Genomic DNA, 51,519 nt, shown 5'->3' with positions numbered 1-51,519 from the left:
TAGAAGATATATATTTTTAAGATAAAAAACATGAAATTATTCTATATGATAATTTGTTATTCGATAATGATAATAATATTAAATTATTTTATATTACGAGTGCTTAACATATTTTCTCTACAATTATATATGGTCAAAATTACAAGTTAGTTAATTAATTATCTAATGATTACTTTTATAAAACAAACAAATAATTTGATTAAAGAATGAACTTGGTGAGCACAAGGGGAACTCTATCTCGAAAGTCCCATGCACGTAATCACATGGTTACTTAATTTTTTTTAAAAAAATCCTGTACGTATTTTTAACTATAATTTTACCTAAAAAATACTATAAGGTAATTTGTTTTGATAAATATTTTAGCACAATTTTAGATCGTGCATGAAATAATGATGGTTGATAATACAATTAAGTTATTATAAGGTAATTACATTTGAGTGTTACACTATAAGCGTATTAATTTGGAGTGTGAATATTTAATATTGTTTTAAATTAATTATATTATCAAGGTAATTGCATACTCCTATATTATTTGTATTTAATAAATATAACTATAAATATTTTAAATCGTGGATTTAAATAGTAATGGTTGTTTCGGTCCAAAAATAATAATGGTTAATATACCATAATATTAATTTTGAGTGTTAATTATTTAATATCATTTTAGATCAATTATATTCTCAAGGAGATATTTAATTAGATATCTTATTTCTATAAATTTCCTAGTAACTATAAATATTTAAGTCGTGCATTTAATAACAACGTTTGATAATAACTCATTAATTTAATTTGTAGTCAATTTTGCTTGTTATACTATACTAGTATCAATAAACTTTTTTATTGGCTATGACTATATTGTAAATTTTGAGTGGAAAGTATCTAATACTATCGTTTTAAATAATCATATTGCAAATATTAATTGTAATTGTTATATGTATAATTATTTTTTATGATTAATTATACCCAAAAAAATATGAGGCGCTGCAACAGCAAAATGTCTGGTCCTATTAGTGTTGATGCCAAGGGCAGCCACGTCCCATGTATAGCTCGTTTTTCATCTGTAAGATGCTCACTCGGTTATACTTTGAATCTTGTTTTATAATTCCATAGTACGTAGCATTAAGTTCTGACCATGAACTGGGAAATTTTTGCCTCATTCCTTGATTAAAAAGTTTACTTTCCGTAATATTTCAATTATGTAATTTTTATTCATATATTAGCATATGTTAAGTCAATACACAGATCAAAATTACACAATTAAAATACTGAGGAAGAAATTTGAGAAGAAAAAATAAGTGGTGAAATTCTGAAATTATAAAAAGTGGAGGAACAAAATGGTAAAATTTAATTCCCTTTTTTTGGCTAGCTACGTGCCTACTTAGATAAGTAATCAAGTTTCGAAGGTGCTAGCTGGATTGGGCTGGTCTGCAACTTCGGCCCTTAACATAGATGGGCTAGGCCTCAACGTCTTTTCAAGAACATAAACTTCATTATTTCCGAAAAAAGCCCAAGCATTCTGATTGATTGTTCCCTATAGCCTACAGACATCACCATTGAGCCGCTAAATATTATTCGGTGCTAGTTAACAGAGAAGAGTACCAACAACCTTGCAACAAGTGACAGAGACTAATATTTCTTAACCACATGATTTAAAGTTCAAATTCTAATTTTGTTTATGAAATAAATCATATTGTTAGAAGAAAAAAAACAACACTAATAAACAAAGAAAAAAGATTTTGTTAAATATTGGCTTACGTATTACTTAAAGAAAACAGAATGTTCTTATTATAAATTGTTAAATTAAATTACATTTTCCCAACTTTATTAACTATTTATCCAATTAATTGTTGTTATCAATATTTTTTACTTTTAAATTATTCAAATTTTGCGTAATTATTTTCACTTTAAGCAATATTTACAAATTGCATAGTTTATTAAGAAATTTATTTACCACCATCTACTTATAAACCATAGTATATTGCAAAAAAATTGATGATTTTTGTAATAATAATTTAAAAATTTATATTTGGAATAATTTCAAATACTTTAAAAGTTATATATAAGATTATTTTTAATTGATTAACGGTGTGAAAATCTTTATACCCATGGTTCATAAAAATTAAAGTCACTTTTTAATATATGTATAAAATACCATAAATGATAGAAAAAGAAAAAAAAAAGTTGTAAAAATGTTTAACACCAACCTATTTTTTAAAAAATTAAAATAACAATTATAAAAGTTATAGAAATATTTAACATCAACTAACATACTCTATATATTAATGTAATAAAGAGACAATATTATTTATCAACTACATCATACAATATTGTTAGTTGTCCATGCAAAACACAATTTGGACCAAGTAGCCAATCCCTCGTTGCGTCTATAATCAACATCTACATCATTGACAAGAGCTTTAGAAATCAATTGCTTTAATTAAATAACTAGAAAAAAAATAAAGAAAGAGGGTACAAATAAAAAATTGCTCACAATTGACGAAAGCCAGAAATGTGATTACTTACTCTTTTTTAAGAGATTGGTAGCTGCAAATGATTGAGTTATGTGCACGCCAGTCACTGATAAGGATCAAGTGTGCGCATTTATGATAAACGATAGTATTAACAAAATGAATCGATGAAGAATGTGCGTGGGTGTGGGCCTTCCAGGATATGATTGATGCCATAACATTAGCTAGCTTCATCAAAGTCCGTACACTCACTTAGTATTGTTACCCAAACGGTGAACATGCACAGATGCACTACCTTAATTTGGTTACAATCGTCTACAAATGGATCAAATCTATGTTCATATTACAATTTATTTTCCATTTTTTTACGTTAGCGGTCGCATTTAGCGTGTGAGGAGAATTCATTTAGGCATTCTATTGTCTATGTAACTTAAACCACATCTTTTTTTACGTAGTTCGATTATTTAGTTGTTGCTTAAAAGTGTTTGTAGATACAATCTACAAGCATTTAATATAGATATTATCTTGTGATTAAATATTAGCAAGATTTTGATGTATGTTAGTATTAAATAAATGTTGCTGACTGTCTTGTAACTTAACAAACCCAAAAGGCAAGTGTAAGTTATAATGCTTGTAGATTGTTTGAGCAAAAGTGTTAAAAAATAGATGGACCGGGGACCCATAAGAAACGTGATTGACGGCTAGATATGGGCCATAAATTAAGCAATGCAGAACCCATCCGTCAAAAGCCGGAAGAAGAAAAAATAAAACAAAAACAAAACAAAAGTAAAAGAATCATCACATCACCCATGATATTATCACAGCTACTCCTAATTGCACCTTTGTGACCCTCCACGTGTTGACAACCCATCTCTCCTTGCACGTTACTTTAAATTATTCTGCAGGCTTTGCTTGGTATCTTGGTAGCAAAGACAAGTCCATAATAGTGAATGAATACGCACAAAACTTTGATCAATATATATATATATATATATATCTATATCTTTCTTTCTTTAAAGAGAAGGGGGCTATTTCACCACCAAGAAAACCAAATCAAAGAGCCTTCTGGATGGTTAAGAAATTGGTTCAATCTTTTCTTTTAACAAAAAATAACAATTCTAATAAATAAATAAAAACCTTCTTGAACCCGTATGAGCATGCAAGCAAGGTGCAACTCCAACGCACAAAAAAAAAAAGGACAATTAATAAATTGATTGAAAACGAAAACTAACATATATGATTGAATTAATTAATTGATTGCATAGTAGATAATACTTTAACAACAGGCTTAAATGGCAATAATTGACTTTTAATGGAGACAGGAGTCCGGTGCTTTGTTTTGTTGCTTCATAGGGACAAATGACAAATCTAACACCCCCTATTCGGTTTGATTAAGAAGAGTAACCAAACAAAAGAAACGAATTAATGGTATGCAACAACCGCCACCGACCTCAATTTGTGCCTTGGTTTACTATTACTACTATTTCAAGTAACCACTTCCCAATCCTAATTCCTAGCTAGCTGAGTCCAATAAACCATTGATCTATTTTTTCATCTAAAAGACAAGGACTATAAGAGCTTCAATTAGGCTAAACGGAGTACAACAAAAACAATACTCTGAACTGTCACCAACTCAACGAGTTTCTCTCTTGGATCCCTGAAAAGACAGCTATTCTTATTCTCCGTTGAATATGAGCCACCCATGATGCACCTAAAATGATCTATTATGGTTCCCAATCGATTATTGCAAGTAAAAATAAATAGCCACACTCGTACATTGATTAATCACCCAAAGAATTAAAACCCAATTGAAGGTGAAATGAGTCAATAAACTTAGTAGCCAAGTAAAACAATTAATTTGGGTGTTCATTGTTTGATCTAGCCACACGTGACATAGGCTACATAGAGGTTTGTTTTATTTGATGTGTTGTTTGCTTGCGTAAGTTGCAAAAAACCAAATAAGTGAAGTTGCACCCTACTCTTACCCCCACATGCACACATTGCGCACACAGTCTCAGGAACCCTAATCAAAGAACCAACTCATCTGCCCTGTTAGTATTCTCTGTGACAAACTTTATAGCTGTACTCCACTACGACACCACCAGTCAACCACTAAGATTAATATAAACAAATGTTACGGATTTTTACGTAGGATGAATATCACAATGACCCTTTTGTTCAGCTTCATCGTTGTAATTACATTTAGGTCATTATTCATCAAACGCAACAAACAAAAATAAGAGAGAAAAAAACTGCCGTAGTAGTTGTCCATCACCCTCTCCTTAATATAACTCAGCAATGTAACGCGTAGAATTAAAAATCAGTAGATGGATTTCTCTTTTGTGCTCAACCAAAAAGATGGATTTAAGATTTTATATTGTTATATTATAAAGAAAATAACTTCATCAATCTCTTTACTTTTTTAAAGCACCGTAAAAAAAATTAACTCGTGAGAGTTATTTGTTTACTATTTTTAAATATATTTGCCATTTTCATTTAATATTCTCCATAAAATATTAAAATAGTTATATATATATATATATATATATAAAAGATGTTGTAGCCTGATTTTTAAATTTTTTATCTGAAGTTAACCTATTTATGTGAGATATGCCTTTTTTTAATCTTCTAAACAAAATACGGCCAAACCTCAATACATGTGTAAAAGATTACTTTGTATTAGTGTCTTTAAAGTAATACTATAATTACTCTAAATTAACAACATAGATTAACTTTACTCAACAAAAAAAATATAACATAGACTAAGTAGGGCGAGATTATTCTTACTTAATCAAATATCTGAAGTTTGTAGTCTAATAAAAAAAACTCACACCTAAAAATGTACAAGCTGATGACTTAATCCTTTATATAGTTTTGAGATTTATTTGATAAAATAATCATTTATCGGAGAAGGCTTCTTTATATTCTTAAACAAGCTGCTTCAAAAAACCGATTTTCTTTATTGACGATAAAAAAAAAACTGCTTAAAAAAATATTCTTAAACAAGCAAGCAAAACAACTAACGACTGGTTAACTGCATAATTAATTAAGCTGATGTGTTCTAAATGCTAACGCGCCGTCCATATAGTTAACTACTATCTGTTTCTTTTTTTACAGAAGGCCAGTTCTATATTCTTCAAACTATAAAATAATGTGTATTCTAATGGTTTCCTAATAAATAAATAAATTACAATAGCGACAATAAAGTTCTGATTTAGGAGTTAGGACCTTATGTAAATTGTCTAAACACTGCCTAATACTAAACTGAGTCTAATAGTTCACGCTTCCTGATAATTTATTTATTTATTAGTTGTATTTTTATTTATTGTAATTCATTATAATCGTACACAATCCATACTTATTTAATGTAACAAAGTCCTTATTATTTAAAATAAGGGAACTTGACTGTACTTTTTTTTAAAGATAGGTTTCCCCACCGTAAATTATTTGTTTACATGTTTTATAAATTATTAAATTACTTTTAAAATTTTCATTTCCATGTTAAATTTTCCATACATTTAAATTGTTTATATTCTTAATCATTTATAATAGATCTTTATATGTTAAATTTAAAAAAAAATCTGGATCTTACTTCTCTAAAAGAAATGTTTTTTATTATTTTAAATAATTATGCGCATCTCATTCTTATAAAATTTTATTTGATTATAACTTTATTATTTTACATTAATAAATTATGCACACTTTTATCTATTCTTTTCTTTAATTCTTTTACTTTTCAATTTAAAAAATATCAATACAACTTAACGGTTTATTTAGTACTAAACGTGAGTGCAGGATAATTTGATCAACTTTTAAGGAGCGTAGTGATCTAGAACTACTCTGTCGTAAAACATAAATTCATGAATATTCAGCTTTCTGTGTTTCGTAATGAAAATCAAGATTCCGTTTCCTGTACAAAGCCGGATTAACAGATTCTATTAAGCAACAATAGTGCTTATATAATAATGATATGGAAAAAGCGATAGAGACACCACACATTAAAAAATAAAAAAATGATAAAAACATTCAAACTCAGTAATAATTAATTATTACTAAGTATGGATCTTTTTAACTGTTACGAGTAATAACTTTAAAAAATATTTAAAATCACGCTAAATAACACACTGATAATGCTTTTTAATCTTTTTATTTCATTTTAAAAGAAAACACAAGTTAAAAACATGAATTAATACTTTGATTAATAATAAAACCATTTTTGACCGTATGACAAAATATTTTAAAATAAATAGAGATAAATATATAATCAAGAAATAAATATATTATATCAAAATTTGAAAAGAACAAAGGCAATATTTAATAATGAAAAGTTTGACCAAGTCAAAATCAGAAGAGAAATGCTGGAAATCAGATCACGAGTTTCAAAATGACAGAGCTCTTTAGATAGCTTTTTTGATAAAATATAATATAATAAATAAAAAAAGGCGGGAATGCAGATGGATGGAGACGAGAGAGGGCCCCTAACACTGGATTCAGAGAGGGGCCCATCAAAGGTACCCTCCTATCCCATTTCCACAATCCATCTTCAGCAAGCAATACCTATCAATTCAGTTCAGAATCTCTTTTTCATCTTTTCATTCCTGTTACAAAATAATCAAAATATCTGCCTTCATCCATTTCCCTCTCTTTTACACCTTCCACACATGTCCCACACTATCATTAGCTACTCCTTCCAATGTTTTTAAATATATTCTCTTTTTTTATTGAAACATATCTTTGGTCTAAAACTAATGAATTCAAAAAAATATTATAGATTAAATTATTATTATTTTACACATTGTGTTATGCCAATTTATTAATTTTTAAAAAAGTAACAACAAAGTATTTATGTAAAATTAATCTGAGTCAAATATATTCAATTATTCATGTGCACTAAGAAGTAAGCAGCAGTAAGCAAGCACTAGCGAAGTCATGTGTCAATGACGCATAATTGACATTGCCCTTTGCCCACCTTGGCAAAGCACAAATTCCACAAAAAAATCAACAAAAGCTTAAAATGCAATCTTTCAACAGTAAGAGAATAGAGATATGGAGGATTTTGAGGAATTACACAAGACTTGCATTTACTACATTTAGTATAACTTACTTATTACATACTGTTCTATTACGAGCAAGAGCTTTTTTACAAAGAGTTATGAGCAATCTTCATCGAATAAGCCCTTCACCCTCCTTCTTTTACCAGCTAGACTCTGAACCCTCTTCCAACACAATAAGCCCTTCTTTACCCTTCTTCCATCAACATTAATTTAACATTAGCATGGAAGAAAACGAACCCCACTTATTACAAATTATAAATATATTCTTCATAAAAGTAAAAAAAAAAATAAAAAGCTTCCCCTAAACTACTATCTTTCACTGTTTCTTCAACTAACAGATCCCAAAAGCTGCATCTCTCACAAAAACCGGATGATTTATTGCCACTAAACTACCCAAACACATTCTTGAATCTCATCTTTATATTATAAAAAAAACCAACTTCCCTATCACAATCCTACTAATTTCACTAGCTTTCTTTCTCCACCAAGGTTTAATTGAATCTTGTTTGAACGAACTATTATCGAAGGAGTCAGTACGTCCATTCCTGCGGCAGGCGAAGAGCTTCATAATTTGCTGCCTCTTCTCGCCGCATGCTTAACTTCTGCTGCAGTAGAAGAGCATTCCTCCTCGCCAGCAGAGCATCTACAAGAAACAAAAAAACAACAAAACACAAATTAGTCATAAAATCCGATAAATGACTCTGCTAAACTTCACTCTGAACCAAATTGTTACTCTTCTGTTAAAACCCCACTAACCATAGTCCACGCCAAAAGCACTTGAGAAGCGTGGTTGGCCAGCGGCATTTAGTTCATCAATGTTGAGGTTCAGAGCATGAATAACCTTAGCTGGGACCAAAACAGGTGCGGCACAGCCTGTAACAACAGAACAAAACACAAAAATACGGTCAAGTAACCACCAAAGAAGCAGAAACAAATGCTTAAACCAAGGAGAGAAAAAGAAAAACAGATTCAATGATTTTATATTACATGTTTTCTTGCGAGAATCCGGAGGGGCCCCATATTGACGAGGCAAGAAAACCCCTGTTCCAGCGCAACCCCTTTTGGTAGCACCGGATCCAGCTTGTAACCCGGGTCGTGACCCGGATCCGAAATGAGGCACGTGTTGGGTATTCTGGTTCTTCACTTGAAGAGGGTGCCATGCAGGACGAGGCAAAGCGCGCGTGCATTTCACAGCTTCATAGTCGTACCCAAACTCACGCAAATCACGAACCCTGTTCTGAACCTGTGGCTGGTGGTGCTGCTGAGATACCCAACCAGCCTTCTCTTGCCTGCCCCAAACCGAACCACACTGCTGCTTCAGCATCTGCTCTGGTCTCACTTGCTGGTATCGAACCTATACAAAAAAGAAAAACAACCCATTTTAACATGCAAGTTCTCTCACGCATTTTCTCAAACACGTTGAACGCGATTATAACTTATTTAAGTAACTCACCTGAGAAACACCCTGGTTTGGAAAAAATACATTCTCCGCCGCAACAGGTGGAGGAAAACCACCCAGCACTCCACGGTTCTGGAAATCAAACTTCGAAGAAACTAAATCGTTCATCTTCAACCTCGCAACTTCCCCTGCAGCTGCGTACAGAACATCCCAAGCGTCGTTTGTGGATTTAAACGGCGTCGTCGTCGGCGACGGAACGCGAGAAGACCCGTTGGGGCTTCCGTCGCCGGAGCCGCCACTCCGACCCGACCAGCTTCCGATCCCACTCAGTATAGACTGAGGTGACCCGGCCAAACCACGAGCCATCATCTTCTGACTCTGCAAACAAAAAAAAAAAAAACCGATACAAAGTTAGCTTCCCCGAAAAGAAAAGTGAAAGAAAGGAAGAAAACGGTGGGTATTGGTTATCATTACCTCAGCTTGGCCACTGTTGCCGATGGGAACAGTGAAGTGTTGTTCCTTCCTTGTTTCATTGAGCGAGGTGTGACTCAGCCGGCGAGTCAAGCCGGCGAAGAAGTCCTCATCGTCGCTACTCTCAGTCCCGGTCGAACCGGAATCAACCGGTTCTGTCCCGACCGAGTCAAACTCGTAGGGAAACTCAGATGGGAACCCAAACGCGGCGTCGAACTCGGCGCCATCCATGGCTCAGTGAGTGAACAAAAGATTCTAACTTTGAAGTTGAGAGAAAAACAGAAAAGGAAAGGTCCGGTATGAAGCCGTTACGAGTTACGAGGGTAATGAAGTGGGGAACGAGGAAGTTGAAGTTGCTGGTTGAGGAAGATTTAATAATGAAGCCCAGCTGTTTGTGCAGGGAATGGGACCCAGGCAAGGGAGAGAAAAAAGGAAGAGAGAAGTAAAAGGCGAATTGGAGGATAATAGAATGTAAGAAGACAAGTTGCTTTTATTAAGGTTTCAGGGTCCCTTTGAGACAGTTCAAAATCAAAATATTGGTATGAAGAAGAAGATGAAAGAGAAAGTGAGAAAATGGGGGAATTTGTTTGTCCTTGCATGCAACCCACCTGCCATTTGTCCACTCTATCACTACTAATCTTTCAAATTAATTAAGCGGCTCAGCCACATTTACATATGATTGCAAATGTTTTAAGATATCGGACTCCATTTTTTACTGCTTCTAGCCTTCTACTTCCTTTCGCAAGCTTTGCTATGTTTTCAAATCAATTTTTCAAAATTTTGGACTGTTCACTATTGATGGACTTCCTGTTCACTCACCTAATTCTACTCGACTCCATTTTTTTTTTTTGTCCCTACTTGCTTTTGGTAATTTTTGGACTTTGCCCAAGATTCACTTCAAAATTTAAATCCATAAGCTTCTGAGTTCTGACTTGTTTTTTTTTTTTATTTTATTGGTGGTGACTAGATCTGCCGTTGATGCTGACCTTGAGATGAAGGTTTTTTATGTAAATTTGGAAGACGGTGGGGTCGTTTGTGTAATGTTCATGGACAGTTTTTTTTTTTCAAATTAAGTGAAGAGGGATTTTTTTGTTTGCTTGGAAAATGCATCGGATGTGTGCTCGTACTAGATACTTGATAGTTACTATGAGCGAATAGACAAAATAAGTCCCGAGGATAATTTATTTTTCAAATTTGACTTAATTACTTAATAGTTAATACAGTATAGTAAAATATTATTTTTAAGTTTTAATGAATGTATTTAAAAATTTAACTTAATTTAAATACTACTTCAATAAGATTATTCCTTATCAACCTTTACTAGCTTATAGACATGGACGACACACGACAATTCAACCAACTATATTAATATAAAAGTTTTTTTCTTGTGATTTTACAAATTATACCATTTTCAAATTAGTCGTTGAGTTTAATCAATTACTATTGTTTTAGTCTCCAAATAGTATAATTTGATATCATTTTGGTTCCATAAAATATTTTTAAATTTTCATTTAAGTATCAAATTACTAGTAAAATATTAGCATGGACATTATCTTATCTCATACTCACATTCCATATCCCTTATATTTTTCATCTTTTTGTTGCATATTTTTTAGTTCATCTTGACTTTGACCTACACCATTTGCATGCCAAATCCACCATTTAAATTTTAAAAACAAGTTGAGACAAATCTAAATAATAAGATATACTCCTGTATTTCACAAAGGCATAAAAATAAATATCAAAATAGATTATTCACACGTTAATAGAATTAAAGTTAATAGATTAATTTGGGTAGAAGACTTTGTTTGATTTAATGTGTGCATGTGATGCATGGCTAAGGTGAGTGTTTAGTGATGGTTATTAGATTGGTGGTGTTAAAGGACGGTTGTATTGAACATTGGCATCTTAAAAATATAGTTTGAAGTCTAGTTCTATGTTCTTACAAAGACATATCTTATGGCTTGCATTTAACTTTACGTGTTTTCAAATTTAAAATGATGGACTTGATGTATAAATGGTGGAGGCCAAAAATGATGCAAGATGAAGATCAAAAGGATGAGGAATAAGGAATCAAAGGGAGAAAAAAATGATGAAGTTTATATGTGGATTTAATTGGAAATTTGAGGGTACTTTTAACGAGAGTGAGTGTTGAGTTTAGAAATCAAAATGACAAGAAGTGGTTTTAAGGAAGTATATTAAAAATGATATTTTTAACACATAACAAGTTTTGGAAAAATTTAAAAAATGACAGCTTTCAATTTAGTTTAAACGATGGAATTGCCATTTGTTATTTACATGTATATCGTTCTTGTCACGTTGACAAATGAACATCACGTAGGTATGAACATTAATTTCCACATGTCCTATTTAAAAATAAGACTAACTTGAGCTATGGATTACACTTTTAAAAACTATTTTTAAATTTTAATGCTTTCAAGGACACAAATGACCGTGCTCCACTCTTCAAGATATCAATTTGAGATATCACTCTTTTTTGTACTTTTATAAATCCATATGGATATAACAAAAGATTGGAGCTTTATTGGTTTTTTTTTAATGAAATCTAGAGATGTGCTAAGGTTATTTGAAGGGAGCAATTCTAACTAGCCAAAACATCACACTCCACTATTTAAAAGGAATCACATTATAAGTCTGAAAAACTTTATAACAAGCATGAAATCATACTCAACCTAAGGCATCGTCCAACCTCTCACAACGACGATTTCAATAACTATCATAATCACCACAAGCTCAGCATCAAGAGCAAAAGAATTCCCCAAGTTAAAAGAGAAGCCACTTAAAAAAATTATCTCAATAATTTCTAAAAATGTCTCTACAATGAGCTGGTTCATGAGCATCCTTAGCTCCTAACATCTAATAGATAAATCAAGAGAATTTTATTTAAACAAATTAATAATTCGAGATTATTATCTATAACTATGTGTAAAGAAGATGTGAGGTTTGTCAAAAAAATTAGCTGCTAATTTTTCTTCTTACTGCAACCCTAACTACAACTATAATATAATATCTTATATTTTTTTTCATTAACATTAACATAAACTATTCCTAATTTCTTTCGAAGTTATGTAAATGAAGGAAAGATAAAATAATATTAAAAAAGCTACAAATGTAAAATTTCATTAAAGCTAAGCACACCCACACTGTCACATCACATATGACAAAAAAAAAAAAAAAACGAATTTAGCTTTCAAACAAACCCAAGTAGATTGACACCGAAACTCTTCCTTCTCTTCAAAGGCACGATTCATTAACTGAATGGGCCAAAAGAGACTACTCTATATTACGGTCCTTAGCGAAAGCAGCTATTATATTTTGATGGTGTTTGATAAGATCACAAGAATTAAGAAGAATAAAAATATATATTTCTGTTTTATATTTCATATATTTTAGAATTAAAACAAATACAAAAATAAAATAAAATCAGGATAAACAAAACAGAACAATCTATATTGTTCTGATTTGTTCACACGAGTATTGTATCTATGTATTTACTTTTTTCCAATACATTTTACAATATTAAACAGGCGAATACTATTTTTGTTAAGAAAAATAGACTAATAGCAACGGTTGGTACGTTGTTAAGTAGGGATAGGGATTTCTTAAATATCTTTAGAACTAATTTTAAAAAAACTTATATATTTGCATTTTTGACATCATAACTATACATTATTTGTGCTTATTACTAGCATTCCTTTTATTGCTTTCTGCTGTCACACTGCCAAAGAGGCCCCAAAGACACAGTGACATGGTCAAAAACTCAGAAAATATCCCTATCCTGTTGTTTGTTACTACTTCTCTGACATGCAACGCTCGATCAATAATAAGTCGATAACATAAAGGTACCATACTACTTCGGTGTAACAGCATTATACCGTTAAACTAATATATGATACAACAATTAATTATAAGTTATTATAGTTTAAATTTAAATTTAAGTTATAAATTTTTAAAAAAATCAAGTTATAAATAATTTAATAGATAATTTTAAATTTGATATTCCTTTATATTATATATATATATATATATATATATATATATATATATATATATTTGTATACTCATAATTTGAAATGAATAAAATTTTAATTATTTTCACTTTTTAATATGATATTATAGAGCCAACAGGTTAATTTATATTGATCCTTTTTTTTCTTGATGGTCATCTATCATTTGCTTTTAATCTATCCACTAAATATAATTTCTACCAATTATCAAATGACTATCTCCTTGAAGAAATTTTTTGAAGGTTATATAATGAAATTATATCATGTCTTCCATTCGAAATTATTTATGGTGATTAAGCCTTTTTTTTATGTCATTTTATGCAATTAAATCATTTTGTTTTTGTCTTTTAGGTGATTAAGTCATTTTTTTGTTTTTATCTTATAGGTGATTAAGTTGTCTTTTATTTCTGTCTTTTTAGGTAGTTAAATTTTTTTCTTGTTTATGTCTTTTTAGGTAATTCAGCCTTGTGTCATGACTTTTACTTAATGATTAAGTTTTCATTTATTGGTTTTGATAGACTTGCATATTGTCTCTTTAAAGATGTACATTTTCATGCAAAAAAATTATGAAAAACAAGATTGACCTTGTCTTCACCACCACCATCTTGCAAGAAAGTGTTAGATTATTGATATGATAAAACAATTAGATATAAATTGTTATAATTTAAATTCAAGTTATAGATAATTTTAAATTTATTATTTCTTTATACTCTATATATCTCTTGTATACTCATAGTTAGATATAAATAAAATTTTAATTATTCAATTCTTTTAATATAAACATGCTCAGCTCCTGATTCGTGAACATGGCTAGCGAATACACGAATAATGTTTTTAGTTTAGATTCATGATAAAAAAATAATTATAAATTATATTTTTAGGGTGAAAACTAAAATAATAATTAATTACTGTTATTATTTTATGATATTATCATGATTTTGGGAAGTATAATTGATGTTTGGTGTTATCTGAATCCACTAGAATAATGGTGTCTGGAATAATAGGTCATGTTTATGTTTTTGCTCCACACTGTTTTTTCGGTTTATGGGCGAAACGTGCTTGCTTGGTTCTCTAATTAAAATTCTCTGTCTTCCAAAATATAAGGGTTTGCTGGAATAACATTTAAACAAGTATTTTTATAAATTTTAATGTACGAAACATATTGTACTTGTTCAGGACCAAGGTGTATTGAAGCAATTTTTTTTCTTTAGTAGCCCTGCTTAGTACCTCTTTGTCAATTCCTGTTTTGTTTCTCCTACTCCAATTTTTGTAATTTACTCGGCAAGAACACTCCGACACTAAAATTAGGAGTATACTCTGTATGATAATTAAAATGAAACCTAACATTCATGCACTGAGAATCTATTTTTTTATATATACAAATATTTATGAATCATAGGATTTATAGACCTTATATTTTGACAGGGACAGATCTGTTTGTTGCACATTGGAGGTAATTGTCTCCACAAATTTTTAATATAATTATAAATTATTTCTATAGTTTGAAATATAATGCAAACAAACAAATTTATAATGAGTATTGTCCACAACAAATTTATGTATATGAATATTGTCCCAATAACATAAAATTTATGGATTTGTCACTGGGTTTTGATTAAAGAAAATTATAATTTGATATTATCTGATAATAACATATTAACATAAGATGATTAGATTAGGATAATACTAAAGGTCCTTCCTAATCGAAGCTGAGATATACTCGGCCGAGGTACCTTCTGTTGTTTAGGGTAGGAATACTTGGTTATATATGTCTACCATCTACTTATATTTTTCCGCTCTTCCACTTCAAATCTAAAATCTAAAATATATTAAATAATAACAGAAATTATCTATTTAAACTTAAAGTGATCGAAAGAAGTCACGGATCGCTTCGTCCTCCTTTACAAACAAAGGCATTTCTTTAGTCTTCACCCTAAGTTTTTGTGCCCATGCTTGATCCAAAATTAACACGTTTGGATGAAAAAGTAATTAACTTTTACAGGCAGTTCTATTTTACGCACACTAAGTTAGACATAAGATTATATACTACATAGCATGATTTAAGAGAAAAAAAAAATTGAGTGTCCTTAGACACTTAGACTTCCCATTTGATTAGAAAACATCTGGCAATAATTAATTGGATTTATACACAAATTTGTAGTAATAAGTTACATATAGCTTTGAGGACATCTTTTCAGGAATGAAGTTTTGTTAATTTGTGAGAAGCATACACATTTATTTGCGATTGTTATAAAGAAGATATTTCTCTCTATAATCGAGTTCCTTGAAGGAAAGAGTATGCAATCCTTAAATCAATTATAACCCTTCAAGGAGCTCAACTGTATCATGTTGGTATAGTTAAAAATTTCCCATCATAAGTTATCTTAAAAATAATATATTATTTAAAGATTTTGTAATGCATCAAAATATTATTTTTTTACCAAAACTACACGTGCTTAAATAAATCATTTTATACCTTTATTGACAATATCTGTTATTTTGTTCAATAAAACATTAGACAAACAAAATAGAAAGTAATCAGTATTTTTTAATTTTTAAAATATAAATATTTTAAATTTAAAAGAAAATTACAAATTTCCAATTTCTTACTGTTTATAAATAGGTACCGCATATTTTTATTTTATCCGAGTTAGTTGTTAAATAGCTGTTATTGTTATAAACCTTTTCTTCACTTCTAATAAGAGTTTACAATTTAATTAACATGAGCTTAAAATCTTTAAATTTTTCATAAAATCAAATGCATTTAGACATTATACAAATTTAAGATAAAATTGGCCAACTTGTTCCAACCTGCTGATGAGTCATCGAACTAGGTGAAGCAATAAAAAACATAACCCATAAGAAATTCACATTGGACTTATTGACCTGTTGAGTTGGACTCGATGACTCATTTTAGTATCATTAGTATGTTTTGCTCTCCCTAATTTCTTTTTAAATTCGGTTTAAATATTTCAGAAGTTTTTGTCCTATTTTTTATTCTAGTTTGCTAAATACTTTGTATTGGATCTTTAAAATGCATTTTATGATGGTTTACAACTATCATTAAAATTAAAATCGAATTTCAAAAATTAGAACAAAAATATACTTTAGTTTTTTCCTTTTTTTTTTAAAGAAATAAAATAACTAAAAAAACAATTTATTGAATAGAAAAGAAAGCTCGCGTACCCGTGCATTTATTGCAGCTAATTTCTGAGTATTCACAGGAATCCCGTGAATCAAGCACTGGCTGACGTGGACCAGTCGTACGTGGGCATCGATGCATCGTCGTCGGATTTCAAGGCTATTATTCAATTTCATTTATACCATTTCCCGCCAAAGCCAAGCAACAGTAACCTTTCTCAAACTAAGTATTCAGCATTTGTTATTAATAAAAAGGCAAAAACACCAAAAGGGACACTTTTACAAATTATTTATTAAAAAGGGGTTCTTTTGCAATTATTTCCTAGAGGGGTCTGTTTTTTTATTGCAAAGCGCCCCCCACCCAGACGCTTCCACTGTGCACGTGACACGTGTCACAGGGAGGTAGCGCCTCTGACGCAGGCGCCTTTGGTAGTGCCCAGGGGTCAGGCACTACTGGTGGCGCCCCTGCTGCAGGCGCTACGGCTAGCGCAGGGCAGCCAGGCGCCTGCCCCCCCCCCAGCCTCTTCTTCTCACACCCCCCAGTCTCTTCCCGCATCCCCACCCCAAAATTTTATATTTTTTATATTGTTTATCTAAAATTTAAATTTTCTTTCATCTTTCTTATTAGTATTATTTGTTATTTTTTTTATATTCCCACACCCTCCATCCCAAAATTTCAATAAGATTATTTTTTATACACTCTAAATTGTATATTTTTTAATTTGTTTATCAAAAATTTAATTTTTTTTCATTTTTATTATTAGTATTATTTGTTATTTTTTTATGTTTTATTATTCTCTCTTTTTGAAGTATATATAAGTACATTTTCAATAAAATACATTTTCACCTAAAATACATTTTGAAATCCTAAAATGTTTTAAAATGCTTTTTGATTTGGTCAATTCTTTTTTTATTTGGCCATTAAATTACGTTAGAGATCATTTTTATTTATTTGTCGTTTCAATCTTATTGTGCAATGCTTTTAAAATAAATAAAAATAAATAACCATAATGTTAATGACACATAAATCAAAAGTGATCTCTAACGTAATTTAATGGCCAAATCAAAAAGAATTGACCCAATCAAAAAGCATTTTAAAACATTTTAGGATTTCAAAATGTATTTTATTGAAAATGTACTTATATATACTTCAAAAAGAGAGAATAATAAAACATAAAAAAATAACAAATAATACTAATAATAAAAATTAAAAAAATTTAAATTTTTGATAAACAAATTAAAAAATATACAATTTAGAGTGTATAAAAAATAATCTTATTGAAATTTTGGGGTGGGGGTGTGGAATATAAAAAAATAACAAATAATACTAATAAGAAAGATGAAACAAAATTTAAATTTTTGATAAACAATATAAAAAATATAAAATTTTGGGGTGGGGGGGTGTGGGAAGAGACTGAGGGGTGTGAGAAGAAGATGAGGGGGGGGCAAGCGCCTGGCTGCCCTGCTCTAGCCGTAGCGCCTGCAGCAGGGGCGCCACCAGTAGTGCCTGACCCCTGGGCACTACCAAAGGCGCCTGCGTCAGGGGCGCTACCTACCTGTGCCACGTGTCACGTGCACAGTGGAGGCGCCTGGGTGGGGGGCGCTTTACAATAAAAAAACAGACCCCCCCTCCAGAAATAATTGTAAAAGAGCCCCTTTTTGATAAATAATTTGTAAAAGTGCCCCTTTTTGGTGTTTTTACCTTAATAAAAATAAAATATGTGGAGTTTTTCTTTTTTTTGAGATAAAATATGTGGAGTTATAAACTCATAATTCAAAATTATCTGTTTGCATCAATAAATCAATAGGTTGACACGTGACATTGCACAAATTATAGAGGTAAAAAATAAAAAGAAATAGTTATCATGTTAATATTGATTATTGATGATAGTGTGAAAATACATCATTTTTTAAAAAGACTTTAATTCTCTCAAAATTAGAACTTATTTGATCATTTTTAATTAATATGCTAGAATGCACTGTAAGATTTTAGTGTTTTTTTATGTTGTTCTTAATAGTTTAGAGTCATTTTAGATTATTTTTGTTATTTTTTCTAAAGGCAAATAATAATTTATTAATGAAGTTCAAAGAGTACAAGGTGTGATCAATCCGCCAAATTACAGTGCATATGCTGTCTTGCACTCTTCATGCATAAAAACTCTCATTATCTATCTCTTATTTGATTATTTTTCTTTTTATTGTGATACCTAAATTTCATCTTTTTTGTTTAAAGAAGTAAAAATATAAATTTTGAAACCTGTTATACGCATATACAAATTTGAAGCTTAACACACGTTGCGGACGTAATTTCTCATGTATAGTGTAAAATTAGCTGTTCATGTTTGAGTGTCCGTTTGCAAGTTTCAAAACTACGTTTCTGATCCGATCCGATCTGGAGTGTTATTTTTGTGTTGGTATATTAGATTAGTCTTAAAATGCATATCGCATGTTGGATAACAACTCGTACATACTCTATAACTTTAAAGTTATTTTTACGAATAAAAAAATTACTTTTGAATTATTTAAGTGAATTAATAGCACCTAAATTTTTACATTTATTGTATTTTCAAAAACACAAGAGAATATTTTCTTCTCACACGTGTCTCTTGTGTTTGGTTTTGCATTACTACCACGTAACGTGGATCTTGGAAGCTAATACATATAGCGTGTGTTTGGAAACAACTTTTAGCTTGACGCGATGTGAATATTTTAAAACAATTATTCTTAGCTTCTCCATCAATACAAGATTTTGACATGAAAAATAAGAGAATACGTGCGTCTAAAATATATTCCCAAACACACATATAGCTTCTTGTTGGGCGTGGGCGTCAAACAAGGAAATTCACTAATGCACCTAGACTTTCAAACATGCACATCATATCTTATGTCGGGATAGTCATGTTCAATCATTAAAGGAGAAATACGTGTTTTTAATTGTACCACTAAGAACATTTGGGACACGATTGTTTATTGCTCAAAAATAAGATGCACTATTTAAGAAAATTTGCCATTCAAACATCTGACCTTGTGATGTTTTTCATGCAATTAATGCTAATTATTTTTTATGAATAAAAAGGTACTTTCCAAATTAAGAAGGAAAATTAAGTAAAGTATAACCTTAGCATTTACTTAAAAAAACTTAACATTAGAGTCAACTTTTATATGGAGTTTTTAAATTTATGTGATATTGAGGAATCCACAAGTTTAACATTAACCATCTATTTAAGCAATTACACAAAAGTTAAACCGATTATTCAATTGCACAACTAATCTTATAATTTATTAAGACTAATTATTCATCGGATCAATTTAATTGATGAATCATTCATTGGATAGAGTTTTTTCTTATAATAATTTTGTTCAATTTAAATAAGATTATATCAAAAGAAATATATATATATATATATATATATATATATATATATATATATATATATATATAAATCATACTAAAACCAAGAATAATATTTACATTTTCTGTTCACTTGACCTGAAATTTTGAGGAAATATAAGATAATAATGTCAATCCAATTACCCTATTAGTTTTTGTTTCTGAAAAATTGAGATGAGTTAAATCTAAGAAACTCGTTAGGATTAGTCCAACCATTAAGAGGCTAAAAATACTTATAGATATATTTATAAATTATACATTTAACGAAATATTCACATCCAAAGTAAAATTAAACTTTTGCATTAGATTAATAAATATAATGTAACGACAATAATATTAATTAGTATAATAGAAATGTTATTCTAAATAGTACTTGATGATATCTTAATTAATTATCATGTCATAAATTAATTTTTTTTGGATGAATCTTAGTTTTTTAGCAGCAATTACGTGAATCATAATGAAGTCAGAGATGAAATTTTTAGATACTAAAATTTATTTAAAAAGTTAATCTCTCTCAACATATATTTTGTTGATACTCACATACTAGTGACCAAATGCATGAGCCCATGCTTATCCAAATTATTTACTTATGTATCAATATTTTATCAAATCAATTGAAACTTGGTACCAATTGGAATGCAAGTCAACTCTTGTTTTAGGTTAGCTCAATTACACAATCAATCTGATAATTTACAGGTTAGTTCAATTACACAACTAATCTGATAATTTACTAAGACCAATTTAACATTGATTAAACTAATTTGTGAGCAAATTACGTATTCTTTTAACATAAAAAATCATATTATTCTTATTGTTTATCATTTCTTCTTTTTGAGCACTGTTCATCTACTTGTGAATTTGAAGTAATTGAGTTAAACAAAAATCAGTTGAAGGGTATTAAACAATTGATATTTTTTTGGCTGAGAATTGGCGCGAAACTTGATTTGGATTGATTGCCTAAAAAGCAGAGAGTGGTGCACTGGTCTCAGGTTATCAGCGATTGCTTCACTTTCGCTTTCACTATCAAAAATATCTGCTGCTGCTTCATAAAAGGCTGACGATACTAGAGGACACTAACACGCGTTGCATTTTTCTGTATCTGTATTCTACGTTAGCTTTTCGTTATCAGTACAGTAAATACTGTAAATTGAGGGAGGATTAGTAACATAATTTTCAATATACATTTTATTTATTTACTAAGATTTATTAAAAAAAATAACAAATATAGAAAAATCATTAATATTTTTTGAATGCTAAATTGAACATTGAATAAGATAGAGATATATATGTAATTGATAATAACGTTTCATTTTATTTAAGAAGTACCAATGATATATAAATCCTATTTCATTAATTCTATTATTGGCAAATGTCCTTTGGAGAAATTTTGTTTCTTTCTATTCGTTCCTTTCATCTTTATTTTGTCAATGCTAATTTAGACATATAATAAGCAATATGTGTTCTACAAAAAACTGATGGGTCAAGTTCTTCACTCCTTCCCATCAAATTAATAACGTGCTAGCAGATCGACCCACATGATCTTTTACCATCCCCGTTACTACTACTCATGAGTGAGATATCATGACAAGTACAGATTAACCACAATGATATTGAGTCAACCTCAATCTTTTTCCTTAATTTCCTGCCTATATTACACTGTTTCCCCGAATACCTCTTGCTCTAAGCTGGCACTTGAAATTTTTCAACAGAGTAGGGTCCAACCTTCACATGTCATACACCTGACATGCACAACCCATTCTATCCCCAACCAAATATATTAAATAACTTTGCTTCCATTTTAATATAAATAAAAGGTGTAAATTTACAACATTCTCTGTTGAAAATATGTATAGCATAAACAAGCCATTTTTAATTATTACTTGCTAAATTTATAGCTAGTTTTTTTCTTTTTAACTTGTTCACAGGAGAATATGGTTAAGAAAATTTCACATCACATATATAGATTAATTAAGTATAACGACATTTTTTTTTTTTTTGTATAGAACAAGGTGTTTGATTCTCAATACTGTATGGATGGCCTTTGACGCTGACATAAATTCAAAATAGGTTAAGTTGTTCATTAATGTTGGTATTACTTTTCCCCTTTTGATCAGATGCATGGGATGTGATTCCTTTGGGACTAGTCATTAGAGTATAGTATCCTATCCAACAAGAGGCTCACGTGACTAGCAAAATGATCACGTGATCCATAGACCAAAATTAAACTCTAAAGTCAAAGGTCAAACTTATGGTAAAAGTGCACATGTTTAGTCGTTGAATACTTTGTGCATAAAATTTAATTTCTTGATTATGCTGTACTTAAACAAACAATTAATCAAACAGATAACATGATTTATCTATTCACTATTTAATCACATCTCCATCCAAATTAAGCTAGGGGAGAAGGATATAGTACTATTTTTCCCGTCGTTATCATGTGTGCCAAGATTAAGAATACGACACATACATTCATCGATGCACCTAATAATATATGCTTTGAAATTGGCTTTTTTGGTGGACGTACACCTCCAGCTTCATACAATCCGGCCAAACATATTAGAGTTTAGAGCATAATGCTGGACTAGGAAAAAAACAGTACAAAGTTACAGGCAAACAAACAATCACACAGAGAAGCAGTTATGACTTAATAATATCAACGATTTGGATCTTCTGAATTATTATTACTATTCTTCTTTTTTCATTCAATTTGGACCACTACTACATTAGGGCGCACAATATTTATTAGCTTATTCGATGTTAATACAAACAGATAGGTAAACAATCTCCAGCAGAAGGACAATGATTCGTATTACGATGATAAGTGGTGTCATTGGTTCAACCTTTATGTAACATGGGTTACCGTGCAGTTTCACTTTATTACTTATTTTATGAAAATTTCGTCTTTATGAGCCAATGGTGCATATGCCACCACTTTAACGAGCCAGTACTCTGGTTATATCTAATTTGTATTCTCTATTGTGCTTATATCTAACCAGAAGAATGACAAGGTGTTAATTGATTAATGGGCTAGTTATGGACTACGGTGAAAGTTTATTTTTAACGCATACAAATGTGAAGTTTATGTATCTCTTCAAGTTGAACGGCTTTCAGTTTCATCACATAGCAATGTCAAGAAATAAACGCACCAAATCTGATAACATGTCACGACCACTAACTACTAAAATTCAATTCATTGCCTTTTGGAACAAGAGGAAAGAAAAGAATTAGTTACCCTTGCATTTTTGGAAACAAAAATAAAGCCGACTTATGTTGTAAATAACAAAGAGAGAAAACGTAAATAAAAAGTTTAACACAATTAAAACTGGAAAAATATCTAATTAAAAATTTGAAGAGTGGGAGGAGGGGTTAAAAATAATTGAGAAAAACAATGACTACGTAGGGAATATCGCTATAATCGGACCTAAAACGGGAGAGTAATTTCCACTGAATATGAACAGATAACAAGCACACACAACCAGCAAGCAGCACGTTATTTTAAGCAAAACAATGAAATTACACTCATAAAGTTATAAAATTAACTTAATAATTGAAAATAATAAATTTAATTTTTTATACTTATATTTAAAAAAATTAACTACTAATATTTATCTATAAAAACACGTAAAAAGAAAGAAAGAATGACATTAAATAGTACAACTAGAGATTAATCATGTGGACGAACATTTCTCATTATTATGTGGGGAAGAGAGGACTTGTCGGGGAACTCTGGTTTAGAAGATTCTCGGAGACTTTAGAGTAATTCTTGATTCTTGCCTCCATCAGCAAATTTCCAAGCCTCGGTTACCGTTGCCAACTTTAAAAAAAATCCTAGACTCCTAGTAATGACTAATGAGTAATGACAACTATTGTTTGATAAAAATGCACTGTAGCCAATAATTCAATAATTTATACTATAATATGGTGAAAGGTCTTGGAACTAGGGTTGCATTCCACTGCTCCTCCGGTACCGAGAAGTGTGCATACGCACAATATTTTGTGCATCAGTATTATACACCTTTTTTCGTATTAAAAAAAATTAGGTGAGTTGAGTTTTAATTTAGTGAAACTAGAATAATCTTACAATTCATAAAAATACATAAGATAAACATTCATTAGTCGTGAATGTGTAAATTGATGATGAATTTATCTTTAAAAGATTAAAATTTAAAATTTAATTTTAAAAATATAAAAATAGGATAAATTTATTAGACCATCAACTTTCATCTATTAATGTTGATAAAATAATCTATGTAATATAGAAGGACGAATTTATTACAAAATTAGTTTTTAATGTAGTCATGTTGAATAGATTAGATGAAAATATCAATAAATTACCATTATTAAATCTAAATGTTATTAATTTTTTGTTGGACAATGTTAACAATTTTTTCTTGGACCTAAATATCACTATGTTTCTAGTAGATTAATTTGTTAGACTCGACTCTAAATTTCAATTCATTGAAGGGTAAAATATAACTTTAGAATAAATTTTTCCTAAATTTTAAATTTTAATCTTTTAAAGATAAATTTGTCGGCAATATACAAATTTAGGGATTAAAATGATAATTTAAAAATTGACAAATTTAAAGATAAATTTAATATACAATTACTTTATGAATTTATTTTTATCTTAAATATGTTGTACTTTCATTTGAAATATTATATATATATATATATATATATACTGCTTTATTAAAAAGAGTGGTTTTTTTGTAGATATTTAGTTTTAATATTTGCATAGATATTATTTAATTTGTTTCAAAATATACAATAATATAAAATACTTAAAGGAAAGGCTAAATGACGTTAATTGGATTTTTATTAAAAAAAAGTCTCTTATTTAATGTTGAATATTGTATCATATTTCAGTTTTGTATTAATTTTTTAAACATTGTATATAATAGTATTAGTATATTTGTTTTACTAATAAACATTTGGGGTATAATAAATTAGTCTAATGGAAATAAACTCATATTTAGATTCAAAAAAAAATTACTGACATATATGTTCAATAAAAAATTATTGGCATTTTGATACAATAGAAAATTAATGATATTGTGGCCTACTAATGATAACTTATTGACAGTCTTGTCCAATGGAAACGTATTGACATTTGGTAAAAAATTAAAATGAATGACATTTTCATCCAATTAAAAATTACTGACATTTAAGTTCAATAATAATAATTTACTGATATTTTTGTCCAATATATTTAGCATGATCATGTTGGTAATTAATTTTATGAAAAATTTGTCTCTCTGTATCACGTATATTATTTTATTAACGATAACGAATTAATAAATTTGTCGCCTTTTTTATATTTTTGGGGATTAAATTTTAAAGCTTAATCTTTTAAGAACAAATTTATTAACGATTTACATATTTAAGGATAAAAATGACTATTCACTCAAATATTTATAGATTTTTTTAGAGGATAGATATTTATAAATAGTACTTAATAATAAAGTGTTAGCAGCGGAGTTTGAAGTTAGGTTCTTATTAGGCATAAGTTCTATCTTTTCAAACTCAACCAACTTTTGTTGGTGTAAGTATGCAATACATGCATCAAGAGTCAGCACGATATATATATATATAGAGAGAGAGAGAGAGAGAGAGGATGCATTTAATGGTTCGCGAAGGAGGTCATGAATTAATATGCGAAATTGATTGAATGGACTTTCCACAACATGTACATTAATTTGAAGTATACTACAGATACGTGAAACAGTCTTGTCTCCTTCGTGAGGAATGTTATTACTCTGTCTATGGAGTATATCTTACTGACTACTCAACACCGATCTACAGCAACAATAACAATATTAACCTTATTCCACTAAGTGAGATCCACTGTATAGATCATACAACATTATTAGCTTGGTTAAAATCTAAATTCTCAAAGAATATTATTAATCATAAAATATTTCTAATAATTTCCTTCAATGACCTTACTGTTGACTGTTGTCAAATAAATTTTTTAATCCCATGAACTTAAGCCTTTGGCAATGGTCATATCCAACCATCAGGCAGAGAAGTCTGAACTCTCATACTGAATCATCAAAAGGGTGCTCCTCGTTAAGTTAACCAATAGAGGGGATAGAGGAAAGAAAACAATATGCAGATAACTTCATTTTAAAAGGGGAAAGGGAAAAGAAAACGATGCTGATGGCTTATTTTTAAAAATATTGTTCAATCAAAAACAAGTTTAAATGTAGCAAATAAAAAATGCATTGTGGTTAGATTACAATACAAGGAACTAGCTTGTTGAAAGCTGACCAGATATGATATGGTATTATATTTATATATATATGGTGCACTAGTTCAGTAAGCTCACCAATAGAAGATCCTCATCCCTAGCGAAGGTTTTGCGGAGCTTTTAAGGATTTTGATGAAACTTTCTTGTGTTTCCTGCATAACTTTTAGGGAATTCTGAATTTATAAATTTACAAAGTTGAGCAATATTAAATTCTTAGTGTAAGATCAAAATTAAATAAAAGAAATAGTTATCTAGAACGACTACACAATAGTTTATCCACTCTATAATTTGCTGATGTTAGTCATATTCCATCAATTAAAGAAAGAAAACTCTGGCAAATGACAAAGATCATTTGTATATTGTCTTTTGGTATATCAGGAAATCCAATCACAGAAAATAATGAAAATCTAGTTATCTTGAATAGATCTCATAAGATATTGTAGAACCATATATGCACAATTTTTGGCAACAAAATCACATGGATGATTTTTCCTATCATGTACTTGTTTAAATTTATGCAATTTAAGGACAGGAGGGTGCCTAGAGCTCACAGACAATATCTCTACATATTTGCTCCAGCATCATAGCCATATAATATGTACTGACAGTAATGGAAATTGTCTACTTTTTAATTGATTAATTTCAGAATGCTGCAATGAATAGTAACAGAAGTGTGAAGCTACAATGAGAAGAGTGTCTGGTTTCAAATTTTAGAAAAATACCAGCTCTAGTTCACGACTGGAAAGCAAGCACAGTCTTAGAGTTTAGGAATTAATTAGAACTTTAGAAGATCAAAGCTAATTAATAGTCCTTTCAGTGATGTTGAGCAGAAGCATCTACATAAGCTACACTATAGTTTAAGTGTTTAACAGACGCATACACGGGCATGATGATTTAACTAACAAAGGTTCCTGACCTAAGAGTTGAGAAACATGATGGTAGAGTCCAATAAAAGAGAGAATCAACAGTATCTTATTGACGCATATGAGAGAGATGATACAATTAGGCCATATACGTGCCTTATATACAAGTTGAAGATCAATTGTCAACCAACTTCAACTAATTTTAACTACCCATCATAGATTATATTGCTGATGTTTACTTCCAAATGAAGGTTTAGGACAAGAATACAGTTTGAAGGAGTAAATTATGAACCGTGGTCATTATCTTCTGCCCCGAGTCTCAAGTCTGAACCAAAACAAAATATATAGATACTAAGATAGTAGTATATATAATATACTATACCTGCAGCAGCTTTGACATGAAATTTATTAAACGTTATGCATACAATTGTTTCAAATTTCCAATTTCTTTCTGGTTAGGTGCTCCAGCTTCTAAAGCCATTCAAGGGCACGTTAGTAAGGAAGATGGAATCACGATTTGATAAATCTTTTGCTCAATAACATTGAATATCTAATATTTAAGCTACGTGGTTATCACTTATCAGTGTATTTAATTACATGTCTGTTACAACTGACGTATCATTCGTTCAATAGAACTAATAGTTCTAAATTCTAACTATCTAAGAATTAATTGACCTTATCACAATATATGAAAAAATATAGTAAAGTCATGGGATTGCAAACTGGAAACATGCAAAGAACCCGCTCGACAATTCATATTTTTGTCTCTTTCCGTTTTCACGATCAGGATCGACAAGTTGGGCTATACTTGGGCCAACATTGCTTTGGGCTTCATAGTTAATTACTTGACTAATATATCCACTCCGTGTTTTTTTAAGTACACCCCTTCACTATTTTAGTTTTGGTTATGACTTAAATGACCTTCTTTTACAAACCTTATCCTTTCCCTCGTACTATCACACACTCTCTCCCCATGATAATACACTTCTTCCGAGTCAACAAAACACTTCCCTCTCTTAGAATCGTTTCTCTCTTTCCCTCCCCCACGATATAGCGCATTTGACAATTACTTTATAGAAGTAGTTACCTTTGGATCAACAGAGTGAAACTCGTAAAATTGTAAGTTTAGTAATTCCTAATAATAACCTCTCTTTTTTAAATTTTATTAATTTATTTAACTAACGGAGGGCATAACTCTATTTGGGTGGCTCTGGCTATATTTAAAGGTAGACCAAGAGTTAGAGACTTTGTTTGGAAGGCAACGCGGGGAGGGCTTATGAGGAATGACATGCGGTATAGTAGAGACCTGTCAGATCAAGACATTTGCCCCTCGTGTCACATGATGTCTGAATCTGTGTTGCACTCCCAGAGGGATTGCCCTTGCCTGCAACCTATATGTTCTTTCTTTAGAGCTCAAAGGCAAAATCTCTCGTTTTTCAATCATGATCTTAAACCTATGAGTGTGCATATGTTGAAAGCCCCTCCTCCCCTGCAAGCTTCCTTGGGGGCTTTGCTAGGTGCACCACACATGTTGCCGGTGCACCCAACATTAAAATTTAAAAATATCCTTAAATATTTTTTATTTTTACAGATTATATAATCCGTATAATTCATATGAATTACGTGATTTATAAGTGTTTTTTTTTAATTTTTTAATAAATTAATTTTTTAATGCTAAATATTTTTTATTTATAAAAAAATATACAAATTAAATAATTCGTATAAATTATATCAAAATTAATTGTCATGCGCATTAAATATATATTAAAAATTTTAGTGTTATATATAATATTATTTATTTTATAACATAATTGGGTTATTAATGTTAATATCCTGAAAGTCACAGGTTGAATTTTTTTTTGGGTTATTAATTTTAAATTATTTCGTAAAATATATTTTTGAAAAATTTTCGTTGGGTTCCTTGCTTATGTATCTGGGCCTTCGGCCTGTTCTATTAAACTTGTGTAGTCTTGGGCTTTTGCCCTCCTTCAAACCGAAAAAGGCATTATTATTCGCTATTCAGTGAATGGCAAGCTCCTTTCCTATCGCCTTAGTTGAGTGGTGATATTGTGACATGAGTGATTAGGGTTGAATTAAGATGGGACTTCGGGAAAAATACTTCAAATTAGTTAAATGAGTAAAATGGATGTTCGAAAAAAATATATTACTCAACTAGTGAAAGATTTAGAAGAAATTTGAGTCGATACAGATCCAGTCTTGGTTATAGAAAATATTATTGTTCTTTTATCGTAAGAATCAAACTTTTCAAGGGTGCAAGATTTCAGCCATGTTAGGACTATGTTTAATTATAACATAAAAATCTCATGGAGGAACTAAATCCAAAGTTCAAACAATTATAGTTACTAACTTTGAATTAATGGAAGATTGGAAAGAAATTGAGACTTTGATCCACAACTAATTACGAAATGATCAACAACCATGATAAGAAATCACTGTAAAATTTTAGCAACCACAAAAAGAGGAACATAAAACAACAAAGCAGAATCAAAGCATGCCGGTGTGCCACCTTAAAACCTACGATACTTTACAAAATTTGAAAACAAAATTTCTAATCCTTGGGGGTGGGGGGACCATAATATATAGTGAGTATTTATTTCATAAAATGTTCAGCGCTGCTATTTCAAACAAAGATTCTACGTGAGTTCACATGAAAAGTAATGTAGAATTAATGTTAACATTTTTTAAACAAGTACGTGTTAATTTAATAGAAATCACAGTTCATGTGATTAACGAAAACCGAAACAGTTAGCAATTTTTTTTATTAAATAAAACGTTACATGTTATTTGCTATTGATCTATTTCATTTCAACCCAAAATTAAATCAATGGTGAACTCCAAAAAAACGTAAACAATCGAAGCATTGAAGATGGAAGCTAAGGAAAGGAACTATGAGCAAAACAATTTCCAATTGCGTTGTATGAGGCTAGGATAAAACCTCATAATGGAAGTAGAAAGTAGAGAGGAGTTAGATGGGGATCGACCATTTTCGTATTTGTAGCTATAATTGAAGAATTTATGGAGATTATTGAGGCTCAGAACATCACGTGCTTGGAAATATGGTTACGTTGGTTCGGTTTGAAATCCACCATTGGAAAGGACGTAGTCTTTATTTTGGTTTAAATTCAAACGACTAGTTTAGGTGCAAAAAGTAGAAGAAAAGCTTACCACGAAGATACGGAACTAGCAAGTGGTAAAAGATAATTATTGCGTCGAGAATATGGATTGAAGAGCAACTATACTAATAGCCAAAATGAACCTTTAAATGCAACGCTAAGAAGAAGGATACACCGTGGACCAATAAAACTAATTGCACCTTAATATTAAAAGGAAAAAAAAATCAAGTTGGAATTCATTTATCAACATTTTTTTCTTTCATTTGAACTTATTTAAATACTTCTTTTAGTTGCTTTAATTGGTGTAATTGTTGAGGCTCGTGAATAAGAAATTTTAGAACTAATAATATAGATCCAAATTTAATTGTTAGATTTTATTACATTTATTTTTGTAATGTATTTACCAATTAATAAAAAAACATTCTTAATTTTTAAGATAATTATTATTATAATTAATACATTTATTATGTACAATAAATTTATTGATCATTATACATATAAAAATGAATGGGTTGTTGTAAATCTTATTAATAATAAAGTGCTAAAGTTTGATTTCTAAAATATTATTTATAATAATTTGTGATTAAATGATAATGAAAAATATTTTACACATTATTATTAGTTAAAAAAAAACTTTTGAACTATGTTGAAATTGCTTCAATAAACAAATCAAAACATTAGTGTTTCTTTTAGATTTTTTATCAGGAAAATCTGCAAGATATTCTTACAGATTTTAAAATCACAAAAAACTTATTATCCACGAGCAATTTACATGCGGATTTGAATCTGCATGAAAATTCATAGAACATATGTTTCCTGCCATTTTTGTGAAAAAACGACAGAAAAATCCGCATCTAATAAGGAAAATTCTAGTAGTGTGATTACATGTAAATTATACTTCTCCATTGACCGATTAATTTGCTGCACATATCATGCATTGCAGGCTAGCCAAAGTACAAAATGTTGTTTAGTTATAGGCACAACCGGTGAATTACTCCTTGCATAAACAAGTTAATGGGTGATGCCATCACTGTCAGAGACTCAAAGGAGGGAAACTGAAAAGGATAGAGTTGAAAAGATAGTATTTGGTGGGATCCAAGTGTGTATAAAATGAACTTTGGAAAAATAGTAGTCTAGCACAAACCAAAGTTCAACGGCTAACAGTACCTCTGCTAACGGATATAAGAAACATGAACTAATTTTTTCCACTTTTGCTCCGTTATTGGTGTTGGTTGGGAAGATGGATGCATAAAGAGGGAGAGACATTTGAATTTGCAAAGCATCTTCTAAACCACAATCACAAGCCTTATATACATATTGTAGGTAATAAAACAACAGAGACCAAAAGGAAATGTTTATTCATTTATGTACTTAATGCTTAATGAAATCAAGAGCTATTCATTCCTTTTGGGAAAAAAAGGGGCTATTCCTCTTGGAAAATTCTAGTCTAGTATAGATAGACAAAACTTACAATTAGATGCAGAGTGATTATGTGCAAATTATGTCTTTACAATATAATTGCAAGTTTCTTTTACATATATGTAGAGATAGTTCAATAACATTTAATAAAGAAGAAAATATTTGACTTTAATTTAGGTAAGAAAAATAATCCATAGGCTACTCCTTTCTTTATCCTTGCATTCAAGGTGATATATGTGAACTTATTATGCTTTTCGACCAATTCACCATTGAGTTCACTCACACATAAGTTTTCCAAGTTTTAGTAAGAATGTTTGGAAAAACATAGAACGTAAAAAATTACATCCAAATAACTTTTGGGAGGATCCGAGGATGCATAAACTCACATCAGAAATGGGTAACGAACACATTGTTAACTATGGCAAAACCGCAAGTTGATTTTTTTATTTATAAGGAAAAACATTTAAATTTTACGTAAAAGACATTTTATTTAATAATTTGATTCTTAATTTAAATAGGATGCTGGAAGAAATAATCTTTTTTTAAAACTTCTTGAAAAGAGTTTAATATAAATATAATTGTTTTTTTCCTCAAAAAGTGAAAATTAAGCCGAATCAAGCATTAACAGTATCAAACGTACTAATTAGAATGAACATAGTTTTATTTGGTAGGAAAATGTTAACTACGTACTTATAAGCACGAATTGGTGATTGCTGATTTCTTATTGGTTGATCAATAAATTATATAATAAAAAATTAAGTAATGAAAGAAAACAAAGTCACCTCCATTCCAGCATCATATTTCGTGCAAATGTTTCACATTGTCGTATTTACATTCTTAATGATTATGCATGCGGGTTTCTCATGGTTTGGAGGCAGTTGAGGCAAGCTCAAGGAAAATGACGCGTTTCTCTGTTCTAACTTCTAATGGATTTTTCCTCTCAAAAAAACTTCTAAAGGATTTTAATGACAAAATGATGCATAATTACAGCATATCATAATTTACAATGACAATTACAAATTGTCAAGACATATAATGAGGAGATGAAATCAATATTTGTTACCTTAAATAGAATCACTGACAATGGAATAAGGAAAAACTCGTCTTTGTATATGACGGCTAGAATTTTTTATACAATATTATATCATACAAATTTTTCTAATGGAAAGATACTTTATAATCACTAGATGAAGACATGAGATTCCTCGTTTGAGCACCAAGTGAGGTTCTAATTTTTTTATTTTAAAAATAGAACGTGTGTTAGGGTTCTTATACAATAATTGTTGATAAAATTTTGGAAATAGAATAGAGGTTTAATATTTTTTTTTTTTTACAATTAGAAAAGTTGTTTTGTGAAAGGCTAGGGAGTTTAAATGATATGTTTTTCTTTTCATGCGCGAAGACAGAGTTTAATCACATGTTTTTTTTTATTCAATTACGAAATTGAATTTAATTGGTGCTTTGTTGAGTAAATTGAACCTTGCTTTATGAGAAACTCCTTTACAAAGCAAATGCATCAGACATAATCCACAGCAATTCTGTACTATACTGTATCCTCTCTCCCATCTATTTAAAACTATCCTATGTATATTTTCTTGAGGCGAAAATATAATTAAGATGGATTTTATTTTACCGAAAAATTATTTCAAGAAACATTCTACTTGAATATTTATTGGACAAAAATTGAGCTACGAGCCTACGACATGTGGTAGTTCTGGGTGGGTTAGGACCTTTATGCTTGCCACTAATCAGTTTCACTCACTTTAGAGTGGAATTACAAACGTATTATATTTAAATTTAAATTTAAATCAAGTACACTATCAAGTATCAACTTACAATTCTATTTCAATTTCTATTCAAATAGATACCTAATTCAACTGTTTCATTCATTACACATGAATTTTCTATTCTTCCTTTCAATTAATGATGATATGCCATTTTATGGCAAAATTTGTACTTGAATTTTATTAATATATCTTTCTAGTTTCAACACCATCCACAACTACTCGTGCAAAGCATGCGAAATCATGCCAATGTAGATGTACCGTTTCTATGCATCAAATCAAGGTACTCAGTTTTGTTTGTTAAAGTGTTCTTATGTGTATTAGCATGTAATTAGATATTAATTTGTCTGATTTTAAATTGTAATTAAAGTGCACTACAGTTGTTTTAAATGCCGATAGAATTCAAAAATATTTTAGAATTTTTTTAATAAATTATAAGAGATATACACAATTAGTTGTTTAATTAATAAAATCTAAAAAATTGATTAAAAAGAAAAATTTAAAATTATAAATAAAATATGTATTACCCATTCAAATTTGAAACTAAAATAGAAAAAAAATAAAAATAACAAATAATTTTTTAATAAAAAGCAAGCCATTTTAAAATAACCAACCTTTTGTAAAATATAATTATAAATTGCATGAAAATAACTAATATGATACTCATATATTAGGTCTAAGATTCAATTGAATTATTTTTGAACTTCTTTTATTTTTTTATCTGATTTTAATTCTCTTATTTTTTCCTCATGATTTTATTTCTTCAATTTTAAAAAATTCATAATTTTAGGCTAATTTTCAAATTTTCATATGTTGATCATTTAATTTAAAGATTAGCTGATGATGTGTTAGAACTGCAATGAGATAAAAATTATTTTTTAATGATTAAAATAATCTAATTAACTTAAATGTAAAAGATAAATAAATAAACATCTAACATTAAGAATTGGACCGAAATGTAAATTTTCTAAAATTTGACGATTAAAATCCGGAAAAAAAATTTGAGAGATCAAAATTGTAGATTATTATTAGGAATTAAATAAAGATAAAAAATATAATTTAATCCAAATAAAATATATGACAAATTGAGGGTTAGAGAAAAAATATTATTTTTAAAAATCTGTATACTAAAATTACAAAAAGTTGGAGAATTAAAATCGTAAAGGAGATTAAAATTGTAATTTAATTAGTTTTTTTAATATATGTAATGTGTAATGTGAGTAGAAGAAAATGTCAAATTAATTATGAGCTAACGATAAAAGAAAAAGTCAAAGAAATAATATTGGCTATTTGGCTTGTCTCTTACAGACACAGCTACCAGATTTAAATTGTTTATTATTATTTTGAACGTAACCAGAAATTTGAGTTACTCTGAGAGCGAAAGCCAGAGAGACGTTGGTATGTCATGTGGCATTCCACACTTCAAATTTGGAAAACACAGAGAGAGAGAGAGTGAGAGCAAAAAACAACAACAACTGTTCAGTCTCACAAACAAACCTTTTCCCAAAAAGCCATAATGTTCTTCTTCATTCCCTCGTCTTTTCCAGGATGCTGTGCCCACAGCAACCTCAACGGTCCCTTCATACACGATAATCTATAAAACCCACCTCCCAAGTTCCTTGTGTTTTTCAAACTCATTCACTGTTACTGCAAATACTGTAACTGTTGCTATTTTGGGACATGTTGGAGGAGAGTGAGCCATTATTGGGGTGATTTTTTTTTTTTTGTTCAAAAAGCAAAGCTTTTGCTTCTGAGGGAAAAAGTTGCGCAAGATGGATGCTTTATGCAACAAGGGTGAAAATTTTCAAAAGAAAAAAGATGGGGTTCCTTCTTCTTCTAGTGATTCAACTCACGAATGTTCTTCTCCTTCTCTTGGCTGGCCTATTCGGAAGGCTACACTCTCCAAATGCCGCAAATCAGATGAAAAAGAAAATGAACCTGTTTCTCACTTGGAAGATTCAAAATTTACCACTGTCAGTTCCAAAATGTCAGGTAAGTTAGGACTAGAGAATTTGGAATACAACATTTTTGACAAGTTTTGAATTTTGATGCTTTTATGAAGCTTGGAAAAAGACCGATAGTCTGTTCAGACAGAGTCTCACCTGTTTTAGTGTTTATTTTTCTCAATACATTAAAACTATAGTGGTAGTGGGTTTAGTTATTAGTATTTATTTGGTTGTTGTCTAACTACTGGGAAATAATGATGGATCAGGAATTGATGCAATGAAGGAAAGGTTTGCAAAATTACTGCTTGGGGAAGATATGTCAGGATCTGGGAAAGGAGTGTGCAGTGCTTTGGCCATCTCTAATGCTATCACTAATCTCTGTGGTATGCTTTCTTTGTAACATATGTTTTGAGAAAGTGGTACCTTTTTCTGGATTGGCAAATTTTTAAAATTTTCCTATTATGGTGTGAATTTTAATGTTTTTATAATAATGTTTCTAATTTGAATTTCATGCAACATGTAGCAACTGTGTTTGGGCAATTGTGGAGACTAGAACCTATACCTTGTGAAAAGAAAGAAATGTGGCGGAGAGAGATGGAATGGCTTCTTAGTGTTAGTGATCACATTGTTGAGTTAATTCCTTCTTGGCAAACATTTCCAGATGGAAGTAAGCTTGAGGTATAATTGGATTGAGTACTCATTTGTTACTTCAATTTTCTTCTCAATAAAGAGCTCTCTACTTTGATTTTAATTAACACAGCAGTTACAGTTGTGATGTTTGTAACCATGTGTATTCTGCAGGTAATGACTTGCAGGCCAAGGTCAGATCTTTTCATGAATCTTCCAGCTCTGCACAAACTTGACAATATGCTTCTTGTGAGTGTTGGATTTTAATGTTTCATGGTATGCTAATAGAATAGTAATTGGTAGAGAAACTGCTCTGATACTTTCATGTAAAATTGCGTTTATCACAGGAAATTTTAGATGGTTGCAAGGATATGGAGTTTTGGTATGTTGACCAAGGGATTGTAGCCCAAGATGCAGATGGATCAGCTTCATTTTGCAAAAGAATTCAACGGCAAGAGGATAAATGGTGGCTCCCAGTTCCTCGTGTCCCCCCTTCTGGCCTCAGTGAGAACTCAAGAAAGCAGTTGAATCACACAAGAGAATGTGCAAGCCAAATACTAAAAGCTTCTATGGCTATCAACAACGGTGCTTTAGCTGAAATGGAAGTTCCCGAGTCATACTTGGAAACCCTTCCTAAGGTATGATTTTGCACATAAATAGAAGTTAATGTCATTGTATTATTAAGACAAACGTTCAAAGAAAGCATAATATGAGATTGATTACAGACCCTGCAAGTGAGGTTTAATTTCATACACTGTTAGTGTCAAGACTTTTACACTGTCCACTAACTAGATGTCATTTTACACATAATTAAAGTAGTTTTTACAAAAATTAATAATCATATCATAAAAGGTAATCTATGATAGAATGACAATGTAAAGAACTTTTACACTGCCAGTGTATTTAATTAAATTCCACAGTAAGTTTACCAAGGGGGAACATTCGTAGCAGGTGTATCATGTATTAACTTTGCTGCATCATGAACTCAAAGGAGCTAACACACGTCTTTCTTCTAAAATATATGTATACTATCTGCAATGGTAAAATCTGGTTTAATTTCTCTGTTGACTTATATGACATTGCGGTGAAATTTTAATTTGGTTTGCACAAAGAGTTCTTCCAACATAGTTGATTCATGGTTAAACTTTCAGAATGGAAGGACTTGCTTGGGGGATTTTATTTACCATTACATCACATCAGAGAAATTCTCTCCAGAGTGCCTGCTTGATTGCCTAGACCTCTCCTCTGAGCATGTTGCACTAGAGATTGCAAACTGTGTGGAAGCCTCGATATACGTGTGGCGTAGAAGAGCTCACTCTAAACCCCCAGCTAATCCTAATCGTTCATCTACAAAGTCATCCTGGGAAATTGTCAAGGACTTCATGGCTGATGGAGATAAGAGAGAACTACTAGCAGAAAGAGCTGAAAATGTTCTACTTTCATTGAAGCAAAGATTCCCAGGTCTCACTCAAACTACCTTGGATACCAGCAAGATCCAGTGCAACAAGGTTCCATTCCATGCTTCTGTTACCTTATTTTCATCCAATTTGCAATATTTTCTCTCAAAGCCTTTAACATTAACACATTTCATTTCAAACATTCAGGATATTGGAAAATCCATACTAGAGAGCTATTCAAGAGTGTTGGAGAGCATGGCATTTAACATCGTGGCTCGCATAGAAGATTTGCTATATGTGGATGACTTAACAAAACATTCAGATAGGTTTCCTCTGGTTCCAATGACAGTGTCTGTCTCAGGCACTCCTCATAAAGCAATTGGCACACCAAGAAGCTTTTCACCTGCACCACCACTAATTAGTCCTGCAAGGGGAGAGAGATCCCCTTTCCTTGGCAACAACCACAACAACAATAATAATATCAAACCTCAACGTCGTGGCTTCGGGGTGAGAAGAGTATTGTCAAATTATCTAGGGGCAGAATCTAAAGAAACAAAGATTTTAAGCAATTCAACTGTGGTGAATGGTTCAAACACAAGCAACAATAAGGAAGAACAACCAGAACGTCAAAAGAAATCACATGCCATGCATGGCAAGACAAAATGACTGGTGGTGAGGTTGTGTATAGTAAAGCAGCCATTTCTTTGTATCTGTTTTTTTTTTATCAGCATTTCTTTGTATCATTTACTAGTATCTTCTATGGTTGAGTCCTAAAAAGTTCTGTTGTTAGTTGATAATGGAAATGTGTAGTTGTTGGGGTTATTATTTACAGTCTTAAGTGAAATCTGACACGGATCAGTTCAGGACCAATTGTATTAATTAGAAGATTGTATTGTATGATCAATGATCTAATGTAGTTAGAGGACATGGTTTTGTGTATTCCTTCAAGATGGTGTTGTTCTTAATGATCTAATGTAGTTAGAATACTATTTTTAAATTTATAAAGTAAAAATAAGTATTTAAAACAAGTTATTAATTACATTTAGAGCTGTGCAAAGAGAAAAAAAAAACTACTTTTAATAAGTTAAATTATATTAAAAAGAATCCAATATGATAATATTTTCATTCCATGCAAAAGAAAAGTATAATTTTCTAAGGTATCCTATTATATTTATTTGAGTATAAAAATATTGACATAAATATAAATTATGCTATATTATTCCTGTAAAAAAATGCTATATAATTATTTTTACCTTTTTTTCCGGTAGATAAATATCTTTAAAATATATGTCAAAATCGAGACAACAAAACATTAGCACACGTAAGTAAAATTCAATTTGATGTTGAACAAGCCTTTTCCCTTTTTTTTTAAAAAAAAACAAAACATAAGCATTTTAAACATTAATAACAAATGTAATTTATTCTAGAATTGTTCAACTAACAGTGATTTTGTTGAAATTCCCGCAGAGGAGGTCATACTGCCATACACTCAAGTCCAATATGAAATAGAATTCTAACCAAACTAAAGTTAATATCAGCTGTCGTTGTAGTATAGTGGTAAGTATTTCCGCCTGTCACGCGGACGACCCGGGTTCGATCCCCGGCAACGGCGTTTGACTTATAACTTTTTATATTAAGAGCTGTTTACACAAATGCTTTAATTGGGCTTTAAATTAAGAACGATACGCTTTGAATGGGCTCCCATATGTCCCCTTGGGCTTCACGCCAGAGCACTTTCTCTCATCGCCTTTGCCAAGTAGTAAATAATGATACAATGTTAAGTTCCTTTTCTTTTCATTTTTCTTGTGATTCTGGCAGTCTTTGCCACAATTTAATCACTGAATTAATGGATATCAACACAAAAACAACATGCACCCATGTGTATGCTCAAAAGAAAGCACAAGGCCATATTATTACTAGTCATAGAACGGGATCACATCATATTATAATAAAGCAAAAGCCTACAAGGTTACAAATATAAAATAAAATTAATACAAAGCAAATGGTAGTAATTAATTTTGGCCCCAAGCTGCTGTCGCGATTTGACTGCTGTGGAGTACTTAGCCAGATATCTGGGACAAAAAAGGACCCAATATGTGGACAAAAGAGTACTAAACTTTGTAGGATATATGCCCTACCCATGACTTATTTCCATATAGTTAATTAGGGTATAGACTACACCGCCAGTGGTCGATCTTCATCCTACATCAATATGAACTCGGTTACGTTAATAAATGAATCAATTAATGTCCATAGAGATTGGCCTCAACCATGGACATGTTGGTCTTTAACTATGTAATAAATTTTTGTAAGCATGGTGTGAGCAATGAGCATAACAAAATGAAGAGGAGTGGTAATAATACACTTTATAATGCATGTTTTTTTTATTAGTTATAATTTATTAAAAATTAAAAAAAATTATGCGTGTAAGTGAATTTTACAAAAAATTATAATGTTTAAATAATTTCAATCCATAATAAAAGAATCTATTGCTAATACCACTCTAACTTTAAAACGTATTCTTCTAGCCAATTGTTATGACAGTTCCAATTTCACTATTTTATTTCCAATACCTCAATCAATTTAATTTAAAATTCTTGTTACTTTTTTTGTGAAATGAGCATCGAGTTAATTATTCGTGTTAATCTATTGAGTTTTATGTATCTAGGCAAGCCAAAGAAGATAGAGAGGGAGGGAAAGATACCTGGTCTGCAGGATGCTGTTTTTATTTTTTACGTAGTGCGATGTTAATAATAAAGGGAACCTGCAGAAACCAAAAATAATAGAGGTGCACTAAAGTTAGTAAATTGTAGTTGTTTGACTTATAATATCTTCTTAGATAACATTTTTAATTCCTTTAGCTACTGTTCCAAGACTATATATCCTGCTCCTACCTTGCCACCAGTTCCCTCTTGCAGCGCTGTTTGAGTCGTTACTATTGGAATCACCATCATCCTTATCTTTCTTGAACTGCAAAGGTCAACAATATAAATTACTTAATTAAAGTATATATTAGCCAGCTTCGATATCATTATACAGTCCAATAGCAAATTATCTTCTTGTGGTCTCTGTTTTTTTTCTTAAATAATATTTCTCATGATTATGAAATCAACCTCGTTGCATGATATTCTAATTACTTGTCCATTTTACATATGTATTCATATTTCATGCTGCAAAGATATAAATATTTTAAACAAAAAATTATACAGGAAATTAATTTATAGCAAAATTTTCCGGATAATTAATCAATCGGGAGAAGGTATTTTGATTTTATTTTGAATTTTCATGTATAAGTTTTTGATTAAAATTAATGTTGAGTTAAATATATATTTTTTTCTTTTTAAATATCATAAATTTATCGTTTGACCCTTTATTCATAAAAAGTTGTAATTTAATCTTTGTATTCTTTTATGCAATTTATTTGTTTTATAATTAACGTTCTTATTTTTATGACTTAAACAGCAATATTTTTATTTGATCTCTCTATAATATCACAACTTTTTATGGGGGACGAAATGATAATTTGTTAAGTAAGAGCAATTGAAAACACCACTTAACAGACAAAATAAATAAATAAAAAAGACTATAGATGAAGTTTGTATCTATGTCTATACTATACCCACTTTTATAATAGTGAGAAAATTGGTAATATTGAGAGGAAAATAAAACATATTTACACCTAAAATATAATACTATTAATTATATATATAGGATTTATATGAGTGAACTGCGACGACATACATATAATGTCATGAAGTCATTTTCCAAAAAAATGACAGATATTTGGGCAATATAAGTAAAAACAATAACATTAGCCAATTTGATGAAGTATCACTTTTATAACATATAGTGTCCTCATGTGAAACAAGGGCCACAGAAATAATGGATGAGAGTCATAGCACTAACAACATGGTGGGGTTGAGTGGTCCTGCTTCTTGGGGAATAATTTTCTTGACCACCATAGTAGATAGAAGAGCTGAAGTAGCTAGGCTCCACAGTCTCATTCTGATAATTGGTACTAGTATTCTTGTTACTGATGCGACTGCTGCTTTCACTTTTATTGGTCTGAGTTCCTAAAGCAAATCCAAACTGAGCCAATTTACTAAATAAAACCAGACATTCAAAGAGGTTTAAAACCATTATATGCTCCCAGTACGTAGACAAGATTTGAGATGTGATGAATTGAAAAAGGTACGTAGTGCTAGTGGTATAATGGTATATATCATGCAAATGCAATATATCAAGTCAAAATAATTAATATTAAATAGAAGAATACAGCTAGGAAGAAGTTTTGAAGGAACCTGGTGCTCCCACTTCTTGCATTCTTGATTCTCTACCCCCAACCTTACAAGTTAAGAAAAAGTAACAAGTTGAGTATATTTGACTGATTATGGCAATTATAATTCACGAACAAGTATATACTCACTCTCTCACTATATATATATCGTCGACCTAAGTAAAACAATAGTTTTAAATTTATCAATAAAAAATGTATTTTATTAATTTTTATAGATTAATATAAAAAGTCACATACGTTAATAAAATAATTTTAAATTTTGTTAAAAAATCTAATATATAATTCTCTTATTTAATAATTTTTTTTATTAAAATTTATTTTAAGTCTCACTTACTGGATGACTTGATCTATATTTATCATCAAAGCATTTTACTTTGATCAAGAGTGTCCGGAATGTGCAACCATATTCAAAAAATTACTCAGAGCAAATTAAGACCGAAATGATTCAAACAGATTCATGACACTCCAAGGCAAAAGAACAGCTTTAAACGACAAACCCTGTAGTTACTATAACTACTAAAAATTCCGATGAGTTTTACCATAATGACCTCAGCAGCTACATGCTACTTAAAAAAGATATATATATGCTGCGTACGCAGAAGTGAAGTCAGAGAACAAAATATTTAAAAAATATGTTGGCTAGAATAAAATTGAGTACCCATGCATATATAAGTTAAACAGAAATAATTAAGTGATGACTAAGAATAGATAAAAAAAAAAAATTGAGAAGGTGATGCATACAGAAGGCGGAGGTGGAAAGATGGAGCCAAAGAGGCCGGTGGAGGAAGATGTAGTGGAGGAGGAGTCCTTGGGGCCAAAAAGATGGTCAAACTTCATGGTTGATGAAGAAGAACCTCCTGCTTGCTTTTTGTTGTTAGCCATGTGTGTATGGATAGATGGTGATGGGTTTATAATATATCAACAAACTTAGATTTTGGAGAGATTTGGATAGAATCTGAAGGGAAAACAGATAATAAGGGGAAAACCAAAGGATAAAGAGGAGAGGAGAGCAAGTGAAGTTGGCAGATGCATAGGAAGGACACGGGGTGAGGGCTATTTATAAGCCCAAAAATGTATGTTCTCATTCCATTGAGTGCTGATTAACTAACTACACATGATCAAGGAGAGAGAGGAAAAATGATATGTGACAAGTCACGTGAGAAGAAAAGAAGAAAAAGATAAAAGGAAAACAAGATAAGGAAATAAGAGAAAAGTGAGAATATAATCTAATTAATTTATTTCATTTAATTCCCACCCCTTTGCTCCATGAATTCTTTACACCGGAGAATGTTAACAAATAACTATACAATAAGTACTCTTTCGATCAAGAATTAAAAATGATTTTTTATGAATAAACGATATATATATAATTATTTAATTAAAATATATTACATATACACAAGCATAAAATCTCTCGCCCGCGAGTGTATATATATATATATATATATATATATATATATATATATATATATATTAATTTAATTATTGAAATATAGTCTTGAACCTAAGTCGTTTACTCCCTTTGCAAACTAACATTGGCACTAAAGTCAATGTGCCACCCACCCACTATTCTTTTATGAAAAAAAAAAACAATGAAAACCCACAATGCTATTAGACATCCGGTGAGAAAAAAAAATATATGTATTATAAAGTTTATGAAGTTTTTTTATAAATAAATATTAATTGTTAATTTTTATTGAAAGATATTTAGACCCACGAGGTCACGATCTTTTTTTTTTTCTTTTCCCTTCATTCATCAAATTAACTTTATAATTTCTTAAAGTTTATGATCTCATAGAAAAAAAATAGAAAAAAGAGAGGTGTGTTGTTGGAGGGAAGAATAAAATAAAGCGATGTTGAAGTATCATTCCTCTTCTTCTATCCCGTTGCACGCTGTGAACTTCTCATTCCTTGCTCTAATTGTAGGAAATTCATCGGTCGTTGTTCTTGTTCTCGTTTAATGTTACAATGTCTTCAATCGAGAGTGTTGCCATGTCGTGAAAATACAACACTTCTCCTCGCACTAGTACTGTACTCAACTTCTCATCGTTGTTGCCTATCTTGATGGAACTAACTTTTTATTGTGATGTGAACTTTGAATGATTTGAGAATGAACTTTCGATTCAATTATAATATTTTTAATTAGTATTTGACTTAAATGTGTTTTTATCTTAAAATAATAAATTAATGAATTTTATTTTAAATATTTAATTATTTTTTAGGTTAAAACTCTAATAAAATAAGTTTGTTTTATTTTTAATTTTTCTTATTTTGTTTTAATCATTCTAATATATTTATTTATTTATTTTAGTCCTTATAATATTTTGTTCATTTGTATTAATCCTTTTGAAATATATTTTAAGAATAAAAAAATATATTCTAGAATGATTGAAATAAAATAACAAGGATTAAAAATAAAAAAATTATTTTATTAAAGACTCAATGTAAATAATTTTTTTATTATTAGAAATTAAAAACAAAATTCACTAACTTATTAAAAATTAAAAACACGTTTTAATTTAAACCTTAACATTTCTATTGATTTAATGATTTTCTATGAGTAAAGTGTGACTAGAGTGTAAGTATATGTATACAGTTACTTATCACAAACTAAGATAAAATTTAAAAGTATTATTCATGTGAGAGTGTATGAGAGATTAAATACAACTAATTTCTTTTCCAAATGCGTGCATCAAAACGATACTATATACCCTATTCATTGTTATCACTAATAGTCATGATAATGATAACATTCCAAGAAAAATAGCTCAACAACAAATTAAATTATGACTATTATCATGATTATTAATATTATTATCACCATCACTTATTACCACCATTACTATTATTAATATTATTGTTGTCCCTTGAGCCATCATCTATTCATCATTTTTTTTTTCAAACCCAATGTAACCTCACCCTTAAACATCCTTAATTAGGCCTATCAGGACAATATTATAATTCAACTTATAATTATAATTTTTGCTCTATTTTTTATGTAAGCCAAACAAGAATTATGATTTTAAATTAATTTCAATTCTAACAGAATGAAAATTACAATTTTAAACTACAATTATCAAATGAACCCTAACATTTTTTTTAAAAAAAAATCTCGAGGTCGCTTCCTTACACATGGGGGTTTGATGTCGGATTCTAAGTGGATGGACCTTATAGACATCCTTAATTAGAACCAATTCTTTCCATTCCATCCTAAAGTTTTGACCTTCAAAAGGGCTAAGATATGATATTTTTATATTAATGATTTTTTTTTCGAGGCTGACGTTAAAGAGTATTATATATAATTAAACATATTTCACTAAATGATCATAAAAATGCGTTTTATTAAATATTTTAATTATTAAAAAAGAGTGATGAATTATATAAAAAATATTAATATATTTTATTAATTGATTTAACTTATAAATATTGAATGATCTTTATAGTTATTATATAATACATATTTTCTTTTTTAATACTTTTATTTTTAACGTCTTATATACAGTTAAATTAATATAAATAAGAAAAAAGGAAATAAATAAATTTGAAAAAAGTATTAAAGATACTGATTTAAAGTGTAGATAAATGAAATGAATGTAAAACAATAAAAAAATATGTTTATTGTAAAAAATTGAAAGTAATTATGTCAGGAAAACAGTAATTAGAAATAAAATATGAATATAAAGTTAGAAAATAATTATTTATTTGATATTTACAAAATAAAAAATTATAAATAATAATATGTCTGTTTGTCTTATAAAAAATTCGGTGAGAGATGTTCACTTTTGAGTAAACATGATTTTTTTTATCAGACGAGTAAACATGATTTAATAATCAACTAGTTATTTTTCAAAGTAAATTTTTTATTTATATGTTTTCCTAAAGTATGGCCGATCGTATAATAGGATCTTATTCCATACCACTGTAATTTAGGGACGGGCAGGGAGAATGGAGGTTCTTTGGTTGTTTCCAAATTTTCTAGACGACCTCAATATTTTCTAAATTTTTTAATAGAAGTTTTTGCTTGCTTGATGTGGGAAATCAAACGCATATTCGCATTTTCAACATGATATCCAGGATCCTACTTAAAAAGTGTGTGTGTGTGTGTGTGGTGGGAGGGGGGTTATGATTTACCAAACGAATTGTACTTACTTCTTTAAATTAAGTACATTATGGTACCCTTAATAAAAGTACATTTTAATGTAAAAAAAAAAAAAAATCCCAGCTTTAAAGTTAATTATCCGATGCTTACTTATATCAGCAAGTAATTGTTTTACTCTATGTTGGGCGATTGGACCCTGCAGAATGCTTGCAGCAAGTAATCCCACACCTTTAAAGTGGGGGGAATTATCTTTTTTTGCGCTGGGATGTTGGAAGGGTTACTTATGGGTAGGGACCTTATTTTGTAATATATGCTGGATAAGTTTTAGACCAATAGTTTATTGCTAATATGTACATGCAGGGTCACCATCTCCAAGCTTTGGTTGCATCGTGCATGGCTCCGTGTTTGTATCATGTATCAGGGTGACACTTCTTGTGGCAAAAAAAAATGTTTTACTTTATCACGTCACGCATTCACCCTTAGATAGTCACCTTCACAAGTTATTGGCCAAATTATATTTACATCTCTAGTGTTGTTTTTAAATTACACATAATATTGTTCCTTATTTAATGTTTACAATAACTTTTTTTTTTTGTAAGAGATGTAAAGTGTAGTATATAAAGAGAGAGAGTTATGTTACAGTTGATAACTTGTCAAACAGAAAAGATATGTGTCATATATGAAAAGAAAAAAAATATGTCTTATGATCGTCTAACGGTTAAGTTTAAGGTTATAAATGAGTTTAGCCAAGTTGGTCAACTCACTTGACCGTTGAAGTTGGCTTGTTGAAATAAAATAAAATTTGAGTTTCGCTTGTTTATCTCATTCATAACTTAATTGTTTTTTTTATGTTTTTTCTTTATCAAGTTAGTTTTTAGTAATCATTTTAATACTATGATAATCTATAAATTCAAATATGGATGTGGTATGTGAGATTAAAAAATATATGCAATTATATTTTAGTATTTCAGTGACTAAATTCAAATATATGAGATTAAAAAATATATCCATAATATAATATATAAATACCAAAAACTAGTAAATTCTCATAATCAATTTAAATAAATAAATTATTCACGAGTTCTTAATATCAACTATGTAAAACTTACGCTTGACTAAATTAAATAATTGAGCTTAATCTTAAGCTCAAATTTATTTACTTAATTAAATAAATAAACTTGATTGAGTATTTATCAAGTTAAACTTGAGTAGTTCACAAATAATTCAACTTATTTACTCCGCTAGTCAAGTTCATGCTCATGGGGGAGGGGGTACAAGATTGGATTGTATTGCTTTTCTCATTAGTTTAGTCTGCTTTAAAGTGTCAACTATCCTAGAAAGGATAAATCTTGACATATATATTGTTAAATAAAATTTAAATTTAAATTTATAATATTTTAATTTTGACTTTTCATTTTAATTTAAGATTTATATATATATATATATATATATATATATATATATATATATATATATATATATATATATATAAAACATATCTTATGAGAATAAATATTTTATACAAGAGTGATAGAATTAAATTTAAATCGTATAATTATACATGAATGATTAAGATTCAATGTAAAAAAAATTACATAATTTTTTAAGTGATTACATAACATTAAATCTTAATGGTCTATATTTGATTATATAATTCAGAGTTAATATATATATATATATATATATATATATATATATAATGAATTCAGTTATTTTAAGAGTAACTCTTTTAATTTTTTTATTTTTTATTTATTTTTTATTTTTTTAAATTTAATAATTAAGATTAATTACTTATTATAATCATTAGATTTTTTAAAAATAAATAATAAGAATGAGAAGTAAAGAGTTACACTTGGAGAGAAATGGATCCCTCTTGGTGTGTGTCTATATATATATACAAGACTGTCCTTTCACGGAAATGAATGAATCAATAAAGCTAATATTTCACGGAAATGAATGAATCAATAAAGCTAATATGACCGGGGCAAACTTATGTCCTTAATAATGATTAGATGATATAATATCAGAAAAAGTTATTAGATGGATATGTTATCGTTAACTAGATTCCATTTTAATGTAATATTTCTAATATTGTTTTGCAAATGGTCATATGGGAATGGTGGTATATAAAAAGGGATAAAAGTAGATGGAGGAAGATGTATGTGGAAAAGGATGTGAAAGAATTTTATTTTGGAGAACATACGGAACTAAAAAAATTCCCTTCGTTCTCCCAGATTCCTTTTGGATAAAAAACATGATAAAGAAATGCATGCCGGAATAATATTGAACCAGATACTCCCTCCATTATTTATTATTTTAAAATTCTTGTATAGGTCTTTAAAAAAAAACATTGTTGTGCAGGGGATTAGTAGTTAAGAAAATCATTAAGTTATAAGTGGAGAGTTCGAATAATTTACACATTCTTAAATTCAAATCAACTCTGTTGTTGTCTCTTAATAATAAAAAATCATTAAGTGATTTTGATTATAAATAAAATAAAGTTTATTTTATTACATTACTTTCATTACAATTAAATACTCAAATATGATTGTTGTTACTATTATTATTACTAGTTGAAAGAGAGACCCTTAGTGCCTCTATATGTATTTTTTAAAATAAAATATAAAAAATTAGTTGAAAAAAGTAGTGATAACAATCTTATTTTGAAGGTTGATGAAAGAAATAAAAACAATTTTATATATTAATAAATAATTTATAAATAAAAAATATGTCCACCAAAATGGGCAATTATATTTATTAATAGTTATAGATAATTATTATTAATTGATTAATTAATTAATTAGTTAGTCATCTTCATCTATTACTTATCAAGAGTGAATTAAATAAAAAAGTAACTAATATCTTGTTAATATTTTAAGGAAACTTAAACTATATATAAGAGACTGATAAAATAGAACGGAATATCTTCTAAAGTAAGTTTAAAGTACTCTTTAATCAATAAAGAGCGGTTCCATTTGGTCAGATTTCCGAATGATAAGCATGCAACTTGTGCATAGCTAAAACTAATATTTCCATAATATATAATATATAATACATAGGATTAAATTAAATCAACACATATATCTCTTAATTTCAGGTCTTAGCAATAATATTTTACTGATAAATTAATTATAAGTGTGACAACAAGTTTTTATTTAATCTATATATAAGAGATCTTATAATTTCTATATATATATATATAAGAGATCTTATAATAGATCAATAGTGACTTTCCCGGGATCTCTTCCTCATTTTTGCGCAAATAAAAGAGATAGATGAACTTATACGTTGTAGAATGAAGCAATTCGAACAATTCATCCAACTTCCATATTTTAAAATTCAAAAATAATACTCACTCGGTCTCTAATTATGAGATATTATTAATTTATAAATATGGTTAATTTAATTATTAACATTAAATTAATTTATAATTGTAATATTTATTCAAAATTACCCTTAAATAATTACTGCTTGGAGTGAAAATAATAATAATGAAGTTTTAATTTTTAAAACTTAACTTTTCAATTATCCAATCTTATAAGAGAGAAAAAGAGATAATTCATAACATTTATTATTTATGGATTAAAAGAATTAATGATATTTTGATGAAAAAACAATTATTGTAAGAGACAATTAAAAAATAGTTTTATAAAAAGAGAAAATAAATTTTAAAATAATGTTATTATGAAAATGGACGAGGAAGCAGTAAAAAAATAGTAAAATATCCAAATTCTTAAAAGAAAAAAATCTATAATTTTTTTTAGAAAAATGTTGTATGCTGACCGTGTAAAGTGTTTTATATAATCATTTAATTACAACTCATCATGTATGATAAAATAATTCAAACAGGAATTTATGATTAGATGATGGTATAAAATTATTTTATATTGACAATTTTACATTAATTCAAATTTATTTTTATGTAATTAATATAATATAAAAGAAATATGCAAGTGTGTAAACATTAAACTTTTTTTTGCTGAGTAAAAAAAAAACTATAATCTTGCATTGTTGATCGTCTAATTTTTTTAAAAAAAGCTATACTAATTGGGAATTTGAATTTACAATTTTGAAATAATAATAATAATAATTGGGATTAATGTTGACTTGATTGTGAAGAAAGATGGAAGAAGGAGAGAAATTAAGAATTTGAATCTTTTCAGTAACAAAATTTAACAACTAAAAAACTAACATTCAAATTAAAACTTTTATGAGGGCAACACTGGAGTGATCATGATCTATTTCATTTAACTGGCTTGACTAAACTTGAAATTTTTAACATAATCTAGTGTCTTATATGTGATAACTGTAAAATACGAACTGTTTTTTATAATGAAAATATAATGAAAATAACTTTAAAAATAATTATTTAACAATTATTTATGCTTAATTATTAAGAATTGATGTTTTTCTTACTCATGGCTTGCAGATATGAAAAGAAGGGATTAAAAGTAAAAAAAAATGCTAAAAATAACAAAAATATGAAAAAGGAAAGCCCAGTCCAAGATGCGCTTAGCGCGCAGGCGCGTTCAGCGCGAAAACATGCATTGGCCCTAAGTGCGAATACAAGCACCCGTGCTAAGCGAGCAGCACATGCTTAGTGCGAGTACGCAAACCCAAGTGCACTCCAACACATATAAAAAGGGAGTCAAATCAAGGAAAAAAGACACACTGAGATTTAGAGTACTCTAATACACACCTAAAGTTTGAGAACTCTCCCTTAGATAATTCTTTCTTCTCTTCCATTATTTTCTATTCCCTTTTTCCATCTCTTCTCCTTCATCAATTTCTATACCCATTTTCAAGTGTAAGACCCCTTATGACTATGAGAAGTTAAACTTTTAATTAGGATTTGACAGATTTAAAAAGTCAAAAGATGTATTGTATGTTTCATATCTATCAATGCAAATAGGTATTTTCTTTCCTATTATCCTTTCTTACTTTAATTTCACGTATCATTCATCCTTAGGGGTTAGGTGCTCAACAAAGGATAATCCTTAATAGAAATATAAGAAAAGTTTTACATACATCAGCTTTAGGGATTAGTCGTTCGACAGAGGGTGATTTTTAATAGAATTAAAAGAAAGAAATATCTTAATAAAATCATTGTTAGACATAGAGTGATTCCATTATGCCCATGCATCTAGAATTAGAACTTCATATATTTTATCTATTGAATCTTTGCAAAGACATTTGAGAGATAGATAATTAAAATAGATTTATCATCGTGAGATATCACGAGCAAATATTCTAATAGATATGGGTCGAGAAAATTCACCTAATTAGTAAAGAAAAATATAAACTAATACATCTTAGACAAATAAGACATGATAGGTCCTAACATTCTCATCTCATTGAATTTCTTATTATTTCCCTTGTCTTCTATTAATAGTTATTTTATATCCTATTGTTTTAAACTCATCTTTTATACCTCATCTCATCTTCTATTGTTATAAATTAAAAATTATCCAACATAAGTATAAAATAAAGTTCTTGTGAAAATCGATACTTTTAATATTCATATTATTTCTTTTAACCATTATACATTAATTATAATTAAGGCTTTTTAAGTTAAAATTTTGTGTAACATCATATACTATATATTTATATTAATTAATCATTTTTGAAATATATACTATAGAAAAATATACCTTCTATACTTCTTATATATAGTATAATGCTAAAATTAATATATTATGTCAACAAATCAAGTTAAATAATCTTGTATCATATATTATTAGATGG

General features: G+C 29.5%; 3 protein-coding genes and 1 non-coding gene across 4 annotated transcripts; 2 read left to right on the top strand and 2 right to left on the bottom strand.

Annotated features, from left to right (window-relative positions):
• Positions 1–7,522: 7,522 nt before the first annotated feature.
• Positions 7,523–10,052, bottom strand: LOC100816574 (uncharacterized). Its single transcript, XM_003518352.5, has 5 exons — positions 9,396–10,052; positions 8,976–9,299; positions 8,510–8,876; positions 8,279–8,395; positions 7,523–8,165 (listed from the first exon to the last, which is right to left on the bottom strand). Exons 1-5 carry the CDS (start codon positions 9,621–9,623, stop codon positions 8,053–8,055), a joined length of 1,149 nt encoding a protein of 382 aa, XP_003518400.1. The 5' UTR covers positions 9,624–10,052; the 3' UTR covers positions 7,523–8,052.
• Positions 10,053–34,812: 24,760 nt separating this feature from the next.
• LOC100814278 (rop guanine nucleotide exchange factor 5) lies at positions 34,813–38,326 on the top strand. The gene is made up of 7 exons (XM_006575462.4): positions 34,813–35,400; positions 35,621–35,737; positions 35,878–36,032; positions 36,156–36,230; positions 36,329–36,619; positions 37,133–37,489; positions 37,586–38,326. The coding sequence occupies exons 1-7, from the start codon at positions 35,181–35,183 to the stop codon at positions 38,042–38,044; spliced, it is 1,674 nt and encodes a 557-aa protein (XP_006575525.1). The 5' UTR covers positions 34,813–35,180; the 3' UTR covers positions 38,045–38,326.
• A 592-nt stretch (positions 38,327–38,918) lies between these two features.
• Positions 38,919–38,990, top strand: TRNAD-GUC (transfer RNA aspartic acid (anticodon GUC)). The gene has a single exon. It is a non-coding gene; the product is annotated as a tRNA-Asp (tRNA).
• Positions 38,991–39,260: 270 nt separating this feature from the next.
• Positions 39,261–42,726, bottom strand: LOC102660301 (uncharacterized). Its single transcript, XM_006575461.4, has 6 exons — positions 42,417–42,726; positions 41,680–41,722; positions 41,285–41,451; positions 40,273–40,348; positions 40,083–40,142; positions 39,261–39,580 (listed from the first exon to the last, which is right to left on the bottom strand). Exons 1-5 carry the CDS (start codon positions 42,555–42,557, stop codon positions 40,126–40,128), a joined length of 444 nt encoding a protein of 147 aa, XP_006575524.1. The 5' UTR covers positions 42,558–42,726; the 3' UTR covers positions 39,261–39,580; positions 40,083–40,125.
• Between the last annotated feature and the right edge of the window lie 8,793 nt (positions 42,727–51,519).

The sequence above is a fragment of the Glycine max genome, chromosome 2 (assembly GCF_000004515.6).
Source record: "Glycine max cultivar Williams 82 chromosome 2, Glycine_max_v4.0, whole genome shotgun sequence".
Lineage (NCBI taxonomy): Eukaryota > Viridiplantae > Streptophyta > Magnoliopsida > Fabales > Fabaceae > Glycine > Glycine max.
Note: the sequence above shows the minus strand (reverse complement) of the source record. Positions and strands in the feature narration are given on the sequence as shown.

What these genes read in the sequence shown, in the direction of transcription:
- LOC100816574 (XM_003518352.5), bottom strand. Translation starts at nt 9,623, where the DNA reads ATGGATGGCGCCGAGTTCGACGCCGCGTTTGGGTTCCCATCTGAGTTT. An exon ending in GCAACAGTGGCCAAGCTGAG is followed by an intron (nt 9,300 to 9,395) that starts GTAATGATAACC and finishes TTTTGTTTGCAG; the next exon opens with AGTCAGAAGATGATGGCTCG. An exon ending in TGCTTTTGGCGTGGACTATG is followed by an intron (nt 8,166 to 8,278) that starts GTTAGTGGGGTT and finishes TGTTTCTTGTAG; the next exon opens with ATGCTCTGCTGGCGAGGAGG.
- LOC100814278 (XM_006575462.4), top strand. Translation starts at nt 35,181, where the DNA reads ATGGATGCTTTATGCAACAAGGGTGAAAATTTTCAAAAGAAAAAAGAT. An exon ending in TGCTATCACTAATCTCTGTG is followed by an intron (nt 35,738 to 35,877) that starts GTATGCTTTCTT and finishes TGCAACATGTAG; the next exon opens with CAACTGTGTTTGGGCAATTG. An exon ending in GCAAGATCCAGTGCAACAAG is followed by an intron (nt 37,490 to 37,585) that starts GTTCCATTCCAT and finishes TCAAACATTCAG; the next exon opens with GATATTGGAAAATCCATACT.
- LOC102660301 (XM_006575461.4), bottom strand. Translation starts at nt 42,557, where the DNA reads ATGGCTAACAACAAAAAGCAAGCAGGAGGTTCTTCTTCATCAACCATG. An exon ending in TCTTTCCACCTCCGCCTTCT is followed by an intron (nt 41,723 to 42,416) that starts GTATGCATCACC and finishes TTAACTTGTAAG; the next exon opens with GTTGGGGGTAGAGAATCAAG. An exon ending in CCACTCAACCCCACCATGTT is followed by an intron (nt 40,349 to 41,284) that starts GTTAGTGCTATG and finishes TGACCTTTGCAG; the next exon opens with TTCAAGAAAGATAAGGATGA.